At 48.8% G+C, this 60948-nt stretch overlaps 2 protein-coding genes across 2 annotated transcripts; both read right to left on the bottom strand.

The window, feature by feature from the left end:
• Positions 1-997: 997 nt before the first annotated feature.
• MRPS15 (mitochondrial ribosomal protein S15) lies at positions 998-9706 on the bottom strand. The gene is made up of 8 exons (XM_004025469.4): positions 9437-9706; positions 9074-9118; positions 7359-7434; positions 6534-6582; positions 5962-6046; positions 3187-3245; positions 1411-1602; positions 998-1149 (listed from the first exon to the last, which is right to left on the bottom strand). The coding sequence occupies exons 1-8, from the start codon at positions 9564-9566 to the stop codon at positions 1012-1014; spliced, it is 774 nt and encodes a 257-aa protein (XP_004025518.2). The 5' UTR covers positions 9567-9706; the 3' UTR covers positions 998-1011.
• Positions 9707-10787: 1081 nt separating this feature from the next.
• CSF3R (colony stimulating factor 3 receptor) lies at positions 10788-28221 on the bottom strand. The gene is made up of 17 exons (XM_019015457.4): positions 28119-28221; positions 26802-26861; positions 24757-24840; positions 20700-20996; positions 19085-19208; positions 18756-18943; positions 17842-18011; positions 17565-17718; positions 17393-17466; positions 16760-16973; positions 14985-15173; positions 14489-14590; positions 13415-13561; positions 13162-13302; positions 12898-12991; positions 12570-12651; positions 10788-12167 (listed from the first exon to the last, which is right to left on the bottom strand). The coding sequence occupies exons 3-17, from the start codon at positions 24818-24820 to the stop codon at positions 11697-11699; spliced, it is 2511 nt and encodes an 836-aa protein (XP_018871002.1). The 5' UTR covers positions 24821-24840; positions 26802-26861; positions 28119-28221; the 3' UTR covers positions 10788-11696.
• Between the last annotated feature and the right edge of the window lie 32727 nt (positions 28222-60948).

Raw genomic sequence — 60948 nt, 5'->3', positions numbered from 1 at the left:
AACTCAAAATAAAAATCCTGTGAAGTCACCTCATCTATGGTATTTTGTTATGGCAGGCTGAGACACCCAGAAAGCTCTATATCACCTGGTATTTGCCAACCCCTCTGACCTTGTCTTCTTACTATTCTCTTTGTTCTGTTTTAGACACATTGTCTTCCTTGGGTTCTTCAAACATACCAAGCATGCTCAGGCTTCAAGGTGTTGGCACTTAACTTGGTGTAAATGGATGGGCTTTATGGGGAACGGGAATCCATAACTCCCTAGAATTTATAAGCAATGCTTTGCATATGCTTCCTGGGGATAGGACTTATAGTTTTGATCAGATTCTCTACGTGAACACTGATATCCCCCAGCCCCAGTACACTGCTTTGATCTCTCCTCCTCCCATCTACCATCCACACAGCTGTTGCTTAACTATGTAAAACACAGACCTGTTAATTGCCATCACTCCTTCAGTTTTAAAACTTGGAACTGTCTCCCCACTCCCTAGTGGACAGTGTACAATCTTCTCAGCCTAGCATATAAAGCTTCTCACACTTCAGCTTCAGCTTACCTTTCAAGCTTTATTTCTCATTCTCCCCGTTCTCTGAATACAGCATGCCTCTCTAGACTTCCTTGCCTTTGTACTTGCAATCCCTTCTGCCCAGGAGGCCTTCCCTTCCTGTCTCTATATAGTGAATTCCTACTCATCCTTTAGGACCCAGTCCAGAAGGCAGCTCCTACAGCAGTTCTTCCCACCCAGCCGGCCACACTTCCACTGTGCTGTCACGTGCTCTGTCTTGCCTCCACTGACACACGTCACCTGGATGACAGGTACTTGTTTGTATGAGTGTGTGGGAGGCATGTCATGAGTGTGTATCCTCTGGTGGGTGAGGCAGGGACTCTGCCTCAGAAAACTCTGGGATCTCAGAGCTGAATGAAAGAATAAATTCCTTCTCCTCCTCAGGCCAAAAAGAGCCCCATCATCTCTCCTATTATTCTTCAAGACAGAAAGAAATGATTGAACAGAATTTATTGGCTGTCTTTGAGTGTCTTTGGTATGGCTTTGGTAGGGCTGTCTGGGTTCCTCTGCTTTGCTTGTTTTTGGGCTGCTGCTGCAGCCTTTAAGGCTCTTCTTCGCTTCTTCAGCTTTTGAGTCTCCTGGAAAACCTGGGGGTGAAAAGGGGCAGAAAAAGACCTTGTAATCCTGTGCAAAACCTCAGACTTGGAACAAGTGGGATGGGAACTATTTCCCCCAGATGGTAACCCCAGCCTTTCTCCATGGGGTTGGTGGCCTGTGACCTCCCAGGATCCATTCCAGGGCCTGGGGCCAGTTCCATGCCTCTAACAGAAACAGATGATCCCTCCCTTCTGCTTCCTCCATCCCAGTCCCTGAGTGAGGCCAAGCAAAGCAGCAATTCTGACTCGTACCCGAATGCACAGAGCCTTCTTGGTCACGAATCGGCGGTGGGCTCTTCGGTAATACAGAGGGGGGAAGGTGTACTCAATCCCCAGCCCCCAGCATATCTTCTCAAAGACATCATAGTTGGTGTTACGGAGGTTTTTGAGCATCTTTTTCCTCTGATCAATGCTCATTAGCAGATAGCGTTTGTGGGCTTTGTCCTGCAAGAGATTCTCATTACTTTTAGTATTATATAAGTGTTACTGTTGTTCACAGTAACAAACAATGGTCATTTTATCATTTCACTGAAATTTCTCAGTAATCTTATGCAAATATTAATGCAATTCTGAAGGAGGTATTATCATTGTTATTCCCATTTTACAGATGAGAAAACAAAGGTTTAAAGATGTTATCTGATTCACAAAAGGTCTTTAGAACTGTGAGTGCTGAGATAGGGTCTTGAATCTCTATCTATTGGTCTGACTTCAAACCTCATGCTCTTTCTCCTACACTACCCACTCAGACTCTCCATAGCTTAGCAAACTGTCAGCTGGGGTAGAGAGGAAGGAAGGCCTTGTGCTCTTCCTGGAAATGCCTACCCACAGCTGGCTGCTGCCCTGTGAAGCACCTCTGCAGTAGGGCTGCTGTCCCACACCTCAAATAAGCAAAACTGTGATCTTTAAGAAGCAGGCTCCAGGGAACACTGAGGTGCCAGGCATGGTGCTGGACCAGTCTGTATTCACAATCATGTGTTTATTAAAAATAACAGCATTTGCCTAATTACAGCAGCTCTGTGCCAGACACTGTGCTGAGATATGGTATAATGGTTAAGAATATGGCTGGCCACGGTGGCTCACACCTGTAATCTCAGCACTTTGGGAGGCCGAGGTGGGGAGATCACGAGGTCAGGAGATTGGGACCATCCTGGCTAACACGGTGAAACCCTGTCTCTACTAAAAATACAAAAAATTAGCTGGGTGTGGTGGCACGCGCCTGTAGTCCCAGCTACTCAGGAGGCTGAGGCAGGAGAGTTGCTTGAACCTGGGAGGCGGAGCCTGCAGTGAGCCAAGATCGCACCTCTGCACTCCAGCCTGGGTGACAGAGCAAGGCTCCGTCTCAAAAAAAAAAAAAAAAAAAAAAAAAAAATGGGTCTCAGAGCAAGACTGCCTTGTTTCAAGGTCTCAGTACATCACTTCCCAGTGCTATGCCTTAAGGAATAACTTAATCATTCCATGACTAGATTATTCCTCATTAAGATGGGAAAAAAAGTCATGAGAGTCAAATAAGAAGATGCATGTGAAGTACTTAGCACAGGGCCTAAAGACTTTATATGCATCACATTGGCTGTTATTATTATTTCACATAATCCTTGCAATCCTGTGAGCAAGTATTTGTATGATCTCCATCTTATTGAAAAGAAAACTGAGGCTGAGACCTGTACTTCCCTAATATTACACAGCTAGTTAAGTGGAAGTGGCAGAGCTCGGATTTGAACCCAGGGCAATCTGACTCCATTCATGCATTCAACAAATATTTACTGAGCACTCAGCATGTGCCAGACACAGTGATCATGCTCTCAAGTTTGTGTTCTTAACCCCTGGTGACACTCAGCATGGCCTTGTAAGGCTCCAAGTCCTCTGGAGGCAGGAGGGAAGCATTTTTCCCACGGGAGCTGAGGGGTTGGCACTCTGGTGCTACAGCCCAGTGGCTTCTAAGCCTCCTTCTCTGGACCCAGAGCCCTTCCCCTCCAGACCCCTTTCCCCCAGGCTGCTGCTGTTTAACTGTGAATGACGTCCAGAGTTTACCTTTCGATGTTTCTCCAAGTGTTCTTCATAACTGCGGATCTTGACAGACAAGGCAATAACTGAAACCACAAACCACAGAGGATGAGAGTTGGGCACAGAGGAAGGAAGGGCCCAGGCCTGGTTTACGTTTTTAGAACTCAAGGAATAACAATCACCAATGCTCTGTACAGCTCTCTATAAATCCCAAATCACTCTGAATTTCAAGATTTCAAAGGCTTATCTTAGACATTACCTTCCCTTAAAAAGCAAAATCCAAGGAAGGGACATCCCTTAATATTATAAAGATATCATCCAAAAATCATAGCAAATAGCATTCTTTTTTTTGAGACGGAGTCTCGCTCTGTTGCCCAGGCTGGAGTGCAGTGGTGTGATCTCGGCTCACCGCAGCCTCTGCCTCCCAGGTTCAGGTGATTCTCTTGCCTCAGCCTCCAGAGTAGCTGGGATTACAGGCGCCCGCCACCACACATGGCTAATTTTTCTATTTTTAGTAGAGACGGGGTTTCACCATGTTGGCCAGGCTGGTCTCAAACTCCTGACCTCAAGTGATCCACCTGCCTTGGCCTCCCAAAGTGGTGGGGTTACAGGTGTGAGCCACCGTGCCTGGCCGCAAATAGCATTCTTAATGGTAAGACCAGCCATTCAATTCAGGAATTAGACCAGGATACAGTGCTATCATGGTTAACAATTCAACATTGTATTAGAGGTCCAAGCCAATGCAGTAAAGTATTTTGGCACAAATAAGATTCTAAAACTGTCACGGGTCTACTCCTTGCCTCTCGCCTTCCTGCTGCCACCTTTATCTCCATGCTTTGACTAATGAATTTTCAGAATTATCAGCTCCCACTTGTCTCTCAAGAACCCAGGATATCCTTCATTCAGGCATCCTCTTGTTTAATTTACCCCCTGTACTGCAAAGATGGGGGCAAAAGCAGAAGCTGGCCCCAGAGAGAGGCTGTCACGACAGCAGGCCCTTCCCAGTACATACTGAGTTCTGGGAGCACTGCAGAAAGTGCAGTGGGAACCCTGACCCCGACCACATGGCTCCATCACAGCAACTTAGGTGTAGAGTGGAATAACACAGAAAGATGGGCCTTGGTTCCTGAGGGGTTCTCTAGAGCAGGCACTATGCTAGAAGCAACTGGCATTCAGAAAACTGAGTAATAATGGAAAGGCAGAAGTGACATCTGTGGGCTGGGCGTGGTGACTCATGCCTGTAATCCCAGCACTTTGGGAGGCTGAGGCAGGTGAATTGCTTGAGCTCAGGAGTTCGAGATCAGCCTGGGCAATATGACGAAATCCTGTCTCTACCAAAAACACAAAAATTAGCTTGACATGGATGTGCATGCCTTTGGTCCCAGCTACTTGGGAGCCTGAGGTAGGAGAATTGCTGGAGCCCCAGAAGTTGCGCTGTAGTGAGCCATGATCACGCCTGCCACTGACTGCATTCCAGCCTGAGTGACAGAGTGAGATCCGGTCTCAAAAAAAAAAAAAAGAATAAAAACTTGTGCTTAAAGACGACCCCAGTAAACAGTAACCACCTTGCCAGTCCAGGCCATTTGTTCCTGCCAACCTGGGGATTTCAGTAGTGATAATGCAGAAACAGGTGAGGAAAGATAAGCAGGCCTTTTGTGGCCGAGCTGGTCCCTAGCCCAGGGCTTTAGCAGGGCAAGGGAAGCTGAAACTCGTCTTCTCAAAAGAGGCTATGGAGGACCCTTGAGTCCAGTTCTCAATGGGGTTTTAGTATCCAAGATGAACTCACCAGACTTTAATCCCTGGCAGAGGGAGAAGAAAAGAATGAAGGGAGAAGAATGAAGGCAGGAGGGTGGAAGGGGAGGAGGAGGCTGTAATATAGGCCAATGGCAAAGGAGAGAAAGTGTGCAGATCCTCTGCAGGTCCACTAGTCTACCTCACTTGCTCTCAGTGGGCAATGAAGAGAAACTGCACCCAGAGAGAGGGGGAAATGGTGGCGCTTTTCACTCACATCTAATGAGGACTACTGCCAGTTCTAGCCTGAACCAAAGTAGCAACATTATTCCCTTGGGAATGCACCATGGTGTCTGTCTGGCACAAGAGGGTTCAAAATGTTGGTCTTACTATTATTTTTTTATTTTCGAGACGGAGTCTTGCTCTGTTGCCCAGTCGAGAGTGCAGTGGCGCGATCTCGGCTCACTGCAAGCTCCGCCTCCCAGGTTCATGCCATTCTCCTGCCTCAGCCCCAGTAGCTAGGACTACAGGCGCCCGCCACCACGCCCGGCTAATTTTTTGTATTTTTAGTAGAGATGGGGTTTCACCGTGTTAGCCAGGATGGTCTTGATCTCCTGACCTCGTGATCTGCCTGCTTGGCCTCCCAAAGTGCTGGGATTACAGGCGTGAGCCACCGCGCCTGGCCGAGTCTTACTATTATTATCACATATCGTGAGCTTTAGTTTCCAAGGTGTGTTTACATCCCCTAGCTGCCTCTCACAATGCTGCCATGAGGTGGGTAACATTACCTCTGCTCTGCTCTCCCTTATTCCCCCATTTCCAGATGAGGAAGCAGGGGCTCCAAGAGAGGGTTGGTGACTTACCCAAGCTCACACAGTGGTACAAGGTCCAACTGGGTGTTGACTCCAGCATCAGAGCTTGGGATACAGGGTCCAATTTTCATTGCCCTAGGTCCTTCATGTCTCTCCCTTTCCCCAGCCCATGTGCATGTGCTTGTAGACAAGAGCCCTAGATCAGGTCCCAGCTAGCAGGCTTCCCTACACCCCCACTCCCCAAGGGTCCCCGACCAACTTCGAGCCTCCAGGGATCTGGTGTCCTCCGGGTTTGCAACAATCTTCTTCATAAACTGTTCTTGCTTGATTTTTAGCATCTCCTTCTGTTGAAGACAGAGACAGAGAAAATCTGTGGAGTCTGCCACCCTCTAAGAACTAGCCGTCCTCCCCCCAAGGGCCCTGGCTACAGTTGTAGCAACTAGGGCCATAAGGCTCAGGGCCTGACTTCACTCTGCTCACTGTGGCCTTGACCAACCACATGGCTATCCACATCCAGGTGAGCCCAAAGCCAAAGCCACTGACAGAGGAAATGACTTGTTGCATGAATGTCCCCAAAGCTTGCTCATTCATTTATGCTCATTCATTCATTCACTGAGCACCTGTTTGTCAGGTGCTAGGGGTATGGTGGGGGAACAAAAGTGTCCCTGCCCTGAAGATGCTCTGTCTAGGGATATTGACAAATGGAGGCAGAATGACAGTGGGCTAAGTGCTGTGACTGGAGAAGCATGAGATGCGGGGTGCTAATCAGGGTAGAAGGGAGTCCCAGAGGAGAAGACTGTGGGAGGCTGAGGCTTAGCAGAGGCTGCTCACCTTGTTGGCCATTTCCAAAGACAAGAGTCTTTTCACGACATCATCAACCCTGTGGATAAACCACAGCAATGAGACAGACATGGGGGGAGAAGAGAGGAAATCAATGCTGGTTTCATTTTAGTTTGAAAAGCAAAGGTGATTGAAAAATTCCTTCTGTAGCAAATGAATCTCCCTGGAGGTGGGGAGCCATTTCCCAGGGATTAAAAGTCAGTGTGGATCTGGCTTGCTGGGCTGAAAACTATAGAAACTGGGGCTGTCAGCTCGACTGTTCCGGTCTCATCACAGGCAGGGCAAGGAGAGGATTTCCATTTTAGCTACAACATGGTTCAATCTGTTTTGAGACATTTCAAGTTAAATTGCACAGTGGGAGGGACTGACCAGCTCCCACCACACTGCATAGGAGCTGAGCAGAGGGCCTCTGGCTTTGGTGTCAGTCAGCCCTGGATTCAAACTCTAGCTCTGCCCTTTAGAACTGTATGACACTGGACAGCTTGAAAATCTATAAAATGGGGACATACAGCTTTTGTGAGGAACAAGAGATGAGAGATTTCTACAAAGACCTGTGAAGTATGTTAGCTCCTCGGAATCTAGTGGTACAGGGTGTTCATCTAGAGTACAAAAAAACCCCCAAGTAGCCGAGCTCCATGAGTGCCATCTGCCTTGCTGACCACCCACCCTCACCACACCTGGACACCTGGGCCCCTGCCTCTTTCTAGATCAAGCTTCAGCTACAGCAAGCCAAGTCTCAAAGCCACTGTCTTTCCCCACTCCCCGACAATCCTCCCAGGGCCCCCTGCCTCCTCTACTAGGTTTCTTCCTGCTTACTTCTCAATTCCAGGGACATTCTGGTAGTCTTTGAGCAGCGTAGAAGGAGGTGGATCATCATCCAGCCTAGACTGGGCTGTCAAGTAAATATGGGGATAGAAAACACCCAGAGTCAACTCTCGCTGCCCATCCTCCCAGACCTGGCTCTTTTCACCCACTCTCCAACTCCAGAAGGGACATCCAGGGTCTCAAGCAAAGCACTGGATATCTCTCGGCTCAGTTTCTCCTTTGCAAACTCCGTGGGCACCTGCTTTGATATTTCATGCTGGGAGTAGGTGGCTTTTCCCAAGACCCTACACTGTGCCTGCACCTGTCACACACCTATCTGGCTCTACAGTTCTCAGATCCCCCACTAGGATGGGTCCTCCTGTGGAGAGGCCAGAGTTTGACTCCCTTGGAATCCACCATAGTCTGGCCCATGGCTCAGCCTAGACTAGGCACTTAACAAACACTTGCTGGCTGACTGCATGTATGAATTAAGGGGGTTGAGGAAAGGCAGCTAGCTGTATGATGCCTGAAATGTAAGCACCAAGTAGAGATCACAGGAAAACCTCAGTCTTGGTGTGTGCACCCCTGCTATCCGTTGGAGATGAGGAAGAGGCATAGAGTAGATGGACTTATCCTCTCCAGTCAGACCCTGCTATGCAAATAACATTAATGGGCCTCTTCTGTCTGTAACAGCTCAAGTTGGTTCTGATAGGGAGGCAGAAAAGAATTATATTAAAAATATATTAATAGCAATACATTCTACTTATTTTATTTTTTGTAGAGACTGGGTCTTGCTATGTTGCCCAGGCTGGTCTTGAACTCCTGGCCTCAAGTGATCCTCCAGCCTTGGCCTCCCAAAATGTTGGGGCCATGTCCAGCCAATAATTTCTTTCTTTTTTGTTTTTTTGAGATGGAGTCTTGCTCTGTCATCCAGGCTGGAATGCAGTGGCACGATCGGCTCACTGCAACCTCCACCTCCCAGGTTCAAGCGATTCTCCTGCCTCAGCCTCCTGAGTAGCTGGGATTACAGGCACGCGCTACCACACCTGGCTAATTTTTTTTGTATTTTTAGTAGAGACGAGGTTTCACCATGTTGGCCAGGCTGGTCTCGAACTCCTGAACTCAAGTGATCCGCCCACCCTGGCCTCCCAAAGTGTTGGGATTACAGGCGTAAGCCACCGCGTCCGGCCCCAGATAATAAATTCTAATATATACTATCAATATATTTAATTGAGCACAGTGTTAAGGATGCTTTTCGTGTATTATCGCTGAATCCTAACAATCCTTGCAAATGGATACTTTCACACTCATTTTAGAAATAAGAATCAGAGAGAGGAAGTACCTTGCCCCATATCATTTACCTAATAAGAAGGATCTTAACTACTACGCATACTGAGTTGCAATGGGAAATTACATCCTGCATCTCAGAAGCGCAGACACAAAGTGCCATACTGTAGGTAGACGGGTGGTGCCAGCCATGCACTCCCTCTGGCAAGCTCATTTTCACTCATTCACCTGGAAAGCTCCTGCTCCCGCCCTTCACACCCCTCTGTCCCCATACAGGCTGCAGGCCTAGGGCTTTGTGTAAGGTGGACGTGGGGTCTTTTGCTCAGGACCTCTGGCTCACCTCATCTAGTGGCTCTAACTCGCCACATCGGTCCCCTTACCCACCCCAGCCTTCCAGGAGGTCTCTCTTCCGCCCCAAGTCCCCCCTTAGGAACTCCTACCTGGTTTCCAGATGACATATCCGCGCGCGGCCTGGAGGAGGAGACCTACGCAGAAAAGAGAGGGCTGAGGCCCGTCTCCTTAAATAGTCCACCCTCAATTCCCTTCTGTGCCCCTCGCATTGCCCGTCCGCCACGTTCTATGCGCTTCTGAACCTAGCCGCTGCCCCATTTCTTCCCTACCCCTTGTCTCTCACATCTTGTTTCACCTCTTGCGCAACCACCGCCCTTTCCCCCTTATCCTGACCGCTGTATATCTCCCCTACTCCTGTGCTTCCTTCTCCCCTACTCCTGTGCTTCCTTATTCCCTATCTTCGCCGAACCCTGTTTTCCCTACGCCCGCCGTCCCATTTCTCAGCTCCTCACTTCGAGGCTGCAGGCCCCACTGGTTGAAAGGAAACTTGGCGTTCCCACCGCCCGGCAGCCCGGGTACTAGGGCCTGGGTAACTGCCTGGGTCCGAATCAAACTCAGCGTCCTCCACGCAACCCTCAGCATGGTGACCTCTAACCCCCGCGGGGCCCGCGCCGCGGCCGCCGTTCGCTTTGCGGCACGGACCGGGTTACATGGGCGCCGCCATGCTGGCCCAGGATCGACCAATCGAGGCAGTTGCAATACCGGAGCAGACGAAGACCGAGAGAATGGATTAGGTGGCGTGACTCTGATGGCGCAACGTACGTGGCGGAGCTCAGAGTCCGGGTTCCCGCTGCGCGTGATCGGGCCGTGGTGGTTGTGTGCCCACGTTTAGCAGCGTGCTGGGGTGCTGTATAAATTCTAAAATGCCACTTTTTGGAGGGCATGCGTTCCGTCCTTAATCTCATTCCTGGCCCTCGGGCCAGAGTTATTTTGGGAGGTCCATGGCGCCTGCGGTAGCCTTCTACCCCCAACCCAATCCCCTCTCCACCCCACCTCACCCCTCCCTTAGTCAAGGATGGGACCGTGTAAGAACTACTACTGGGTTTCAGTCATGTCTCTGGCAGCCTCGTAGCCTGGAGACTAAAGTCGCTGAGTTTGGAATCGCACAGTCCTGGTCTGGAATCCTAACTCAGCCATTTACTCAACATGTGATCTTGTGGGCAAGTCACTTAACCTTTGTGGGCCCTGTAGGGATAGTAATAACAATATCTCTCTTTTAGGTTGTTGAGAGGATTAACTGAGGCAGTTGTATGCAGACCACCTGGTATATAGTGAGCATTTAGTAAATCTTTACGGTGATGTTATTTGTGAAATGAGTGGTGTAAGGGTGAATACAAATTAGAAGTAAGAAAAAGAAAATTTAATTTTCCCTGGCGCAAAAAGGGAAAAGACTCCTTCCCCTCACTTTTCTGAGAGCATTTACTTTAGAAAACTTGTAATTGTGAATACTTTCTCTACTGCTTTGCGATGAATGTAAATCTTCTTAAAAGTTAAATAAACCTCTTGCCAGTTTTACAACCCCGGAATGTTTTTCTCAAGGACCTGGGGGCCAACCCTTTGAAATGTAATAATTAAGGAAGATAGTGCTCTCTCTCTCTCAGTTTCTGTGGGAGGGTAGGAGCCTAACTTCAGTTGGTGCCTAGCTGTTAGTTGCAACCTACCCTTTGTTATAAAGATAGGGGAAATAGATTTTTCCTTTGGATAAAGGCAATTAGCAGACACAGGTAATTTCCCACTTACCAGGTAAATTTAGAGTGAGGTGCAGCCAAGTCCTCTTGCTTGAGGACCAGTTATTGTTTATCTTGAGAAAATGGATACAATAAGTTGTATTCACTTGGCTACATAAAAGAGTAAGATTTTTGTCTCTTTGCAGTCTCTTTAGTGGATCACCAGTGTATCACATTCCCGTTTAATGCTTATTCAATAATAACACTGTTTTCTTTCTTTTCCACCCTTGTGAAGAGGTTTTCTGCGTTGGCAGGGGATTTTGTCTTTAATTTTATTTCCCCAACAGGGGTTAGTTTTTTCCAAAGTCTCTTCACCGTGTCCCACCGCACTGTTACTCCCCCCATGTAACCCATGCCACTGTGCCCTAAGGATCAGTTTTCAAGTCTCCACCACTAGAATGCATCTCTCTGAGGGTGAACTGAGCTGAGTCATTTGCATAGGGCCTAGATGCTGAGAGCTAGCAGAAGGAAGCAAGGGAAGGAAGGAGGGAAGGAAGGAAGGGAAAGGAAGGAAGGGAAGGAAGGAAGGGAAAGGAAGGAAGGGAAGGAAGGGAGGAAGGAAGGGGGGAAGGAAAGGAGGGAGGAAGGAAGGGAGGGAGGAAGAAAGGACCAACTCTGAGAAGTTTCCCCCTGACTGCTGGGCCCTGAAAAATAAATAACAGAGACTCAGGTACACCCAAGAGTGTCTATAAACAACAAAAAAAACTGCAAACCAAAAACTAGTTTACAATACTGAAGTTATAGGAAACAAGCACAAAAGGCCATTGGGTGGGGCTGGATGGAGCATGATCTGGTCCTTAAAGTATGCAGATCGCCTGGGAGGCCCAGCCTATGGAGATTGGGAGGAGAGGGGAATGCTGGTGACTGGAGATGGTGAGAGCCTGGGCTGGGGTAGTTTTTAGTCATGGGCTTATGGACCCTCCCCTCTTCTCCAGCTAGCTCAGGCCTTTAAGAGGCAGGCCCAAGAAGGGAACCCCAGGAAGCCCTAGAAGCTCCCCAACGCCTCCATCCCATGGACCCGGATCCCCTGCAGGAGGGGGAAGTTGAGCAGTGGCCCAAAGACACAGTCGTCCTCCTGGCTTGGGGCTGGGGTTACCAGGGTCCCCAAGGGGCTGGCCTGGAACCAGAGGTTCTCATAGGACTTGGGGCTGGGGGTGAGGCCCGCCAAGAGGGGCTGAGTGGAGTCACAGCGGAGATAGTGCCCTGGCCCTGGGCTTGTGGGGCTGCCCAGCAGCTGCCCATAAAGGACCTGATCGCTGGTGCCAGACTGGGATTGGGGCTGGGTGGAAGCTGCTCTTGGGTCCCCCTGGAGCACATAGGTCTGGACCAGAGTGGGGAGGCCACAGGTCTCTGAGCTGTTATGGGACTCCCAGGGCACTGGCTTCTTCTCGTCCTCCTCCAGCACTGTGAGCTTGGTGATGGGTGGCGTGCCAAGGCCGGGCAGCTGGAAGGCATCCTGCACACAAGGATGTGGGGTGAGAGCACGGCTTATTTCAGATGTCTGCCCCAGTCACCGTCCCTGTCTGGGTCCGGGCAGTTGTGGGGACATTCAACTGTTGTTACTGGTGGAACACAAAGGGTTCCACTTGCAAAGCACTAGTATGTTCCTCACACATGCCTGACACATGCCATGCGCCGTTCAGACTCAGCATGGTCAGTTTTTCCATATCACAGGGAGGTGACTGAGGCTTTGAGATGGACAGAGGTGGGATTCAAAGTTGGGTCTGCTTCAGTCCAAAGGGACGAGATGTTGCCGGAAGTGACAGGAAGGCCTGAGTACTTGGCTTCAGAAGGTGTCCCTTCACTGAGCCTGGGCCGACATCCCCATCTCATTTCCCTCTCCCTCCTGGATTCTCACCTCCTCCATGACTGTGGGCACCCAGGAGCCCAGGCTGCTGTGAGCTGGGTCTGGGACACTTGGCCAGAGGGGATTCTTCCTGCTGGAGAAGGGGGCAGGTGGAGGCTGGGTCAGACACACCCTCCGATCTTTCCATTTTTTGTCCCACCCACCCTACCTGAAGAGGTGCAGCTGCCCTTAGTGCAGAGAGAAGAAGCTGGGGGCTGGGACTCTCAGACATGGGCCCCAAAGTTTGGGAAGGCTGGAAGGGACTTAGATGGGCCCACCTGGACCTGAGGTTCCCTGTGGGTGGGGGAAGCAGGATCTCAGGTCTCTCAAAGGGACTCACCTGGGGCTGCAGCAGAGCCAGGCAGTTCCACAGAGGCAGGTGAGCAACAGCAGGAGGCTGAACAGGCCCAGGATGATGTGTAGCTCCGACCCCTCTGCAGTGAGGGCAGGGCCGGAAGAAGTTAGAATGCATGTTGGGAAGGCTGGGTCTCCTCCCTCCGACCAGGGGATTCAAAGTCAGTCCCCATCTACTCTCAAAATCAGCATCCTTTGGGTGGGGTACCCCCCAAACAACCATCTCTGCCAAGCCCCCGTTTCCCCTTACCTGGGGTCAAGGTCATCAGGGTGAGGACTGTACTGTTGGTGGCCCCAGCCTGGCTGGCAGCCATGAGGTGGATGTGATACAGACTGGCGGGCTCCAGGCCATGGAGGACAAAGCCACGGGAGGAGGCATTCAGGATGGCAGCTGGGAGGGGTGTACGGTCAGCATAGGCCTGGATGGTAAAGCTGCCTACGTGGCAGCTGAGCACCCCCTCCCAGGCCTTCTGGGGCTGTGGGGGAACTGAGGATAGACTCACAGAAGGACTGGTTCTGAGCGTTGGTCCAGAAGATGGTGTAGTGGGTAAGGGGGCTCTTCCCCAGCTCAGGGGGCTCAGGCACCCACTCCAGCTGTGCCCAGGTCTTGCCAATGTGCTTTAAATGCAGCTCTGGGGCATGGGAGGGAGCTATGGGAAGAGAGAGGTGCGGGGGCTGAAGGGAGTGGGGCAGAGCAAGAGCCCGACTGGACTTCTTGTGGCTTCCCAGACACTGTGGGGTGGGTGAGAAAAGAGTCCAAGGGGACTCATGCCCAAGCCTCATTTTTCCCAGGGATCCATCTACTGCTAATAAGTGTCTGAGCCAGGATTTGAACCTGGCTCTGCTTGACTCTAAAGCCTCACTTTCTGATTTCTACCAGGCCTGATTTCATCTGATTTACTCTCTGATTTCTGCCACTCACTCTCCGAATTTATGCCAGGTCCTCTGTCCAATTTCTTTTGTTTTTGTTTTTGAGACAGGGCCTCTCTCTGTCACCCAGGCTGGAGTGCAGTGGCACCATCTTGGCTCACTACAGCCTTGACCTCCTGGGCTCAAGCCCTCCAATCCTCCCACCTCAGCCTCTCAAGTAGCTGGGGTTACAGGCATGTGTCGCTGCACCCAGCTAATTTTTTGTTTGTTTGTTTGTTTGTTTGTTTATTTATTTATTTTTCTGTAGCGACAAGGTTGCCTAGGCTGGTCTCAAACTCTTGAACTCAGGGGATCTGCCTGCCCTGGCCTCCCAGAGTGTTAGGATTACAGGTGTGAGCCACTGCATCCGGCCCCTCTGTCCAATTTCTGTTACATATAACACCTTATTTTTGTCTGGGAAATGGTTTGATTTTTGCCAGGTTTGCTCCTTGAATTGTGCCAACTCCCTACTCAATTTCTATCCCAGCACCTGATTTCTGTCCAGCTGTAGGGATCCAGTGTAAGCCAGGGGATTGGGAGAGATCCTCTCCAGGGCTGGAAGTATGGTAGGAAGGCAATGTTCCCTATATTTCTGATTGCTGGGGACCAGGCAGAGCCTTGGGAGAGAGAGGAGAGGATTCTGGAAAGGGGCCTGATAGTTGACAAACCCATTTCTTGGGAGTAGGCATAGACATGCTGGGAGGGTCCCATGGTGTCCTGGTACAAGGGAGTCACGGTGATCTCATAGAGCTGAAAGGGCCTGATGTTCTCTGTAGAGAGAAAATGGGGTAGGCACTTCTGTTAGGGCCTAACCTGTGCTAATGATCAGGAGCTAGCCTCAGACCTCTAGTGAGGGCTAACCTGGCCTCATGATTCAGGGTTAACCTCCACAATATCTTCTTTAGATCATTTGATGAGAATTAGTGAAGAAAAGTGGAAGAGAGAGCTAGAAGGGTGGCAGAGTCAGGGCTATAGAAAAAGGATCAGGTTAGACTGTAGGAAGAACTTCCTGATTATGAGGATATGAAATGAGAACAACGAAGGATCAAGAAAGGCTGGAGAATCCATGTCTCTTGGGCAGTTCAGGTTGTCCCATGCCTATTGTCAGATAAGCACTGCCTCCCTTTGTCCCTGGCCCTGCCCAACTTTCCAGGCCAGCCTCACCCTTCAGCAGAAACCCCGTGGCTCTCCCATTCTGTTCCATCCTCCAGGTCTTGTTGCTATTGCTCGCGCTGGGGGAGCCCAGGCCCCACTCAATCACATAGCCCTGAGGCCATGGACTGGGGGGCTCCCAGCCTACCCAGAGGCTGTGAGGGTCTCGGGCCATGGCATGGAGTCTGGTCAGGGCTGGTCCTGGAGACAGGGTGGGAAATGGTGGAATGAAGGTGAAAAGAATGCAGGCCCTTGAGCCAGAAGCCTGGGTTCAAATCCTGGCTTTGCTGCTTACAGGTTGGGTGACCTTTGGTAGGTCAACATCTTAGCCTCAGTTTCCTCATCTGTAAAGTGGAAATGATGATAAAAGTTCCTACCTCATAAGGTCTTAGTGCAGATTAAATGACTTGATGCACGAAACAAGCCTGGCATAGTGCCTGGCATGGAGTAGTTCTTGTTAGTGATAACAGCTAACACTCTATTGTTCTTGGTATGTGTCAGGCGTAGTCCTTGATATATTTTATTTTACTTTACTTTACCTTACTTTATTTTATTTTTTATGCAGAGACTTGCTCTGTCGCCCAAGCTGGAGTGCAGTGGCGCCATCTCGGCTCATTGCAACCTCCACCTCCCAGGCTCAAGCGATTCTCCTGCCGCAGCCTCCCGAGTAGCTGGGATTACAGGCAACCGCCACCATGCCCGGCTAATTTTTGTATTTGTAGTAGAGATGGGGTTTCTCTATGTTGGCCAGGCTGGTCTTGACCTCCTGACCTCAGGTGATCCGCCCGCCTCAGCCTCCCAAAGTGCTGGGATTACAGGCGTGAGCCACCATACTGGACTCCTTGATACATTTTAATTCACTGAGTCCTCTAATAGTCATACCCAGGAAGTACTACTCTTTTCCCCATTTTACTAATGAGAAAACTGAGAGACACAGAGAGGTTAAGAAACTTGTCTAAGATCACACAGCTAGTAAGTGGGAATATTAGCTATGATTATTGTTATTGTGATTATTAGTCCCACCTTGTGAGGACCCATGTTTAGGGAAAGCAATGGGTGGTGGCAGCTGATTTCCTGAGAATGAGCAATGAACTCATAGACCATGTTCCAGGTGGAAAAGCCTGGGGCTTTCTCTCTTGGCTTTCTTGGCAGAATGGGCTGTGAGTGTGTGTGTGTGTGAGAGAGAGAGCTTAAACTGGTTCTGGCTAATGATAATAACAACAGCAGACACATGCAGAGCGGTTACTTTGTGCCAGGCACTTGTCTTAACTCATGTACACCCCATGGCACCGCTCAGTAGGTGCTGTTATCATCCCCATCTGCTGGGTGTGTAAACAGAGGCCGGGGATGGGAGGTAACTTGCTCAGGTCACACTGTTAGCAAGTGATAGGACTAGTTTTTTTTTTTTTGTTTTTTTGAGACGGAGTCTCCCTCTGTTGCCCAGGCTAGAGTGCAATGGCGTGATCTCAGCTTGCTGCAACCTCTGCCTCCCAGGTTCAAACAATTCTCCTGCCTCAGCCTCCTGAGTAGCTGGGATTACAGGTGCCCGCCACTATGCCCGGCTAATTTTTGTATTTTTAGTAGAGACAGGGGTTTCACCATGTAGGCCAGGCTGGTCTTGAACTTCTGACCTCAGATGATCTGCCCATCTCGGCCTCCCAAAGTGCTGGGATTACAGGAGTGAGCCACTGCGCCCGGCCAATAGGACTAGATTTGAACCCAGGCAGTCTAGCCTTTGAATTGATGCGCTTGACCTCTGTGCTCTTCTGGCTGCCAGCCCCCTTTACCTCTGCTTTCTGAGAAGACCACCGGGGTGGGACGAGAGGTCCCGGCTGAGTTATAGGCCACAAGGGCCACCTCCTGGGCTTCTGAAGGCAGGTGGAAGGTGCAGCCGAGCTCTGTGGTGTTGCAGAGGGGCAGGATGGCCCCAGCCTGGCCTGAGGGTCTCCAAGAAACCACATAACCTTGGATCCGTCCGCTGTCTTCCTCCAGGGGCACTGGCTGTGGGGCACAGGAGGAAAAAGAGAAGGGGATGTGCAACTCATCTTGAGTCGAGGAGAGCCTTTAGGTGGGGTGGATGGATCATACAAACGGAGCCTCCCCAGGCTGGGGTCCAGGCTTCTCACCCCCCTCCCCTTTTCCCTCCGTTCCCTTGTGCTAGGTTCTAGGAAGGAGGGCAGGAAGAAACAAGTCGGTGGACACAGCAGGCTCTTAACTATTCACTGAACCGCACTGTGACCTGCGTTATAGTCTGTCTAAAAGCTAACTCAGCTCCCTAGGCACATGCAAAGTGCATGCAAATCACATATAAATGCATCCACGCCTCCCAGACCTGTTGGAGTCCTAAGCCCCGGTTTGTAGGGATCTGTTTGGATTGGAGGAGGTGTTGAGGTGGAGGGATGGCCTTCAGAGGGAGTCACCTTCCAGAACAGCTGCACTGTCCTGGGGTCCAGCTGCCTCTGCCGCCACCATGTGTCCAGTCTGACAGTGGGGGCTGTGGATGGAACAAGAAGAGGGGGTGCCAGCTGGGGAGGGGCCTGGGGCCTGGACTGGATACTGTTGGCTGCTCCCAGCCTCTCATCACCTCCTTACCCTGTTCTGTAGTTCTCAGCTCCAGGCTGGGGCTCCAGTCGCTCCAGTGGCCAGGCAGGGGCCAGCGGATGCAGCGTATCTGCAGGGTGTAGGCCGTGGCTGGGAGGAGCCCGCAGAGCTCATACTGAAGGGCCTCCAAGGGGAGGGGGCCCACCTGGTGAGGGGCGGACATGACTGAGCCTTGGATCGCTGGGCCATTCTAGGGCCAGCTCGAGCCCGACTTACCCTGCCCCCTGCCCCCACCACCTCAGGCTCTCCAGGTTGCCTTCTGCCTCACCAGTGCCCAGCTGGCTTCTCCACGCTGCGGCTTGTGGCGCAGCTCACACTTCTGATTTATGTGCAGGCCTGGCTGCCATGGCTCCCAGCACAGCTGTAGGCAGCCTGCCTGGGGAGGGGCCGCTTCAGGGCTGGGGTCCATGGTCCGCAGCATGGGGGGCTCCAGTTTCACTGCAAGGAGTGGGGCTGTCAGAAGTTCTCCCTATCCCACCCTAGAGGGCTCTGCCTTAGCTCCCTCTTGTCTCCCTGTCTGTGGATCACCATCTGTCCACGTTGCCAATGGCATGTTTCTGTGGTTCGATCTCTATGTGTCTTTGTTTCTCTCTAGGTCTCTGTTTCTGCTTTTGCCCCAGGGCCTTTGCACTGGTTGTTACTTCTGCTTGAAATGTTTTCCCTCCAGATATCCAGCGGCTTGCTCCCTCATTTCCTTCAAGGATCTGCTCAATTGTCACCCTCTTAGTGAGGCCTTTCTTGACCAACATATTGAAATAGCCAGTGCTCCCCTTCCCCCGCCCCCATGCCCTTCTCCTCCTTTAATTTCTCCTTTCTGCTTATTGCTATCTGAAATTCTATCTTATTTTTCCCCCCACTGGAATCTAACATTCTGAGGGCATTTTTGATGCTTTGTATTCCCAGTACCTAAAGCAGTGCCTAACATGTAGTGGGTGCTTCAGGAAACGCGCTGAAAGCATGACTGAATGTGTTTCTTTGCCTCTGTGTCTCTTCCTGTCTCTGGGTCTGTGTCCCCATTTCTCTGTCTCCAGCTGCACCTTTCTTTGTCTCTGTCGCTCTTCTGTGCCTCTGTCTCTAGGTCTTCCAGTGTCTTCTTGTCTGTCGCTAGTTCTGTGTTTCCCTCTCCATTCCTCTCAGTGTCTGCCCATTTTGGGGATCCCCTCCCTCCCCTGAATCACCCACCAACGTCCATGGGATCAAGGCACAGTTGTGGGGACGTGCTTGTCCCCAGTGCGTTCTCCGCCTGCACCCAGATGCCCATATTCTGGTACAACAGCAGGTGTCTGCGTGGGATGGAGCAGTGGCTCTGCCCGTCCTTGGGCACGCAGTCCAGGATGGAGTCCCCTTGGGTCTGACAGTTGCCCCGGCTCCTGCCAATAGTCCAGGCTTGGGTGCCAAGCAGAGGAAGAAAGCGAGGCTCCCTTCTCCCTCCCAGAGGCATGCTTAGCATCCTACCCATGCCCTACCCCAGAATCCAAAGGGAGGGGACCAAGGTGGGGGCCCCTCCTCACTTGAAGCTCTTCAGAGTGAAGCTGGTGGGTAGGTGGGTCTCAGGTCCTGGCTCCCACTGGCAGATGAGGCTGCTGGTTGTGAGGTTCATGAGGCAGGAGAGGTTGTGGGGTATGGCTGGAGGGTCTGCATGTGGGTGGGAAGAGTGTGAAGTCTTTGGGTGGGACCACTCAGAAAGCTTCCTCTGGGACCAGCTGGCCCTGTTGCCTTGCCCTGGCTTGGTTCCTCTGTTGTCACCTTGTCTGTCCCCCTGTCTCCAGGCAGAGTGGCTCTGGAAGGGCAGCCCTGGGGGAAGCTAAGTTGCAGGCACGCACAGGGGCAAGCATCACAGACTCCCAGCAGCCCAGTGGTGGCCCACTTCCAAGCCCCCCAACTCCAGACCCTTTGTCAGTGACAGTGTAGTGTTTGAGTTTTCATCCTGGTCCTGCCATTCATTAGCCCTGTGATCTTGAAGTTATTTAACTGCTCCGTGCCTCAGCATCCTCATCTGTAAAATGGGGATAATGGTAAAATCCCACCCCCTAGCGTTATCACAAGGGCTAAATGACTCACTCTACATGAAGTGCTCAGAACAGTGCCTAACTTACAGGAAATGCTATGTAAGTGTTAGCAGTGGCCATTACTGATGCTTTTTTTTTTTTTTTTTTTGAGACAGAGTCTCACTCTGTGGCCCAGGCTGGAGTGCAGTGGCGTGATCTCGGCTCACTCGGCTAATTTTTGTATTTTTAGTAGAGATGGGGTTTCCCCATGTTGGCCAGGCTGGTCTCAAACTCCTGACCTCAAATGATCCACCTACCTCAGGCTCCCAAAGTGCTGGGATTACAGGTGTGAGCCACTGCGCCTGGCCCATTACTGATTCTTAAACAAGAACCTCGGTCTTTGTTTTTTCCTTATGCCTCAGCTTGGCACAAACTCCATCCTGCTCAGTTTGAAAGGAAGTTTGAAACTGGGGTGGGGGACAAGCTGGGGACAAGCCCAGCTGGTAGAGGATGTTCTCCCTGGAGACACCCTCTGATGGCTGAGGACTTGGGCTATGTAGAGTAGTGGTCACGACACTGGCTTTAGAGCCACACTGCCTCCATCCTTATTAATGTGTGATAAGGGCAAGTCACTTACCCTCCCTGAACCTCAGTTTCCTCATCTGCAAAGTAAGGCTACATAGTAGTACCAACTGGTACTACTGTTACCTGATATCATGCCATAAAGTGCTTATTAGATAAAAGCTCAATAGGTAGTACTCTTTTTTTTCTTCTTCTTTTTTTTGAGACCAAGTTTCGCTTCTGTTGCCCAGGCTGGAGTGCAGTGGCGTGATCTCAGCTCATTGCAACCTCCGCTTCCTGGGTTTGAGCAATTCTTCTGCCTCAGCCCCCCGAGTAGCTGGGATTACAGGCACCCGCCACTATGCCTGGCTAATTTTTTGTATTTTTAGTAGAGGCGGGGTTTCGCCTTGTTGGCCAGGCTGATCATGAATTCCTGACCTCAGGTGATCCGCCTGCCTCGGCCTCCCTAAGTGCTGGGAATACAGGCGTGAGCCAACGTGCCCGGCCGGTAATATTCTTATTAGTATTGGCAGGAGGGTGTTGGAGGCAGAGTAGTTGGATGGCTGGAAGGACTTACAGCCTGCGCGCAGCTCAACCTGGTCCAGGATCTGCAGGCTGTTGCCCCAGTTCAGGCAGCAGGAGAGAAAGGCCTGAGTGTGGTTGAGGTGGGGCAGGGTGATGATAGATTCCTGGGTCCCATCAGACAGACGCTGCTGCCTGCCCCCGGGCTGAAGCTCTGCTCCCAGTCTCCACAGAATCTGTGGCTCCGGGTCCAGATGGCTGCAGTTCTGCTTGATGATGCAGGAGGCTGTGATGGGATCCCCCAGGTGGACGATGGGGGCTGAGACACTGATGTGCCCGCACTCCTCCAGACCTGGGGTGGAAGAGAATGGGCCAGGAACGACGCCTCTGCCTAGCAGAGCTGGGCTATAATCTAGGCCTTTGTACTCCTAGACTCAGAGGCCTCACCTTCCTGTCTCACCCTTCAAGATGTGGGGGCTGGAAATGGAAGGATGGGGACGGAGACTTCGAGAGGCTACGGGGGTGAGACAGAGATAGTGATGTGCTGGTAACTGTTTATCAGCCAGCTTGGCAGAGAAAAACAGACCCTGGTTTGTAGTGTGTGCCTTTCCGCGGTGTAAGTGCTCTCACCGTAGCTGATTTCAGCCTATTGATGTGACGTCATTGATCGGGGAGTTGGGAAGAGAGGTGCACGATTAGTTTTTGCAAGCCAGCACCAGCACACCACCAGATGGAGACTGTTAACTCCCCAGTGCCCTCCCCAAGGATGGTGCAAGCAGTGATTAGAGTGATAAGAACCCATAGCCACAGCAATCTTTTCACAATTCAAATCTGATTCTGCTACCCCATCTCCATCGCAGCACTTCAATGGCACATTATTGCTCTGAAAGGCAGTATGGTGTGATGGATGAGTGTGGATGTTGGAACTAGACTGCCTAGGTTTAAATTCTGGTTCTATTGCTTATTAATTACATGATCCTGGTATATTTCTGAGACTTCCTGTGCCTCAGTTTTCTCATCTGTAAAATGGGGGTAAAAATCGTCCCTACCTTACTTAGTGTTGCTGGAAGGATTACATGCGATAACATATGGAAGGCATTTAGAGCAGTGTCTGGCATGTGAGTATTTGCTGCCATCATTAGGATAAACACTCAAATCCTTCAATAGCTCCTGTGGCCTGGCCCCTGCCTGACCCTCTCAGTTCCAGCTTATACCGGTCTCTCAGCTCCAGCCATTCTGGCTCATTCTTGCTATTCTTTGAAAACTCCAAAATCTTTCTAATCTCTGGATCTTTGTACCTGCTGTTTTTTTTTTTGTTGTTGTTGTTTTGTTTTGGTTTTCTTTTTCTTTTCTTTTTTTTCTTCAAGTTCTTGCTCTGTCACTCAGGCTGGAGTGCAGTGGCACGATCACGGCTCAGTGCACCCTTGACCTCCTAGGCTCAAGTGATCTTCCCACCTCAGCCTCCTAAGTAGCTGGGACTACAGGTTCATGCCAGCACACCTTGCTAATTTTTTGATTTTTTTTTTTTGGTAGAGATGGGGTTTCACTATGTTGCCCAGGCTAATCTTGAGCTCCTGGGCTCAAGCAATCCTCCTGCCTCAGCCTCCCAAAGTGCTGGGACTACAGATGTGAGCCACTGTGCCCGGCGTGCTGTTCTTTTTGGAGGGACTCTTCTTTCTCTCTCCCACCCCTGTTTCACCTGGTTAACGCTTAGGCATCTTGAAGAAACCAGACCAGGCACTAAAGAACTGGAGGAGGCCAAGGTCCCTGTATTTCCTCAAAGCTCTTATTATCCTTCATAATTATAGAGTCTTATGATTATTTACTTATCTATCACTCCAGCTAGACTATAAATTCTGTGAGGCCAGCAGACCTTGGCTGTTTGCTTATTACTGTATTCCCAGTGCCTAGTACAGAGTAGGACCTTGGTGAATATTTATCGTTATTATTATTTTGAGAAGGAATTTCGCTCTGTCACCCAGGCTGGAGTGCTGTGGCACAATCTCGGCTCAGTGCAACCTCCGCCTCCCAGGTTCAAGCGATTCTCCTGCTTCAGCCTTCTGAGTAGCTGGGGCTACAGGCACGCACCACCATGCCCGGCTAATTTTTTTTTGTATTTTTAGTAGAGATGGGTTTTCACCATGCTGGCAGGCTGGTCTCGATCTCCTGACCTCGTGATCTACCCGCCTCAGCCTCCCAAAGTGCTAGGATGACAGGCGTGAGCCACCGCGCCTGGCCGATGAATTTTTTTTGATAAATAAATAAACAAACAAATCAACATACACTTTGCCCGCAATGCTTTCTGTCCTCTCTCAGGTGTTCTTAGGCCCGTTTTACTGATGGGGATGCGAAGGCCCTAAGAGGAGATGCAGTTTGCCCAGGGTCACAGAGCAAGTTTATGATTCTCAACAAAGGGCTTCTACTGCTTCACAGGCTCAGGATTTCTTTTTTTTTTTTTGAGACGGAGTCACTCTGCCGCCCAGGCTGGAGTGCAGTGGCGTGATCTCGGCTTACTGCAAGCTCCGCCTGCTGGGCTCCTGCCTCAGCCTCCCGAGTAGCTGGGACTACAGGCACCCGGCACCATGCCCGGCTAATTTTTTGTATTTTTAGTAGAGACAGGGTTTCACTGTGTTCGCCAGGATGGTCTCGATCTCCTGACCTTGTGATCCACCCGCCTAGTCCTCCCAAAGTGCTGGGATTACAGGCGTGAGCCACCGCGCCCGGCCCAGACTCAGGATTTCAGGCTGGAAGAAACTTTACAAGGTTGTTTGCTTCAAAACATCTTGCTTCAAAGCATCTACCTGATGCTCTGCCCTCTACAGCAGGGCTTGAGTGGCCTATTTTTGCATGGCCTAACAACTAAGAATGTTCCTTACATTTTTAAAGAGTTAAAAACAAGCAAAGCAAAAACCAAATAAAAACATGCCACAGGGCTAGGCGCGGTGGTTCATGCCTGTAATCCCAGCACTTTGGGAGGCCGAGGTGGGTGGATCACCTGAGGTCAGAAGTTTGAGACCAGCCTGGCCAACATGGTGAAACCCCATCTCTAGTAAAAATACAAAAATTTGCGGGGCCTGGTGGCAGGTGCCTGTAATCCCAGCTATTCGGGAGGCTGAGGCAGGAGAATCGCTTGAACCCGGCAGGCGGAGGTTGCGGTGAGCTGAGATCCCGCTACTGTACTTCAGCCTGGGCAAGAGAGTGAGACTCCATCTCAAAAAACAAAAAAACAAAAACCAAAAAACATGCAATAGGCAGGGCGTGGCGGGTCATGCTTGTAATCCCCATACTTTGGGAGGTCAGGGCAGGTGGATTGCTGGAACCCAGGAGTTTGAGACCAGCCTGGGCAACATGGCAAAACTACACCTCTACAAAAAATACACACACACACACACAAAAATTAGCTGGGTGTGGTGGCATGCCCTGCACTACCTTGGAGGCTGAGGCAGGAGGATCACATGAGCCCAGGAGGTTGAGGCTGCAGTGAGCTGCGATTGTGTCACTGCACTCCAGCCTGGGCAACAGAGGGAGACCCTGTCTCACAAACAAACAAACAAACAAACAAACAAGGAACAGAGACAGCATGTGGCCTGCAAAGCCTAAACATTACTGTCAGACAAAGTTTGCCAACCCCTGCTGCACAGCATCTTTGTCACTCCTGGCTTCAGCTTGCATACCCCTGGGGATGGGAAGTTCTCTACCTCTCAAGACAGAGTTTCCATGGTTGGAAACCAAGCTCTGCCTGGGCTTCTTTATTTCAGGATGAAACCTGTCCCCTTGTAGCTTCCATCCTGATCCCTTTGCTGCCCACCAAGGCTGCATAGGACCCATGGGTTGCTTCTGACAGCTTGGTAGAGATGTGCGGACAAGATCTGCACCTCACTGGCCTTTTCCAGGATGACCAGCCCGGGTCGTCTCACCATTCCTCTTGGGTGGTGGTTTGCCTGTGGAAGTCTGTGGGTGGGAGACCAGCTACCCCACATCTGTGGCTCAGTCTTGAGTCTTTTGGGATTCTCTGGGAATCCCAGGAGCCATGTGGCAGTGCAAGGAAATTCCCAATATCTCTCCTTGTTGCTTCCCCTCCCCACTGCACCCTCATCCTTGGCCATACTCACTTCCGGGGAGCAGCAGGATGATCACGGCAGCCCAAGTCAGGCTGCAGGTTCCCAGCCTTGCCATAGCACCAACTTGATGTTCACCTGGAGGCAGAAGGGTTGTTTAAGACCATGGGCTTTGGAGTCAGAGCTGATCTTAATCCTTGTCTGTCACTATGCAGCTTTGACTAGGTTGCTTGACTTCTCTGAGCCTTCGTTTCTTTGCAAAATGGAAGTAACAGCAGCCTATACTGCATGGGACTTTGAGAGGAAGACACAAAATGATGCAAGTCAAGGGCTTTTCACAGTGCCTGGAACATAGGAAATGACAGTGACAGCCACTGTTATTATACTTGCCTTCCAGGAAAGAGCAGGGAAAGGAGCAGTGAGGAAGAGCATTCTTCCGCCTTCCCAGCTATCTAAGCTAGGCTACCCCTAGAGAGCAGAACCTGAGATGAGGAATTGCATGCTGGTAGTTTATTTTGAGAAGATCCTAGCAGCAGATAAGGGACTGGGGAGAATGAAACAGGGAAGGAGAGAAAGCCAACACAAAGTTACATCATCATGTTGGTCACCTCTATGGACAACTGGGGCTCTATCCTGCTGGAACCTTCCAAAGAGCCATGTAGAACACTTCTCAGAGCTGTCCACTGAAGGGTCAATTTATCCCTTGGATGGGAGGGAAGATGGGAAGATTTACCCACTGACTCCTGCCCCCCATTGGTCAAGGGATGCCTCTTGGGGTGTTCATTCCCTGGCACATCCAGGTTGGGCATGCATGAGTACTAGGCAGGTTCTCCTGGGGAAGCCATGCCAGTGTTGTCAGGGACGCTCCCTGGAAGAAAGGGAGAACTCTATGGAGCAGCTGAGGCAAGGGGCTGTCAGGTTATGCCTGCAGGAAGCTGGCTGCCTCAGCCATGTGGGCTGAGAGAATATCAAGTGGGGCACCCGAAGGGTCCAGTATGCCCCCAATTTTGGGCACAGACCTCTGGTGGCCTTCTGGGGTCAGGCATCATGAGGTCACGGCCATAGCACCTGGATGGAGGGTGCCTTGGCTCCAGTCTTAGGAAGTATGCAGAGGTTTCTACCACTTGGGTGGGTGTCCAGCCTCATCTTCAGCCTGCTCCCATTGGGGTCTTGGAGCCAACACCTGATCCTCCAGCACGAGTTGGTGCTCTTGGTGGCAGATCAGTGGGAATCACTGGTCAGCTTGCATGTACATATCTGGACACATACACGCAGGTGGTGTCCCAGCAGATCCCTCGTGCTCAGCAGGGAGAAAGGTAGGAGAATCCTTTTCTCTTCCTCCCAGACAGAGGTGTGGATAAGAACTGCCCAGATACCCAAGGTTGTTGCTGCTCACAGGGGCCTTACCCAAACCCCTAGTCTATCCATGTATATTTTGCAGTATCGGAATACCCAGTGACTGCTAGCCCGTAAGTCTCCTTTGTGCAAATCAGAAAGAAAGCAGCCCTTCCTCTGGATGGATGCAGCACCACACTAGGACCTGGCAACTAGGGAACAGCCTGGATTTCAGCTCCAGTTGCTCCTCAGTTTTGTGCAGTGAGAAACCTGTACAACTATCCCGAGCATCTGTCTACCCATCGGTGGTTGGTAACCTTCTTACTATAGCATACCAGTTTGATTATCCCCCCGCAACACTGGTTGGGGAAGATTTAGCCTCCAAGGCCCAGATTTTGGGACACTGGTTTTCATCTCCATGTGCTTTTGATCCTATCCCAGCCCTGTTGCCCTAGCCAGGGTCAGCTTCAGGCCCAGCCTATGCCCCGTGCAGTACCACCCTATCCGCCTCCACTGGCTCCTGTCCAGAGTAGACAACCTAACCCCAAGAGGCCCCGGCATCCTTCCCCTGAGTGCTGGGTGTTGGCCTGCTTGGCCTCAGTCTTTGGTCCTCCACTGCAGCCCTGGACATCCCCCAGCCTGGTTAAGTGGGCCTAGGACCTGTTGGAGCATGGTCTCACTCTCTGGGGGGCCGATATGCAGAGAGGTTTGGAGCCCAGCTCAGATTCAGGTCACCTGACTTGATCTCCAGCTCCGCCACTTACCAGCTTTGTGATCTTGGACAAGTTACTTCACCTTTCCGAGCCGAGCCTCAGTTTCCCCATCTGTGGAAAAGAAATAACATTAGCACTCACTCCTCAGGGTTGTTGTGAGGATGAAATGAGATTATTTTGGTAAAGGTATTTAGCCCTGTGCCTTGCATGGAGTTGGCACTCAGCAACCATAGGTTATTTTCACGAGCCATAAAGCAGGTCAGCAGCTCACGGAATCCAGCACAGTTCAGTTTTCCCCTCACCCCTGCCTCCCTCACAGCGTGTGTGGTCACACCTCCCAGGACTGCCACCTTGCTTTTGTCTGTGCCACACTGCGCAGTTCCAAAGCCCCCTTTCTGGATCCTCTCCTCCTAACTCCTGGGCCCCCTGGCCCTCCTGTCACTGCGGCCATCTCTGCTGGGCTCTGCAGGTGCTCACTCCTGTGGCCCAGCACAGCTCGATGCCTCCTGGGCTGGCTGCCTTCACATTCCCTCTTTCTGTTTCTCCCTCATCACACTCAACCCTCTCCCCTCACACTCTCTTCCCCAGTTCACACCCCTCGCTCCCTTGCTGTTTCTACTCTCACCTCGAGATTCTTTCTGTGGGAAGGGTGGGGAGGGAGGAGGGGGCTGGGAATAAACAGAGGGGAGAAGCATTTCCAGATATGCTGCAGATAAAGAAAAAGAGAGCAACAGGAAGAGTGACAGAGTGAGGCGGTGACTGAAATCCACACAGACTGAAACGACAGAGAGACCCGCCAAGAGGACGATTGAGGCCAGAGAGATGTCGAGAGACAGAGAAAAAGGGCCCAATGTACGCCGACCCAGAGAGCGGGGGGCACTCGGAGGCCTGGAGCCCGGGAAGCGTTACCGAGAGTTTAAGATTCAAGAGATAGCAGGAAATATGCGAGACAGAGAAACTCAGAGAGATAGCAAGCCAGAGAGAAGCTGAGGAGGAACGATGGAAACAGAGAGTGAAATAGAGACCCAGACGGGGAGGGGTTGCGCGGCTGGAACTCACAGACACACACGTCCTGAGAGACAGAGGCATGGGGAGGGGAGAATGATTATGCCTGTCCCCAGCCCAGCTCAGTGTCCCCAAGGAGATACTTGGCTGTGAGTGACTTCCCTGGTGCAATACCCCCAAAAGTAGGGGCATCCTATGAAAAGAGACTCAGTGTCCAGGGCTGGGGTTCCAAAGGACGAATCCCTGGCCCCAGGCCTAGGACCCCGGACATGAACCCTTGGCAGAGCTGTGGGGAGCGGCCCCAGGATTCCAGCTCTCCATCAAGCCCAAGGCTCAGCCCCTCTCTAGGGATCCCCTACTCACGTTGGCACCTCTGGCCCAGCCCCTGCTTGGCCTCCTTGGTCTCTCTTCTCGTCAAGAGAAGTTCCTGAAACCAGCTGCAGTCCAGCTTCTCTCCCCAAGCTCTGTCGTTAATGGCTCAGCCTCTGACAGGCCCGGGGGCTGGGGATTGCAACACCTTCCGAGCCTCCCTCCTGCCCTCCCTTGCTCCTTCGAGGGCACAGACAGCCCCTTCCTCCCAGGAAGGAGCCTGTGAGGGAAGCTGGTGAGGCCCGGGCAGCCTTCCTGCCTTGGGGGTCTTAAAGGGCTGGGGAATGTGGCAACGATGTCCCCCTCCCCTGCCTCCGGATTTCCTGAGCTCAAAGCTTTGAGGCTGGGCAGGGCCCAGACTCCCACCTGGCTGGGTGCCATCCCTATGCCCCCCGCCCTGGGGGAGCATCACTTGGAGGCAGACCCTGGCTGGAAGGCTCACCCGGCCCCAAGCCTCTTTTCAACTCTAGCCTTGGGGACCACATCTTCACAGTACTCAGAAGGGTGTGTTCCAGGTTCCAGGGAATTGTGTAACCCAATACTCACTGCTCCCCTCTTCATTACGTATTCTGTGCATTGCCCATAGACCAGGCAGGTGGAGAAACAGGAATTCTGGGGGCAAGACAGGAGGATGTCCTGGTGAGGCACGGGGTCTTTATATGTTCACTAAAAATTAGGAATGTTTACCCACAATGGTTCTGCAACACTGAGTATTTTGTAATTGCGTGAAATAGACTACATTTTATGTCTTTTATTGTCTGTATTCATGATTCTTCTAAAACTACAAATAATTTTCTTTGCATTTTCTGAAAAAGGTTCAAACTGCTCCTAGTTTATTGGATTCATAACCCAAAAAAGGTTAGGTACCAACAGACCAGCAGACTGTCCTTAACATATAATCCTTTTGAGGCGTCTGGGTCTGGAGTGATGCTGCAGACCAGGGCTGTAGTTCTAGTTCCAAGTCAAATGACCTGACTGCCCGCTGCAACCCTCCCAAGATATCCCACAGGCTCTGCTCGCTCAGTGAGTCCCATGGACTCTCTTCTTTCCAAATATAACCAGAATCCTGGGTATTCACTGTAAAGTTCAACTTGGCTCTACGTTTGAATATTTTTATGATAATATATTGGAAAATATAAATATAACTGAAACCAATACTAGCCAGCTCCAAGCTACCCTCATCTCTTGCCTAGATAATCGCAATAGCCCCCTGCCTGCTCTCCTGCTTCTATTTCATCCTTGTTCCCTCACCTGTCTGTAATTCCTTCAGCAGCCAGTGCGATATCAATCAAACAGAAGTCTGATCAGGCCATCCTCGTCCCAACCTTTCCAATGGCTCCTGTCTCATTCAGAGTCAGTCAAAGCCCTTTGGATGGTCTACAAGGCCCTACAAAACCTGGTATCCCTGTTACCTCCTGGATCCCTCTCCTGTTATTCTCCCCCTTGCTGCCTTGCTCCAGCTACTCTGTGTTCTTTGCTTCTTGAACTTGTTATGCTGTCTCTTGCCTCAGGGCCTTTGCACTTGCTGTTTCATTTGCCTGGACTCTTTCCCCCATAAATAGCTACATGGGCTGGTCCCCCCCCTTCTTCAGGTCTTTGCTCAAATGTCACTTTCTCATTGAGGCCTTCTCTGAGTACCCTTTTCAAAATTTGCAAGCCCCTTCCCTCCCACTCCCTATCTCTCTCCCCCAAATCCCTTTTCACCATCTGATATGGGCTGTGTCAATCCCCACTAGACTGAAAGTTCCATAAAAGCAACAGTTTTTATCTGTTTTGTTCAAAACTTTATCTCCAGTGTCTATAACACTGCTTGCCACACAGTAAGGCCTCCATGCGTGTTTGTTGAGTGAATGATCAACTGGGTGAATCTTCCCCCGCTTCACCAAATCTGTCTCTAATCCCCACGTACCTTGTCATGGTGAATTAACCACCATCCCCTCCTCTCCCTAGTCATGCAGCTCAGGGACTCAGGAGTCATTCCTTACAACCCTTTCTCCACATTCCCATGTCCAGTCAGTTCTTTTAGTTCTTTTTTTTCTTTCTTTCTTTCTTTTTTTTTTTTGAGACAGAGTCTCACTTTGTCACCCAGGCTGGAATGCAGTGGCACGATTTTGGATCACTGCAACCTCTGACTCCCAGGTTCAAGTGATTCTCCTGCCTCAGCCTCCCAAGTAGCTGGAATTACAAATGCCTGCCATCATGCCTGGCTAATTTTTGTATTTTCAGTAGAGATGGGGTTTCACCATGTTGGCCAGGCTGGTCTTGAACTCCTGACCTCAAGTGATCTGCCCACCTCAGCCTCCCAAAGTGCTGGTTTTGTAGGTGTGAACCACCGCACCTGGCCTTCTGGTCATTTTTTATTTATTTTTTATTTTTATTTTCATTCTTTTTTTTTTGAGATGGAGTCTCACTCTGCCACCCAGGCTAGAGTGCAGTGGTGCGATCTCGGCTCACTGCAACCTCTGCCTCCCAGGTTCAAGTGATTCTCCTGCCTCAGCCTTCTGAGTAGCTGGGACTACAGGCACGCACCACCACGCCCGACTAATTTTTTTGTATTTTTAGTAGAGACGGGGTTTTGCCATGTTGGCCAGGCTGGTCTCGAACTCCTAGCCTCAAGTGATCTGCCTGCCTCGGCTTCCAGAAGTGTTGGGATTACAGGCATGAGTCACCGCGTCTGGCCCCAGTCAGTTCTTAATGAAGGAGAATGGGCCTTTTGTTCATCATTCAGAGAACTTGCTCCTGGAGCAGGTGCAGGGACACAATGGTGAGACACAGTTTTAGTTCCTGCCTTTATGGAGCTCCCGTCTCAGCCTTGCCAATGGCCCTGCTATCCTTCTCCTCTCCCTGCCTTTCTTCAGAGGCCCGTCGTCACAGCCTAACTCCTGAACCGGACATGCAAGTTACCCTCACCTCTCTCTCCTGCCTCACCAGCCCCTGCTTCCTCAGATCCAGCCCGTCATGCTCCGGTCATGCCAAATTGACTAGTATTTCCCTGCCTGCCCCAGGCTCTGGAACAACCCTGTGCCTTTCTTCTGCGGAGCGCCTGTCACCTCCCACTGGCTGAGTCCTGTTCCTGACCCAGTTCAAGCATCCAGCCTGAGCTCAGCATCCCTCTGGGCTTCCACACCTTAGTCAAGCTGAATTAGGGGCCCTTCTCCCCATTCATCCTGTAATATTGTAGTAGGCTGTTGGCCGCCTGCCTCCTCCATTATACTGTGAACTCTTTGAGGGCAGAAACTGTATTCTCACCTCTGCCTCTCTAGCCTCAGTACAGTGCTGGACACACAGAGGATACTCAATGCGTATCTGTTGGGCTGCAGAACCTTGGAGATGGTGTTTACCTTTTCCAAGCCTCTGTTTCCTAATCTGTCACAGTGATAATAACTCCTCCCAGGGATTTTGTGATAATTAAATTAGCTATCAGAAATACAATGCCTAGTATGGTAACCAGCACATAGTAGGTGTTCAATAAAGTTGCTTTCCTTTGTTCCCTTCTGCATAATTCAATATTTAGGAGGGAGATTCTACTATTCTCCTTTGTGCTCCATTCTCTGTTGAGGACCTGCACCAGGAAATGGAGCTGCAGCAGCCAGAATAAAAGTTAGATTTAAGGAAATGAAAGTTAGATTTAAGGAAGAGCTTTCTTTAGAGTGTACTGAGGTTAAGATGATGAGCTGAGGAGTCAGGCTGCTTCAATTTGCCACTTGCTGCCTGTGTGACTCCAAACAAGTGTTTAATCTCTTTAAGCCTCGGTTTTGTCATCTGTAAAATGGGGCTAACAGTATTGGCTTCATAGGATTCTTGAGAGAAATCAGTGACCGTAAGGCTTGTGGAACACAGCCAGGAACACAGTAAATGCTTAATAAGTGTTTACTATGGTGCATTGAAGAGCACAAGACAGACGAGGAGTCATCCCCTCTACCCGCACCCAGTGTCGGCTTTGTGGATACTTCCTCTTCCAGCTGTCCTGCCTCCCGCCCCTCCTCCATCAGACAAGGCCTCTGTGTGTTGGAAACCCCGGGTAAGGGAGTGCTGGTGAGGGAACCCTATTCTTGGCAGCCTAGCTACTGAGCCCCGAGTTGTTTCTGTTTCTGTTACTGCCTGTGATGTGTGGGGCTTCTGGGTAGGTCAAGGAGCAGCTTGTTTCAGAGGGGCCGGGGCGGGGTCCAGGTGGGCAAGCTGGGGTGAGTGCCCGGAAATTGAGGCTGTGGTGCTTAGCTGCCAGGGCCGGGGTTGGCTGGAATACAGCAGGCAGCTAAGATTGTGCAAACAGGTCATTGTGCAAACGCGCCCCTGTGTGTGACCTCGATTGTGCAAACAGGTGTTTACTGGAGGCTGCTCCGCTTGGGCAGCACGCTTACAAAAAGCCCTTGAGCTGTTGACTTAGAAAGAAACTGGACACTCCTTCTTCCCTGAACCCACCCTGAACTTTCCGCCTCCTGGCCTTTGCTCAGGCTGTTCTCTCTGCCTCGAGTGCCCTCCCTCACCTCCACCTCAACTTGCTGAAATTCTACTCATTCTTCAAGGCTCGGAGAAAATACCACTAAGTCTTTTTTTCTTTTTCTTTTCTTTTTTTTTTTTGAGACAGAGTTTCATTCTTCTTGCCCAGGCTGGAGTGCAGTGGCGCGATGTTGGCTCACTGCAACCTCCTCCTCCCAGGTTCATGCGGTTCTCCTGTCTTAGCCTCCCAAGTAGCTGGGATTACAGGCGCCTGCCACCATACCTGGCTAATTTTTGTATATTTAGTAGAGAAAGAGTTTCACCATGGTGGCCAGGCTGGTCTCGAACTCCTGACCTTAGGCAATCCACCTGCTCGGCCTCCCAAAGTGTTGGGATTATAGGCGTGAGCCACCGCACCGGGCCACTAAGTCTTTTTTCATAAGCTTTCCCCTCATTTGTAGAGTGTTTCCTGTGGTATACCTTCAGTGTCCTGATGATGTTTTACCTTACGGCGCTTTCCAGATCTGTAACTTCAAGGATCTTTCCTTATTCATCCCTGAAAGGTTGGGAAGCTGAGGCCCAGAGAGGGAACGTGACCTGCCCATGTCCCACAGCCATTTTGATTCTGAGCTGGGCTCTAAATCAGGCTTCTGCATTTTCTGCCACACTCACCACCACTCTTTCAGGCCCCATCCACCTCTGACCTCGGACCTTTGCTCTAACCACTTGGTTGAGGTGGGAACTGAAGAGCTGGGTGGGACTTGTATGGAAGAGGGGAGGTATGCTGGGCAGGGGAACAGTGAGAACCAAGACATGGAGGCTGGAATGGGTGCCATAACAGAGGTAGAAGGTGGCCCAGGCCTGGGAATGATGGTGGTGGTGGTGGTGGTGGGGAGGGAAGGCCTGCATTCTAGACCCACAGATGACATTGATGCTGCATGACCCTGAGCAGCACCTCATAGTCCTGCCTCTCAGACCCCCAGCTCCCCTTGAAGCTCCACACACATCAAAACTAAACACGCCTCCCAGCTGAGCTCCTCCATGTTTTCTCCTGAAAACCTGCTTTTCTGTCCTGGTGAATCCAGAAACTTAAACTGGTCCTGAACACCTCCCTGCCGGTCACCCCCTACATCCAGTCTGTCGCTCCTTCCAGTGGGATTTGTCCTTTCTCTCTCACCTTATGGCCCCTGCAGGAAGCCAGGCCACCATTGTTGTCTCCTTGGATGACGTCTCGGCTTCCTCCTGGTCTCCCTGCCTTCATTCCTGGGATACACCCTTGCTATACTTAGCTGGAGTGCTTCTTCCAAATTGTGAATTCCAGTATGTCACCACCCAACAGAAAATTGGCTGGGCACTGTGGTTCATGCCTGCAATCCCAGCACTTTGGGAGGCCAAGGCAGGTGGATCACCTGAGGTCAGGAGTTCGAGACCAGCCTGGCCAACATGGTGAAACCCCATCTCTACTAAAAATACAAAAATTAGCCAGGCATGGTGGTGGACACCTGTAATCCCAGCTATTCGGGAGGCTGAGGCAGGAGAGTCACTTGAACCCGGGAGGTGGAGGTTGCAGTGAGCTGAGACTGTGCCACTGCACTCCAGTGTGGGTGACAAAAGCAAAACTCCTTCAAAAAAAAAAAAAAAAGAAAGAAAATCATCCATCCATTGGTTCCTCGCTGTCCATGGGCTAAATTTCTAAGTCTTCCTCATCTCCTTTGAGGCCCTTCAAAACCAGACCCTGAAGGGGTGGCCTGCCCCTCCACACCTGTGGGTGTTTCTCATCGGACTGAGAAAAGAGAAAGACACAGAAACAAAGTATAGAGAAAGAAAAGTGGGCCCAGGGGACTGGTGCTCCAGAGGACCCGTGACGGCACGGGTCTCTGAGTTACCTCAGTATTTATTGATCATTATCTCTACCATCTCCGAGAGGGGGATGTGGCAGGACAATAGGGTAATAGTGGGGAGAGGGTCAGCAGGAAAACATGTGAACAAATGTCTCTGTATCATAAATAAGGTTAAGAAAAAGGTGCTGTGCTTTGATGTGCACATACATAAACATCTCAATGCATTAAAGAGCAGTATTGCCACCAGCACGTCTCACCTCCAGCCTTAAGGCGGTTTTCTCCTATCTCAGTAGATGGAACATACAATCGGGTTTTACACGGAGACATTCCATTGCCCAGGGAGGAGCAGGAGACAGATGCCTTCCTCTTATCTCAACTGCAAAGAGGCCTTCCTCTTTTACTAATCCTCCTCAGCACAGACCCTTTACAGGTGTCGGGCTGGGGGACGCTCAGGTCTTTCCCTTCCCATGAGGCCATATTTCAGACTATCACATGGGGAGAACCCTTGGACAATACCTGGCTTTCCTAGGCAGAGGTCACTGCGGACTTCTGCAGTGTTTTGTGTCCCTGGGTACTTGAGATTAGGGAGTGGTGATGACTTTTAACAAGCATGCTGCCTTCAAGCATTTGTTTAACAAAGTGCATCCTGCATAGCCCTAAATCCATTAAACCTTGAGTCAACACAGCACATGTTTCTGTGGGCACAGGGTTGGGGGTAGGGTTACAGATGAACAGCATCTCAAGGCAGAAGAATTTTTCTTAGTACAGAACAAAATGGAGTCTGTTATGTCTACCTCTTTCTACACAGACACAGTAACAGTCTGATCTCTCTTTGTTTTCCCAACATTTTCCCCTTTTCTTTTAGACAAAAACACCATTGTCATCATGGCTTGTTCTGGATGGTCGCTGTCTCTTCGGAGCTGCTGGGTACACCTGCAGACTGAGGCCTGCCTCTAGGGAAGGATTAATATGAAATTTACAATAGTAGTACTTCCGATGGTCTTAACCCAAGTGACAGGGTTAAGATTTGTGAGGCCATCAGGAACTCCCGCGATTACCTCAGTTCCTGGTACCAAATTTAAATGGGCTTTTGATGCTTCGAAAATTTGTTCTTTTAATTTGGAAATGTCTAAAGTGGGATTATCTTCTCTTCCCTGTAGACGGCGTCTAACCATGTCCCAGTGATGCTCAGACTCATTATAAACTCGGGGTGTAATACAAAAATCTGGTGTATCCCAGTCACACTGTAACTGGAAACGATGTTCTAGGCTCATGAGCCTATCTCCCATCAGGATTATCCATCCATGTGACTGCCTGAATTAAGGGCGGGAAAGGCACATAGGCCCAGTAGGTATAATTAGCTGCAGCTGCTCCTGCAGGCATGGGGAGACTTACCACAGTTGATACAATCATCAAAGCTGCAAGCAGCATGTTCTCTGGAGTTTGTGTCACCTTTGTGTTCTCTAGGCTTTTTTTTTTAGTTAACTGTGTCAGCTTCTTTAATTGTGGCCAAGTCGGTGCCTCCGTCTTCTTGGCGGATGGCATCTTCATCTGTTCTTCTGACATCACCATTCTGTTCATCTTGTGAGTTGACGGTGCTCGACTGCAGTGTCTCCATCTCCGTGGAGGCGCTTTTCTTTGCATCTCCAATGGGTTCATTGTAGAACTTCAAATGTCTAGTGGGTATCCAAACAGGAAGCTGATTTTCTCCTGGTGAAACACAAGCAAAACCTCTCCCTTACGTTACCACCTTCCCTGTTTCCCATGTCTTATTTTTGTTGTCTTTCCACCAAATCAATTTTCCTTCATATGGGCTGTTCTTTTTACCAGTAAGATGTTGTTCTGCAGAAGTAGTAGTCTGATTTCTATAAATGTTTAAAAAATTTAAAGTATAGACGGCTAGATTAAGTTGCATCTGAGGAGTGGTACACTCCTTACTGTCTTCCCCTTCTTTCTGTTTAACTAATTGAGTTTTGAGTGTTCTATTAGTTCTTTCAACTATGGCCTGTCCTTGGGAATTATAGGGAATTTCTGTTGTATTTAGGTTGCAGTGAGCTGAGACTGTGCCACTGCACTCCAGTGTGGGCGACAAAAGCGAAACTCCTCCAAAAAAAAAAAAAAAAGAAAATCATCCATCCATTGGTTCCTCGCTGTCCATAGGCTAAAGTTCTAAGTCTTCCTCATGTCCTCTGAGGCCCTTCAAAACCAGACCCTGAATCCTTCCTCACCCTGCAGCCTCATCTCTCTCTCTTTTTTGTCCAGGTCCTAATCCCTGGAACCTGTGAATATGTCACCTTACATGTCAAAAGAACTTTGAAAATGTGATTAAGGTTAAGGATGTTGGGATGAGGAGATTATCTTGGATTATCTGGGTAGATCCAAGAGCCTCATCTCTTGATACTCCCTTTCCCAACTCCTCTTCCTCATTTTTAAAAAAATTAATTAATTTTTTATTTTTTTTTGAGATGGAGTTTCGTTCTTGTTGCCCAGTCTGGAGTGCAATGGCTCAATCTCGGTTCACTGCAACCTCTGCCTCCTGAGTTCAAGCGATTCTCCTGCCTCAGCCTCCCGAGTAGCTGGGATTACAGGCATGTGCTACCACGCCCTGGTAGTTTTGTATTTATTTATTTATTTTTTGGAGACAGAGTCTTGCTCTGTCGCCCAGGCTGGAGTGCAGAGGTGCAATCTCGGCTCATTGCAACCTCCACCTCCCGGGTTCAAGCGATTCTCCTGCCTCAGCCTCCTAAGTAGCTGGGACTACAGGCATGTGCCACCACATCCGGCTAATTTTTTTGTATTTTTAGTAGAGATGGGGCTTCACCGTGTTAGCCAGGATGGTCTCGATCTCCTGACCTCGTGATCTGCCCGCCTTGGACTCCCAAAGTCCTGGGATTACGGGTCTGAGCTACTGTGCCTGGCCCTCTTCCTCTTCATGAACCTGACACTTCAACCATTCCAGTTACCATCATCGTCTAATCATGTGCTGCTTTTTTCATGGCTCTTCTCATAGTTTCCCTCTGCTTCAGAATGTCCTTCCCTTATTTCTATGTCTGAAGAAATCTCTTTCATCCCTCAAAATCCAGCTGGCATGTCACCTCTTCTGTGAAGGCTTCCCAGGTTTCCCAGGCTGCATTAGGCGTTGCTCCGAGATGCTCTGTGAAGGCTGGGATGGATCCGTTACCTCAGTACCCAGCATGAGGTCTGGCATGGAGGAGGTGTCCATGAAAGGTTGCTGTACAGTTTGGATGTTGGACCTGGATTTTCAGGCCTTGGGGCCCCTGTGGCCATCCAGTTACCTACTGAGAGGTCTGGAGGTCTCTTCCAACACATGGCAGCCAGCACTGCATTCTCCTGCTTCCCTGGTGCTCAGCTGAGCAGGATTTCCTTCCTTTGATTGGTGCCCCAAAATGAGAAATGAATTAATTAGGACGTCGTTGATACCGAATACTGGTGGGCAAAACACCCCAGCCTCTCTCCCCAGGCTGCAGAGAGGCTGGGATGGCTGCCCAGATGCTCTCCTGGGGCCTGCCTCTGGGGAAGGAAGCAGAATTCTAGCTTTGAGTGGGCAGAAGAGAAGACTTCCCCTCCCTCTTATCCCCTGCTTGTGGTCTTCTGGTCAGGAGGGCCTTATCTCTGCTCTCCGGGCCTGGCCTGCCGTGGTATGGCTGGGGAGGGGCATGGTCCTGGTGGTCGGGGTGATGCGGAATCAGAGACTGAAGGGAGATGAAGCTCGTATGCTTATCTTGGCTCAGAGGAAACCTATTCCCTCTACAGCCCTGTGGCTGGAGGATGGGGATGGGTGCAGGAAAGAGTCCCTAGGCCAGGCCAGTTACTGCCCTATTAGTGGGCTTCCTTGGGTGAGGGAGCTGGACCCATCTTTCTGGGGTCTGAGGCCCCCTTTCCCACCAGGCAGCTGGTTTATGTCCCCACAGCACTGGGGTGGGCAGGTGGAAGGGAGAAGACAGGGCCATTTTTCCTAAAATTCTTGCCAGGAAGAGTGGCCAAGAGAAGTCAAATGACCTGTGTAAGGACAGAGAGAGGCAAAGGCAGGTTCAGAGATTCTGGGATCAGAGCCTAAGGCCAGCATTCTCCCCTGCTTCCTGGGGAGTCTGACCTGGATCCTGAGAAGGAAGAGGGGTTTCCAGAGGTAGCCAGTCTGCTCCTTTGGTCCCATGTCCTCTGCCATTGCAGCCTGGAACCAGGGGACACAGATGGGGGCTCCTGCCCATAGATAAGCCTCTAGGGTGGGGGGGCACAAGGGAGTAGAGGGATGGTGGCTTTTGCAGCCTCCTTGTGGTTATACTGTTCTTATGAGTGGTCTAGACTGCTGAGGTGAGGCTGGATATATTATCTCTATCACATCTCTGACCTCCCAGGCTATTCTATGTTTCCTGGAATGTCCAGTTTATTCAATTCATGCACTTATTTATTCACCCACTCCCATGCCCCATGAGCTCTTCTTTCTATTCACCCTCTCACTCACCCATTTATTCACCCATCTACTTACCCATTCATTCATCTATCCACCTACCCATCCATTCATCCGTCCGTCTGTCTGTCCATCTGTCTGTCCATCCATCTGTTCATCCATCCATCCAACCATCTAACTACCAACTCAGTCATCCATCCATCATCTACGCATCCATCTGTCCATCCATATATCTATCCACCCTACCATCCATCCATTCACCCACTAATTCATCCATTTATTATCCATGCATCCATCTGTCCATAAGTCTATCCATCCACCCACCACTTATCCATCCATCCATTTACCCATCATACCCATCCATTCATTCATCCAACCACCACCCATGCACTCACCTATCCACCCATCCAGTCATTAATCCAGTAAAAAATTTTGAGCACCTACTACCAATCAGGCCCTGCACTTGGACATTAGGGTAGTGTCTAAATAAAACCCCAGGCTGTAAAGGTCTGTGGCAAGCAAACTTTCTCACAGGACCTCTGAATGCCTGCCATCCCTAAGGATACCACACTATCACCCTGCAGCCCTTATGAATGGAGGCAGCTCCTTCTCCCAAACTCCAGGAACCAGAAATGACAGGATCCAGAAATGTGGTTGGATTTCCTCTTGATTCCAGATGTGTTATATGCAGATGTGACTCCAGTATCCTCATTTAAGGCTCTTGCTCTATGAAGCTGCACCACCTTCTATGACTCCCCATCACCCTCCTGCTGGCCTCCAGTTACTTGGCTTCTGTATCTTTTTTTTTCAGATGGAGTTTTGCTCTTGTCACCAAGGCTGGAGTGCAGTGGCACGATCTCATCTCACTGCTACCTCCGCCTCCCGGGCTCAAGTGATTCTCCTTCCTCAGCCTACCGAGTAGCTGGGATTACAGGCGCCTGCCACCATGCCTGGCTAATTTTTGTATTTTTGGTAGAGATGGGGTTTCACCATGTTGGCCAGGCTGGTCTCAAACTCCTTACCTCAGGTGATCCACCCGTCTCGGCCTCCCAGAGTGCTGGGATTACAGGCGTGAGCCATGGCACCCGGTCGGCTTCTGTCTCTTGGCATGAGTAGCCCCTCACAGTCTTTCTCTCTACTCCCATCCTGCCACCATCTGGGGGAACTTTACTGGCCACAAGTGTGCTGTGCTGACCCACTGGTTTTCAATTCCTTGACTGGGTTATCTCTAAGGGCTTTTCCATTTTAGACACCCAATATCTTGTTTACATCATGGACCTTGCCATCACCTGGATCTGCTCAACCTCTAGAACCTTCCACTCCAACACCTCCTCTTTGTCCATGGGCCTCCCTCTGTCCATCTCTCACCCCCTCACCCCCACAGCTCCTGCTCTTTAAACTCGGAGAGGCCTCCAGGCTCTGCTCCCTCTATTTCCTCATCTATCACCTCCTCCTCACTTCCCTTCCTTTCTCCCCAAATCGGGATCCCAGCATTAATTCACTGAAGATTCTCTTACCTGTGCTCCAGGATTTGTGCAGTCCTGTCCATCCATCTCCCCGCCCAGCAGAGCTTCACGGGTTGGATTATTTCTTTTTGGACTGGGTCTCATCCTGTCACCTAGGCTGGGGTGCAGTGGCACAAACATGGTTCCTTGCAGCTTCGACCTCCCTGGCTCAAGTGATCCTCCCACCTCAGACTCCTGAGTAGCTGGGACCTCAGGCACACACCACCATGCTTGGCTAAATTAAAAAATTTTTTTTTGTAGAGATGGGGTCTGGCCATGTTCCCCAGGCTGGTCTTAAACTCCTGGACTCAAGCAATCCTCCTACCTTGGCCTCCCAAAGTGCTGGGATTACAGGTTTGAACCATCTTGCCTGGCCTGGATTGGATTCTTAAGGTAAACTTTTTATTGACAAATGATGTATATACACCATTGTAAAATTCTAATTGCAATTTTTAACCTTACCATAAGTGTATATAACTATATACACATATGATTTTAAGTGCTTAATTTTGACATAACTGAGGTTTATATAAAATTTGCAAGGGCTGGGCGCGGTGGCTCATGCCTGTAATCCCAGCACTTTGGGAGGCTGAGGTGGGTGGACCACGAGGTCAGGAGATTGAGACCATCCTGGCTAACATGGTGAAACCCTGTCTCTACTAAAAAATATAAAAAATTAGCCAGGCATGGTGGTGGGAGCCTGTAGTCCCAGCTACTCGGGAGGCTGTGGCAGGAGAATGGCGTGAACCCGGGAGGCGGAGCTTGCAGTGAGCTGAGATCGTGCCACTGCACTCCAGCCTGGGCGACAGAGCAAGACTCCGTCTCAACAACAACAACAACAAAATTGCAAGACTAGTGGGAGAAAACTCCTGTATACCCCTCACCCAAATCCTTAAAATGTTACCAACATTGCATCAAATTTGCTCTCTCTCTTTCTGTGTGTGTGTATACGCGCGTTCACAGGTAGTTTTTTTTCTGAACTGTTTGAGAGTAAGTTGTATGTGTGATCTTCCTTTACTCCAAGTTCTTCCATTGCGCGTTTCCTAAAAAACAAGGACATCATCTTACATATGACCACAGTACAGAAGTTACCACTGCTACAATATTACTAGCTAATCTACGGATTTTATTCAGATTTCAGATCTTATTCAGATTGTCCTAGATATAGATTTTAAAATGTATTATGTAACATTTGACATGTAAGAATGCTTGAAAACGATGAAATGTAATAATAAAATGGTCATCTGTGAACCAATCACCAAACTTAAGATCTAGAACAAGGTCAAGAAACTACAGTCTGCAGGCCAAATCCAGCCCGCTGCCTGGTATTGTGGCACAGTCACACCCATTCATTTACACCTTGTTTATGGCTGCTTTGGAGGTACAAAGCTGCAGAATTGAGTAGCTGTGACAGAGACCTTATGTTCCATAAAACTAAATCATTTACCACCTGACCCTTTACAAAAAAGTTTGCCAACCTCTGGTCTAGAGCAGAGCTGTCCAGTAGAACTTTCTGTGATGAAGGAAATATTCTATAAATCTGTGCTGTCCAATACAGTAGCCACATGTGACTAGCATTTGAAATGTACTAGTGTGTCTGAGGAACTGAGTTTTATTTTTTTAATTGTTTAAAAAATTAAAAAAAATTTTTTATACTTATAAAATAGAGACGGGGTCTCACTCTCTTGTCCAGGCTGGCCTTGAACTCCTGAGCTCAAGCCGTCTTCCTGCCTTGGCCTCCCAAAGTGCTGAGATTATAGGCATGGGCCACCATGCCTGGCCCTGAATTTTAAATTGTATTTAATTTTAATTAATTTAGGTTAATTAATTGACTAATTAATTATTTTTTTCGAGACAGGGTTGAGCTCTGTCCTCCAGGCTGGATTGTAGTGGTGCCATCATGGCTCACTGCAGCCTTGACCTCTCAGGCTCGATTGATCCTCCTACCTCAGCCTGTAGTAGCTGGGACTACAGGCATGTGCCACCGTGCCCAGCGAATTTTTGTATTTTTTGTAGAGATGAGGTTTCACCCTGTTGCCCAGACTGGTCTTGAACTCCTTGACTCAAGTGATCCTCCCACCTTGGCCTCCCCAAGTGCTGGGATTACACATGTGAGTCACCGTGCCTGGCCAATTAATGTAAATTTAAGTCAAAATGTCTACATGTGGCTAATGCTATCATATTGGAAAGCATAGTTCTAGAATGTCACTTGTATCTTTCATCCACTCGTAAACTCCTTCCTATTGTACTTCCCTGTCTCCTCACTCCCAGAGGCAACAACAATGGACTGTGTTTATCATTCCATTTCTATTGCAACATATAATTATCACATTTGGTTTTGAACTTTATAAAAATGCTATCATTCTGTATGTAGTGTTTTGCAACTTGCATTTTTTCATTCTGACTTACATTTCTGCCATCTTGTGATGGGTAATTGAAGCTTATTCATATTTCTTCTCTGTATGGTTCACTGTGTACCTATACCAAAATATAGTTTTACCCATTTCCTGTTAATGCGTGTTGGGATGGTTTTCATTTTTTGTTACTGGGGACATTCTTGTACATTTGTTTCTGGTGTCATAAGTTCATGAGTTTCTTTAGAAGAAGAATTGCTGGGCAAGTAGAATATCAAATGTTCAGACTTACAAATGGTACCATCTTGTTTTCCAAGATGTTTGTTTATGCTTATTTATGTTCCCACCAAGCAGGGTATAAAAGTTCCTATTGATCCAGATCTTTACCAACCATTGGTGGTGTCAGCGCCTTCTTCATTTTGCCAACTTATTGGGTGTAAAATTGTATCTCGTGTTGTCTTAATTTGCAGTTTTCAGATTATTAATGAAGTTGATCTTCTTTTCATGTGTTGATTGGTCTTTTGTGTTCCGCTTCTGAGAAATGCTCTTGTTCATGTCTTTTGCTCATGTTTTCAGCTGGGCTGTCAGCTGTGTATGTTGCAAATAACTACTCCCAGTTGGTGGCTTTCCTTTTCATTTTCTTTGTTATGTCTTGACAGAGAAAATTGCTTAGTTTTAATGTAATTGAGTTTATGAATATATTCTTTATGGTTGGTACTTTTTATCTTGTTGAAGAAAGCCTTTCCTATTCTGAGGTCATAAAGATATTCTTCTATATTTTCTTTTATGAGTTTAAAAGTTTTGCCTTTCCTGTTTGTTTTGAATCCACCTGGAATAGATATCACTTATGATTTGGTGAAAGGATTCGATTTTATGCTTTTCTGTGTAGATATTGAACAATTCATTTATTGAATAGCTCTTCCCTTCCCCAGTGATCTGCAGTGCTACCTCTGTGTCATATATCACATTTCCATATATTTGTGGCTCATTTTGAGGCTCTTCAATCTACTCCATTGGTCTACTTCATCATCCTGTGTCAATCTCATTCTGTCTCAATTACATTGCATTTATAAGTCTTGATATCTGATAGGGCATGATATCCCACCTTGTTTTTCTCCCCAGTTTTGTCTATCCTTGTGCCTTTGCTCTCCTAAGGTATTTTAGAATTAGCTTGTCAGGATCCACACAAATTCTGTTGTGATTTTGATTGGAGTTGCATTGATTTTATAGATCAATTTAGAGGAAATAGATATCTCCAAATACTGAGTCTCCTTATTCATGAAGGATTTTTAAAAGTTATTATTTATTGTCTCTATTTATTTTTTCTTTTTTTGAGATGGGGTTTGCTCTGTCGCCCAGGCTGGAGTGTAGCGGCATAATCACCGCTCACTGCAGCTTAGAGATGAGGTCTCGCTATGTTGCCCAGGCTGGTCTCCAACTCCTGAGCTAAAGTGATCCACGCTCTTAGTCATCCCAAAGTGCTGGGATTACAGGCATGAGACATTGCGCCCAGCTGTGTCTTTAAGGTTTATAATTCTTTCCATCCAGGTCTTACATATCTTTTGTTAGCTTTATTCCTGGTTACCTTATTTTTTGTTGAAATTGTAGATGATACGTATTTTTAAAATTCATCTCTTAAATATAATTGCTTTAACTAAAGGTATTTTTCTCCTTTCCTCTTATATATCGTTATTAAAATCTAGCGACTTTGTTAAATCTCTTATTCTAACATTTTATTTGTAGATTTTGGGGTTTTTCTATTTCTTGTTTTTTGAGATGGAGTCTCACTCTGTTGCCCAGGCTGGAGTGCAGTGGCACGAAATTGGCTCACTGCAACCTCTGCCTCCCAGGTTCAAGCAATTCTCCTGCCTCAACCTTCCAAGTAGCTGGGATTACAGGCGCCCACCACCATGTCTGGCTAATTTTTGTATTTTTAGTAGAGATGGGGTTTCACCATGTTGGCCAGGCTGGTCTCGAACTCCTGACCTCAGATGATCTGCCTGCCTCGGCCTCCCAAAGTGCTAGGATTATAGGCATGAGCCATCACGCCTGGCCTGATTTTGGGCTTTTCTAGGTAAATAAACATAGAATCCATGAATGATGCACATTTTTTCCCTTCCAACCTTTATATGTTTTATTTCTTTTTTTTTTTTGTTTCACTGCATTGGCTAGAACTACCAGTCTGGCTTTGAAGAGAAGCAACAGTGGTGAGCATCTTTGCCTTTTTGTTATTTTAAAGGGAACGATAATGTTTCCCATTAAGAATAAAGTTTTCAGGCTGGGCATGCTGGCTCATGCCTGTAATCCTAGCAGTTTGGGAGGTTGAGGTTGGAGGATAGCTTGAGTTCAGGAGTTCAAGACCAGCCTAGCCAATATAGCAAGGCCTCATCTCTACTAAAAATAAAAAAATTAGATGGGTGTGGTGGTGTGTGCCTGTAGTCCCAGCCCCCACTCTGGAGGCTGAGGCAGGGGGATTGCTGGAGCCCAGGAGATGGAGGCTGCAGTGAGCTGTGATCACGCCACTGCACTCCAGCTGGGTGACAGAGTGAGTCACTGTCTCAAAAAAAAAAAAAAAGAAAATTTCCTTCTATTCTTAGTTTTCCAGGAGTTTTTAAAAAAACCATGAAGGTTAAATCATATAAAATACTTCTTCATCTATTAAAATGACAGTTAATAATGTATTGCACATTTCAAAATTGCTAAGACAGTAAATTTTCAATGTTCTCACTACAATAAATGATATGTATTTGAGGTGATAGATATGTTAATTAGCTTGATTTAATTATTCCACATTATATTTATAAATCATAACATCAGTTTGTACTCCATAAATATATACCATTATAAGTTGTCAATTTACAATAAAAAATTTTAAAATTTTTTAAAAAGAAAAAATAATGTAGTGTTTCTCATGTAGTCTGTTAATGTGATGAGTACATTTATAGCTTTATAATATTGAAACTTCCTTGCAGTTCTAGGATACACCCAACTTAGCCATAAAATATTGTCATTTTTATATACTGGTGGATTCAAGTTGATATTATCTTGTTTAAGACTTTGGTGTTGGCCAGGCGCAGTGGCTCATGCCTGTAATCCCAGCACTTTGGGAGGCCGAGGCAGGCGGATCATGAGGTCAGGAGATCGAGACTATCCTGGCTAACACGGTGAAACCCTGTCTCTACTAAAAATACAAAAAATTAGCTGGGCGTGGTGGTGGGCACCTGTAGTCCCAGCTATTTGGGAGGCTGAGGCAGGAGAATTGCTTGAACCTGGGAGGCAGAGCTTGCAGTGAGCCGAGATCGCGCCACTGCACTCCAGCCTGGGCGACAGAGCAAGACTCCTTCTCAAAAAAAAAAGACTTTGGTGTCTATGCTATTGAGTGAAATTGGCCTGTAATTTTCCTTTCTCACACTCTCTTTGTTAGATTTTGGAATCTAGGTTGTACTGTCCTCATGGAATGGGCTGGGGAGTGCTCTGTCTTTTTCTATTCTCTGTAAGGGCTTTTTAAGTTGGAATGATCTGTGCCTTGATACACAGTTGATCACAGTATTTCACTTTCTATCTTTCTAATATCTTCTGGATCTGTAAATATGTTGCCTCAAAATTTTTTAATAAGAGTTTTTGGTGACTTCTCTCTTTCATTTTCTATCAATCTTGCCAGAGGTCTGTCTTTTATTAGCCTTTTCAGGAAACCAATTTTTGACTTTGTTGTGTGTGTACATTTTTTTTTTTACTGCATCTTTGCTTTGATGTAATTAATTTTTCTTCTTAGTTTTATTATTACTTACTGTGGACTTATTTTATGGTTCTTTTTATAAGCTCTTAAGTTGGGGCTTCATTTATTAATTTTTGGGCTAAACTGTCAAGGCTCTACATTTTGTTAGAAGTGCTGCTTTGGCTGTCTGTGTTTCGATAAGCACTATTTTCTTTCTCTCTCTCTCTCTTTTTGTTTTTTTTCTTTTGAGACAGCCTGGTTGCCCAGGCTGGAGTGCAATGGCATGATCTTGGCTCACTACAACCTCCGCCTCCCGGGTTCAAGCGATTCTCTTGCCTCAGCCTCCTGAGTAGCTGGGATTACAGGTGCCCACCACCATGACCAGCTAATTTTGTATTTTTAGTAGAGACAGGTTTTCTCCATGTTGGTCAGGCTGGTCTCGAACTCCCGACGACCTCAGGTGATCTGCCCACCTCGGCCTTCCAGAGTGCTGAGATTATAGGCATGAGTCACCGCGTCTGGCCGATAAGCACTGTTTCCAGTATCATTCTGCTCTAAGTGCCTTAAAATATATAGTTATTTCTTTGACTTATGAATTACTCAGAAGAAAGCTTTAAACTTTTCAAATGTATGTGAATTTTAAATTTATCTGTTTCTCAGTGAGTTCTAATTTAAATGCAGCAGAGTTAGAGAAAATGATGTGTGTGATGAAGATTCTTTGGAATTGAGTCTTGCTTGATAACCTAGTACATGGTCAATTAAAATAATTTTTATAATCTCAGTATTTTGGGAAGCGGAGGTGGGAGAATCCCATGAGACCAGGAGTTTGAGACCAGCCTGGGCAACATAGTGAGACCCTGGCCAGGCATGGAGGCTCATGCCTGTAATCTCAGCACTTTGGGAGGCTGAGGTGGGCGGATCACGAGGTCAGGAGTTCAAGACCAGTCTGCCGAAACCCCGTCTCTACTAAAAATATGAAAATGAGCTGGGTGTGGTGGTGAGTGCCTGTAATCCCAGCTATCTGGGAGGCTGAGGCAGGAGAATTGCTTGAACCCAGGAGGTGGAGGTTGCAGTGAGCTGAGATCACACCATTGCACTCCAGCCTGGGCGACAGAGGGAGACTCAGTCTCAAAAACAAAAACAAAAACAAAAACATAGTGAGACCCTGTCTCTAAAAAAAAAAAATTAGCTGGGCATGGTGGTATGTGCCTGTAGTCCCAGCCACTGGAGAGGCTGAGGTGGGAGGATTGCTTGAGCCCGAGTTCAAGGTTACAGCGATCTATGATTGTGCCACTGTACTCCAGCCTGAGCGACATAATGAGACTCTGTCTCTAAGAAAAAAAAAAAATTAAAAAAATTAAAAAAAATGTGTGCTTGAGAAGTTTAGTCTTTAGATGCAGCGTTCCATAAACTTCCATTCCACCTTGCTTGCTATATATTATTCAAATCCTGCTTGACTAATTTTCTGTCTGCTTGACCTGCCAGTTATGGAGACGTGAGTCTTCAAATCTCTCTCCATGAGGGTGGGTTTCGTATTTTCCCTGCAGTCTCATCAACTGCTGATTTATAATTTTTGAGGCTACTTTACATGTAGATTAAGAATTGTGTCTTCCAGAAAAAGCTAACTTTTCTATCCCTTTTAAGATGCTTTGCATCTTAAAGTCTGTTTTTCTTCTGATTTTAGTGTAGCTCTCCCAGCTTTCTTTTTTAAAAAATGTCTTAAATTTTTTTTAGAGACAGGATCTTGCTCGCTCTGTCACCCAGGCTGGAGTGCAGTGGTGTGATCATGGCTTACTGCAGCCTCAAACTCCTTGGCTCAAGTAACCCTTCCACCTCAGCCTCCTGAGTAGGTGGAACTGTAGACACACACCACCATGCCTGCTAATTATTTTTTATTGTAGAGATGGGGGTCTTGCCATGTTGCCCAGGCTGGCCTCAAACTCCTGGCCTCAAGCAATTCTCCCACCTCATCCTCCCAAAGTGCTGAGATTACAAGTGTAAGCCACTGCATTCGGCCTCCAGCTTTCTTTTGATTAGTGTTTGTGTGGTCTTTCAATCTATCTCCTTATGTTTCAGTGTTTTAGATATGCCACCATATGCAGCATAGAGCTGGATTTTAAAAAATCCGATCTAACAATATGTATTTTAAATAGCACACATAGACTTTTAGTTTATTGTGATTACAGATACATCTCGAGTTATTTTTGTTATCTTTCTTATACTATTCCCCCTCCCCCTATTCTTTCTCTTCCTACTGGTTCTTCCTTTGGATTTATTGAGTTTGTTTATTTTCATACTCTATCCTTTTCTACCTCCTTTATTGATTTGGAATTTATATACCCTACTTGTATATTTCTATTGAAATAGATAGATTGCTTCTATATTTCTGTTGAAATAGATAGATTCTATTGATTGCTTTTGAAATTCTATCCTGCATACCTAAAGAAATCTCAGATTATGAGTTTCTCAACCACCTTCCTAAATAATAGAAGGACCTTCGAACCCTTTGGCTGTGATCTTCCCCTACAGGTTTACATACTCTCTTTTTGGTGCAGTTTTTGAATTATTTCCTTACTGTTCCCATCTGTTGTCATTATTTTATATAATATTTGTATAGATTTATCTGTTTATCAATTTCTTTGCTTACTATTCTTTTGTGCATACCAGTCCTTCCTTCGGGGGTAATTTCCCTTTTTCTTGTAGCATATTCTTCAGTAAAGATTTGTTGTTGGTAAATGCTTTTTGCTTTTCTTTCTCTGAAAAAAATCCAGATGTTTCCATTTCACCGTCAGCTTTGGAAGATGGTTTTGCTAAGTTCACAATTCTAGGTTGACAGTTATTTTCTCCCAGAACTTTGAAGCTCGTCCCTGTCTTCTGGCTTTCACTGTTGCTTTTGAGAGGTGTGCTGTCATCTAATTATCCTTCCTTTGTGGGTGGCATGTCTTTTCTGTGTGGCTGCTTTTAAGATCTCTGTCTTTGGTGTTATGCAGTTTCTCCACACTGTGATTAGCTGTGAATTTCCTTTTATTTATGTTGTTAGATGTATGTTACGTTCCCAGTGTCTGTGAAGTCATGCCTTTCATCAGTTCTGGAAAGTTCTCAGCCATTATCTCTTCAAATATTGCCTCTCCCTCTTTCTCTCTCTATCCTCTTTCTGGGACTTTTATTCTACCTGCTATTGCTTTTAACCTCTCTTTCATATTTTCCATTTGCTTGTCTCTGTGCTGAAAATTGTGTAATGTCTTCAGATTAATCTTCCAGCTCCCTCTGTCTCATCAACTGTGTCTAATATGCTGTTTAACCCATTTGTTGAATTTTTGGTTTCAACAAGTTATTTCATTTCTAAAAGTTCTATGCTGTTCTTTTCCAGATCTATTTTTAAAAATTATCTCTTGTGATTTGATCACGTTTGTGATTTCATTTTTTATTTCTTTAAAATCTTCAATTATAGTTATTTCATTTACTGTAATTATGATAATTACAATTTCTGTTATCCTTAGGGATCTATATCTACTGTATGTTGTTTCTGCTAACAATTGCCTCTTGTGCGTTTGGTGATTTTTTTTTAATTGTGGATTTATATGTATAGTTGGTCCTCTGTATCTGTGGGTTCTGCATCTTGGATTTAACCCATCGAGGATGGAAAATACTTGGAAAAAAAATTCCGCTAAGTTCCAAAAAGCAAAACTTGAATTTGCTGTGTGCCAAGTACTATTTTCCTGTGTGCCAAGCACTATTTTCCTGTGTGCCAAGTACTATTTTGAATCCATTAGAACAAAGTGATGTGTATGCATTGTATTAGGTATTATAAGTAACCTAGAGATAATTTAAAGTATATGAGAGGGTGTGTGTAGGTTATATGCAACTACTATGGCGTTTTGTTTTGTTTTGAGACAGACTCTCACTCTGTCTCCCATGCTGGAGTGCAGTGATACAATCCAGTTGCTCACTGTAGCCTCCACCTCCCAGGCTCAAGTGATCCTCCCACATCAGCCTCCCAAGTAGCTGGGACTACAGGGGCACAGGTGCACACCACCACATCCAGCTAATTTTAAATTTCTTTTTATGTATGTATGTATGTATGTATGTATGTATGTATGCATGTATGTATTTATTTATTTCTTTATTTTGTATTTTTAGTAGAGGCGGGGTTTCACCATGTTAGCCAGGATGGTCTTGATCTCCTGACCTCCTGAACCACCCGCCTCAGCCTCCCAAAGTGTTGGGATTACAGGCATGAGCCACTGTGCCTGGTCTAATTTCTTTTTAGAGATGGGGGTCTCACGATGTTGTCCAGTCTAGTCTTGAGCCCCTGAGCCCAATCATCCTTTCACCTCGGCCTCCCAAAATGCTAGGATTACAGGCATAAGCCACCATGCCCACCCCACTATGTCACTTAAGATAAGGGATGTGAATATCCACAGATTTTGGTATCTGTAGAGGTCCTGGAACCAATTCCCCATGGATACCAAGGGATAACTGTATATTCTTTGGCAATCTTGAGTGCCTAAGTTGGGGATGCTATCCTTCAGAGAGGCTTTGTTTGCTGCCTGGTGCTATGTTGTGGGTAGCAATAATAGTGCTTATTATATAGGATTGTTAGAAATATTAAATAGGGCCGGGCATGATGGCTGACTCCTGTAATCCAAGCACTTTGGGAGGCCGAGGAGGGCAGATCACTTGCTCTCAGGAGCTCGAGACCAGCCTGGCCAACATGGTGAAACCCCATCTCTTACTAAAAATACAAAAATTAGCCGGGTGTGGTGGTGCACACCTGTAATCCCAGCTACTCAGGAGGCTGAGGCATGAGAATTGCTTGAGCCTGGGAGGTGGAGGTTGCAGTGAGCCGAGATTGTACCACCGCACTGCAGCCTGGACGGCAGAGCGAGACTCTGTCCCCTGCCCAAAAAAAAGAAACAATAAATGAGATACTAGATGCAAAGCACTCAGCTCGATGCCTGACACATAGTAGCTGCTCAAAGAATATGTTTTTTTTTTTTCCTGTTAAGGATTGAATTATTTGAGGTTAGGAACCCTGTTATTTTTTATTTTATTTTTTGAGATGGAGTTTCACTCTTGTCACCTAGGCTGGAGTGCAATGGTGCAGTCTCAGCTCACTACAACCTCCGCCTCCCTGGGCTCAAGTGATTTTCCCACCTCAGCCTCCCGAGTAGCCAGGATTACAGACACACACCACCACGCCTTGCTAATTTTTGTATTTTTAGTAGAGACCAGGTTTCACCATGTTGGCCAGGCTGGTCTCAAACTCCTGACCACAGGTGATCCACCCACCTTGGCCTCCCAAAGTGCAGGGATTCCAGGCGTGAGCCACTGCGCCTGGCCAGAATTCTGTGTTATTTATTTCACTGGTCTCCATTCCACCTAGTGCAACACCTGGCACAAAGGGACCCTTAATAGAGATCTGATAAGTGAATGTGTACATGACATCTCACCTTTCCAAACAGAACTACGCTTCTTGGAGCATTTCTAGTTTCCATAGCCTGGGGTTCTGCAGCCCCCACCCCGCCCCTGGAAGTACTTTGAAAGCTGTCAGAAGACCAACTACAGTTGTCTATTCTCAAAAGATAAAATCTAGCCAAGAGCTGAAACATGCAGAGAAAATTCTAGCTTTTCTGAGCTCTAGCCAACAGGCAGTCCATATGCTGGGGTCCCTGAGTCTGTTATCTCCAAGCTCGCCTGACACAGTGCCTACCCTGTGCTTATACTGAAAATTCTCCATCTGTTCTTTTTGTCAAATTGTTTAGAAGATTTAGAAGATTTTATGATGTCACACCATGTCCTGATATGAAGCCCCATGTGAGAAGCCTCTTTCAGAATTTGTTCCTGGAAATATTTGTCCCTGTGGAGGAACTGATCTGCTTCCTCTTTTCTGATAGTAAGAGTGTTTCAGTTTTTGCCCTGGCTGCCAGGAAGCTCAAGTCCAAATTTCCAGATTAATCACAGCATCTATGGCAACCCTTAAGATTGCTATTTTTTCTCTTGAGCAATAAGAATCCATTGAATGAACTAATCTTTCCTATTATAATGCCATTTCATGTCCTTTTGGGAAAAATATGAAGCATACATATGTTTCAAAATTATGACAACAGCATGGTCAATGGAAGCCATGTAGGATACTATTGAGAGCTGCAGCTCTGGAGACAGACTGACTGTGTGCAAATCCTAGCTCTGCCTTTCACTCACTTAGGGCTTGTGTGCAAGTGTCTGGTGGAGCCCCAGCCCTTCAGCTAATGTACCAGGGAGCAAGTAACTAGTTGCAGCCCCCTCTGGGCCTCAGTACATTTATAAAATGAGTTCTTAGAATTCTGAAGAGAAGCAAAGGGTGTTAAAGACAAAGAGAAAGCCTTTGGTGAGGAGCAGGTGACTTAGGCAAGAGCTATTTCTGGGCACGGAAGGGGAGGAATCAGGGGTCACAGGTGCTGACCTCGTGGGGCAGGGGAGGGAGGGGAAGGAGAGGCAGAGAGAAAGTCCAGAGCTCCTGCTAGGCAGGGTGTGGGGAGTGGGCATTTGGAGTGAGTTGCCCCTCCCAGCCTGTGCCATTCAGCCCTCCTGGAACTCCTGGTTGGGCCACTGTTTCTTGCTGGGGGTGGATAATGGAGAGTCAGTCACTCCTCATCTGGCCTTGGGTTTGGTTTTTGGTTTTGCTATAGCTGCACCAACGGCTCTTTCAGTGGTGTGGCCAAGATATGTGGGGGTGGTGGAGGGGATGGACTTGGGGGGACAGGTACCTGGAAAGGTAGAAGGCAGTCACTGCCCTTGAGGGCAGTCTGCAGTCTCACTGGGCGACCCAAGGCAGTCTCTGGAGGGACCAAGCAACAGACACCATAGGCTGAGTCCCTAGGTGCCCTCAGGATTTGGAGGAGATGGGCAGCTAAGCAAAGCTGCCTTTTTGAAGGAAGCCTTCTGGTACAGGTGGGAGAGGATGTGGGGCAGTAGAACAGAAGGGAGTGGTCAACGCCAGGCTCAGAGGGGACAAAAAAGCTGTGGTGATGGGGTAGGTGATTTGTTTCAGGGGCAGTTTGGGGTGTGGTCCCTGCTCCCTGAGTGTGTGGCCCAGAGTAGGTGCCCTTCGAACCTGCTGAGCACTGAGATGGAGGACTGTGAACCCCATTTGGTAGGGGTTCATTTAGAAAGATTGCTGGTATTGGGGAAGGCAAGTTGAGGACTGACAGAGAGAGCTAGGCTTACATCATTCTGCTCCTGTTTCAACAGTCCCTCCCCTATCGCCAGTGCCCCAGCGGAGGGGCTCAGTCCCATGCCCCAGACCTTCCAATGGCTCCCCATGGCTGCAAGCTCTTCATGGTCTGATGGTGGATGGGGATCTAGAGAAACCAGGAAGACCAGCATGGGACACTCCTCTGACTGGCAGCCTGGTGGGGTGGGGGTGGTGGGGGGTGGTGGAGTAAATCTGAGAAATCGAGAATGGGATCAGGAGTCCCTTTGGGCCCAAGCCTGGCACTGAGAAGGCAGAATTTTTCCAACAGGTGACATGTGGAGAACAAAACCATCAGAGAGGTCCTTGCTGGGGCAGAGATTGGGCGCTCCAGGGCAGGACACAGGGGAGAGGAAAAAGAGCTGGGTGTCAGAGTGGATCTGAGCAGTGTGAGCCACTGCACTGCAGAAAGACAGTGAGGGGGAGCATGGGGCAGGGTGTGTAACATGAGGAGGACTTCACCTGCCCAGAGAATTGTGGGGACAGGGATAACATAGGAGCTCAGAGTCCTCTGTTACCCTGCTGTCCGGAATTTTCCATAATAAAAAGTTTTTTGAAAAGAAGAGCACACATTTTGCTACAATCACTGTCATTATTTCTAGGCCCCTGAGATGTTCCATCAGCCTCCAGAATGTCCCAGGGGAGCCCCCTGCAGCATCTTGGTAGCCAGTCTGCCCTAGACAGGGTTCAGGTGGCCTCCCCTGGACCTGGAGTGATGCTTCTTAAAAAATGTTTTCTTGGGATGGAGAAGGCCTTTCTAAGCAAGGCACAAACTCAGAAGCCATAAAGGAAAGTACTTTCAGGTTTGACCTCATAAAAATAAAAATCTTCAATAAGACAAATAACACCATAAACAAAGTTAAAAGACAAGCAACAGACTAGGAGTTGAAGGGTAAAAAAGAAAATAGCCTCAATGTTCCCCACAAACATCTCTCCGTATGAGGAGAGAAGTCAAGAGGAATAATTTCTCTGAGGGAGGTCTTCTGCACCAACTATGAATTAATACAACAAAACTTCCTCTATCAGCCAGAAATGAAATCACACTTTTTAGGAGGACCACCTGCATTAGTCAGTTTTCACACTGCTGATAAAGACATACCCAAGACTGGGTAATTTATAAAGAAAAAGAGATTTAATGGACTCACAGTTCCACCTGGCTGGGGAGGCTTCACAATCATGGTGGAAGGCAAAAGGCACGTCTTACATGGCAGCAGGCAGAGACAGAATGAGATCCAAGCGAAAGGGGTTTCCCCTTATAAAATCATCAGATCTCGTGAGACTTTTTTTTTTTTTTTAAGATGGAGTCTTGCTCTGTTGCCCAGGCTGGAGTGCAGTGGCACGATCTTGGCTCACTGCAAGCTCCACCTCCCGGGTTCATGCCATTCTCCTCCCTCAGCCTCCTGAGTAGCTGGGACTACAGGTGCCTGCCACCGTGCCCGGCTAATTTTTTTTTGTATTTTTAGTAGAGATGGGGTTTCACCGTGGTCTCGATCTCCTGACCTCGTGATCCACCCGCCTTGGCCTCCCAAAGTGCTGGGATTACAGGTGTGAGCCACTGCACCCGGCCAAATTTTTTTTTTTTTTGTACTTTTAGTAGAGATGGGGTTTCATCATGTTAGCCAGGATGGTCTCGATCTCTTGACCTCGTGATCTGCCCACCTCGGCCTCCTAAAGTGCTGGGATTACAGGCGTGAGCCACTGCGCCCAGCCCAGAGACTTACTACCATTGAACAGTATGGGAGAAACTGCCTCCACGATTCAGTTATCTCCCACTGGGTCCCTCCCACAACACGTGGGAATTATGAGAGCTACAACTTAAGATGAGATTTTGGTGGGGACACAGCCAGACTGTATCACCACCTCAACAGGGAAGAGTTTGTAGTTCATTTTTCATGGCTTCCCATTTAACAGATTCCTGGGTAGGTTTATGGGGCCAATAGCCTGACACACCTCACATAGAGCCCTGCAAGTCACTAAGTGGTTAGTACCTCCTGCCACAAGCTAGTTCCAGTGGAGAGTTTGCACGTCTCTACTCCCTCCCAGACATGATTCTCGTTAGTTGATTCCCCGCCACCAGCACAGCATGAATAATGCCATCCCCACTGCCTGCCCATCTTCTAGTGATCAAAGGCCCAGCTTGAAGGAAGAAGGAAGGAGGACGGTTCCATGTAGGGGACACTATGGGCAGGAGAAGGGGTGGTGGCAAGATGTGCACATTCATGGTCATTTGGATGGCCCCTGGATCCTCAGGTGCCCTAACAGCCCAACTGTAGCACCTGTGATGGGTACAGGGATCCTCCCCTCCAGCCACCCTGCCAAGTGGCCGCTGATACCCTTAGGGTATGAGTGCCTGGCGAGTCCTGCCAGGCTGTCCTCTAGGGAGGCCAAAGAGCTTAAGCAGCAGGGACTTGACACATGCACACAGCGTGGATTCCACTCAAGTGAGGACTAGAAGGATGGTGGGTGAGGTCTTCTGACATGGAAGGGTGATGGTTCCACTCACTTCACGGGCATACTGGAACCGAGGGTTCTTAGGTCCAGCAAGCTCCTGGGCTGTCAAACATGTCAGTATAGGCTCGGGAATGGGGGCGCCACCGCTCTGTCCTGCTGGACTCATTCACAGGCCACTTATGGAATCCCCAGGGTAAATGGGGGCTCTTGAAAGAGTGAGAGTTGGCCGGGCATGGTGGCTCACACCTGTAATCCCTGCACTTTGGGAGGCTGAGGTGGGTGGATCACCTGTGGTCAGGAGTTTGAGACCAGCCTGGCCAACATGGTGAAACCCTGTCTCTACTAAAAATACAAAAATTAGCCGGGTGTGATAGAGCATGCTTGTAATCCCAGCTACTCGGGAGGCTGAGACAGGAGAATTGCTTGAACCTGGGAGGTGGAGATTGCCATGAGCCAAGATCATGCCATTTGCACTCCAGCCTGGGCAAGAAGAGAGAAACTCTGTCTCAAAAAAAAAAAAAAAAAAAGAAAGAGCGAGAGTTTCAGGAGTGGTCAGACGGCAGCTGCTCAGAGCTGCCAGACCCCCTCATGCTCCTATCTGTTCTCAGTGTGCGGATCAAAGGGAGGAGGGACAGGGGCCCTGCTAGAAGGCTCAGGACCCTCCTTAGGTGCACTGCCATGCCATTGTGGGCACTGGGGCAGACAAGGTCACACAATGAGAAACTGTGCCAAGGGTGGTGGGAACAATGGAGATGCCCCCAAATACCATCCTTTGACCTTATGAGCCCCACAAGATGACTTTGACCATCTAAAGAGGGACAGAACTCCAGTGAGTTCAGCCTCAGTTTTTCTGTTCCCAGGTGGTAGAGAATGTCAAGCACAAATGGGAAGAAGCCTGACTTCCTCTTTTTTTTTTTTTTTTTTAAGACAGGGTCTTGCTCTGTTGCCCAGGCTGGAGTGCAGTGGCACAATCATGGCTCACTGCAGCCTTGACCTCCTGGGCTCAAATGATCCTCCTGCCTCAGCCTCCCTAGCTGGGATCATAGGCACATGCCACCACACCTGGCTAATTTTTAAAAAGGAATGGAAAACTAAACATCGTATGTCCTCACTGATATGTGGGAGCTAAGCTATGAGGACCCAAAGGCATAAGAAGGATACAATGGACTTGGGGGGAAGAGTGGGAGGGGGCAAGGGATAAAAGGCTATGAATAGGGTGCAGCGTATACTGCTTGGGTGGTGGGTGCACCAACATCTCACAAATCACCACTAAAGAAATTACTCACGTAACCAGACACCACCTGGATCCCAAAAACTTACAGGGAATTTTTATTTTTATTTTTATTTTATTTTTTGTGGAGACGGAGTCTCCTTATGTGGCGCAGGCTGGTCTTGAACTCCTGGCTGAAACGATCCTCCCATTCTCAGCCTCCCAAACTGCTGGAATTACAGGCATAAGTCACCGCGCCCAGCCAAAACCTGACTTCTAAAGGCAGAGGCCCACGTGAGAAACTCTTTGAGGGAGTGAGCCACAGAGGATGAGTCCTTACATTTCTCATCTGTGAGAGTCAAAGCCCATGGGTTGAGGTGGATTGCTTGCCTACAATGCCGAGGCTTGTCCTTCCGGGATTCAGAAGGCATGTGCAGTACCTCCTGTGGTGTGAGAGAGTCGTCCTTTGGTGTGTGGGTTCCCGACGGGCATTCTCAGCTGGAGTGCCCAAGTCTGGGGCCACTGTTTTCATCTTCATGGCTACTGGGAAAGTGTATTTGCTTGGGGGCTTAAACAAAAGGAAAGTTTCTTTCTGTGTCATGTAGAAGCCCATCTGGAGCAGCCCGGGGCTGGAGAGGGGCTCTGCAGTGTCCGGGGCAAAGGCTCCTTCCAGCTTATTGTTCTCATCCCCAGGGTGCGGCCTCATTCCTGTGGTGGCAGATGGCAACTCCAGAAACAGCTTGGAGGATAGGGTACAGAAGGGGTGCAAAAGGCCAGCCCCAGCCTTCTTTGCAGTAAGGTTCCAGAAGTTGCCACACAACACTCAGATCCAGGTTGGGCATGGTCCCTCACACCTGTAATCCCAGCACTTTGGGAGGCGGAGGCAGAAGGATTGCTGGAAGCCAAGAGTTCAAGACCAGCCTGGCAACATAGTGAGACCCCATATCTACAAAAATAAAACACAAAAACTCTCCAAATTAGCCAGGCAGGGTGGTGCACCTGTAATTCCAGCCATCTGGGAGGCTGAGTCAGGAGGATCACTTAAGCCCAGGAATTAGAGGCTGCAGTGAGCCATGATCACCCCCACTGCACTCCCGCCTGGGTGACAGAGCAAGACCCTTCCCCCAACCCCCCCAAAAAACCCCAAAGAACAAAACACTCAGATCCAGGGGCATGGTGACATGACCAGACCTAGTTGCAAGAGAGGCTGGGACATGTGGGTTTTATGTGGGAGGAGAGCACATGTGTCAACTGGGTGAGTTTAATGGAATTTTGATAAATATGTAGAAGACATATTCAACAAAAAGAACAATGGGACCCATTGCCACATTTTTTATTCATGTGATATTCATATATTGCTTGCTATGTGTTAGTCATTCCAACTAAGCCCTTTCCAGGTATTAACTTGTTTAACCTTTTCAAGAGTCTGTGGAACAGTTAGCAGTGGCTCCTGTTTTTTTTTTTTTTTTTTTTAGTTGGAGTTTTGTTCTTGTTGCCCAGGCTGGAGTGCCATGGAGTGATCTTGGTTCACTGCAACCTCTGACTCCTGGGTTCAAGTGATTCTCCTGCCTCAGCCTCATGAGTAGCTGGGATTACAGGTGTCTGCCACCACGCCCAGGTAATTTTTTTTTTTTTTTTTTTTTTGTATTTTTAGCAGAGACAGGGTTTCACCATGTTGGCCAGGCTGGTCTGGAACTCTTGACCTCAGGTGATCTGCCCGCCTCGGCCTCCCAAAGTGCTGGGATTACAGGCGTGTGCCACTGTGCCTGGATAGCTTAACCCTTTTGAACGGAAGTGCCCACCTAGGTGGATGGGAAAATAGGGGAACTCACGGCTGGTAGTGGAGTCTTTCCTCACAGTGAGAATGAGGAAAGGCCTCCAGATCAGGGAGCCAAAAAAGCCAGCAAGGATCCTTCTCCTCCCCTTGGCCTCCAGGCAGAGTGGCCACACTGCGAGGTCCTCTGTTTTGGGTGGCAGTGATGTCTTGGGGGACTCAGCTGAGAACAGGGACTCTGGTGTCCAGCCTGGACGACCACCCCTTTTTGCTCTTTCCTCCCAGGGCCTATGGGAGAGGCAGTGGACATTCTGTGCAGGGTGCCGAGATGATATCTTGCAGACAGTCTAACGGGGTGGGAGCATTTTTCTTCTCTTCCAGAGCCCTTTCACCTGTCCTGGTCGGGTGGTGGTGGTGGCAGCAGCGGCGGTAGAGAAGCAGCAGGAAGAAATGGAAAGATATTCCTTTACTTCCATGGAGGAGCCAGGACCCTTCCTGTTTCTAAGGGTCAGCTTTCCCCCGGCACTCAGGGAGCGAGTGTGTGCGTGTGCACACCCATATTGGGACGAGTGGGGGTTGTGGGGGTTTCTGATGGTCCTTTAAATTCTCTCTTTTGGGCATTTTTGTGAGAGGAAAGAAGCAGAGCTAGGGTTGTGTGTGGGGCAGCTCTACAGAGGGAAGGACCAATCAGGGGACAGAGAGACAAACCCAGAGGCCATGAACAGCTGGAAGCCATGACCACTCTTAGGCAGGAGAGACAAAGGGAGGAGGCCAGGTTCCTGGAACGCAGAGGCTGAGTTAGCCTTGTGGTTGGCCTGGCAGCGAGGAGGAAAACAGTGGCTGTCAGAGGTGCTACCTGAGGTGGGAGGGAAGCTGGGACATGCCCTGGCCCTTCCTCCCATCCTCCAATCCCACCAAGGCCTCTTTCTGATTGGCCAAATCCAGGCAGAAGCTCGTAGACCAGGACCCTGGGACACACAGCCTGCAGGGGTCAGCCCCCCACTGCAGAGTACAGGAAGGGCAAGGAGGGGTTCTGTGGGCCAACAGGTCTGGCACTGACATGGGGAGAAACAGGAGGAGAAGCTGGTGGGGAGACTGGGGGTGTGGGCTATCTCCCGACCATGCTGCAGAGCAGGGCATTACCTGTGGGCTGCTGGAGTGTCCTGCCAAGGCCTAGGACCAGAGGACTGACCCGGCCCTGTGTCCGCGGTGTCTTGTGAGTGCCCTGCTCCCTGGTAGGGGATGAGCTCCCTGCTGGGCATGCAGTCCTTACACAGCACGAGCATGTGATCCTCTGGGCACACAGTCCTCACACACCGCGAGCGTGTGATCCTCTGGGGCACGCAGTCCTTACCTATCGTGAGTGTGCGATCCTCCAGGATGCCCTAAACCCTCAGGGGACCACAGGGACCTGGTGGGTCTGGGAGAGGTGGCAGAGGAGCTCCTGGAGCTGCCTTTGTGGCTGGAGAGGGGCACAGCAGTTGGAAGGTACCTCTGTAGTGATGTGGAGGGAGGCAGTGGACAACACACAGAGGCAATTGTAGGTGGCCCAGGCCATAGGATGAGAGAAAATCATGGATCTGAGAGATTTCAAGGAGGGAGAATCAGTAGGACTTAGACACTGATTGGATGAGACCAGGGGAACATGACATGGGATACATTTTCCGTCAGATAGGAGGAGGAAATAATGATAGTCCCAGGTAGCTGTGACCCATGTGTGATGTGGGTAGCCACACCCCCGAGAGCTTCTAAGGGGCAAGTCCCTATGTCACACATCATGCCTAGTTCAGAGAAGCTTCCAGGGAGAGCAGGCTCTGGGGGAGGGCCAAGTGGGGCTGTGGAGGCTGCCTCCCACCCTATTCTGGGCTGCC

This window comes from Gorilla gorilla, chromosome 1, assembly GCF_029281585.2.
Source record: "Gorilla gorilla gorilla isolate KB3781 chromosome 1, NHGRI_mGorGor1-v2.1_pri, whole genome shotgun sequence".
In the NCBI taxonomy this organism is placed as follows: Eukaryota; Metazoa; Chordata; class Mammalia; order Primates; family Hominidae; genus Gorilla; species Gorilla gorilla.
This window is presented reverse-complemented; position numbering and strand designations above follow the sequence as displayed.

Excerpts from the sequence above, each read along its gene's own strand:
- MRPS15 (XM_004025469.4), bottom strand. The coding sequence starts at position 9,566 with ATGCTGAGGGTTGCGTGGAGGACGCTGAGTTTGATTCGGACCCAGGCA. Across the intron at positions 7,435-9,073 it reads ATATGTCATCTGGAAACCAG|CCCAGTCTAGGCTGGATGAT; the intron begins GTAGGAGTTCCT and ends TTTACTTGACAG. Across the intron at positions 3,246-5,961 it reads CAGATCCCTGGAGGCTCGAA|TTATTGCCTTGTCTGTCAAG; the intron begins GTTGGTCGGGGA and ends TTGTGGTTTCAG.
- CSF3R (XM_019015457.4), bottom strand. The coding sequence starts at position 24,820 with ATGGCAAGGCTGGGAACCTGCAGCCTGACTTGGGCTGCCGTGATCATC. Across the intron at positions 14,591-14,984 it reads CACGGGGTTTCTGCTGAAGG|AGAACATCAGGCCCTTTCAG; the intron begins GTGAGGCTGGCC and ends TTCTCTCTACAG. Across the intron at positions 12,652-12,897 it reads TGGCTCTGCTGCAGCCCCAG|CAGGAAGAATCCCCTCTGGC; the intron begins GTGAGTCCCTTT and ends CCCCTTCTCCAG.